Source organism: Triticum urartu, chromosome 2A, assembly GCF_056163025.1.
Source record: "Triticum urartu cultivar PI428250 chromosome 2A, HENAU_Tu73, whole genome shotgun sequence".
NCBI classification, from domain to species: domain Eukaryota; kingdom Viridiplantae; phylum Streptophyta; class Magnoliopsida; order Poales; family Poaceae; genus Triticum; species Triticum urartu.
Window position 1 is genome coordinate 686,828,804 of NC_141874.1, and position 72,089 is coordinate 686,900,892.

Below are 72,089 nucleotides of genomic sequence, written 5' to 3' on the forward strand. Positions count from 1 at the left end.
CGTAGGAGGTCCATTTCCTCCGTTGTGCGGTATGCCAGGCCTCGTTTCCATCGCCTCTTCCGTCCAAGCCCTCCCGATGAACAGGACCACGCATTCTGTTCCGACCCATGAACATGACGCCGACGCTATTTCTCCGTTCTGACCCAGCCATGTACACGAGCCCTCGCCGTACGTATGCGCGAGTAGGCGTTCGAAACCCCGCCCGTATGTACACATACGTGGCCGTAGTTTCTTTCTTGCACCCTGGCCGTTGTACGTACGTGTACATGCTATGTGCGCGCCTCTACTATGACACGTGCGCGCCTCTACATCCACCGGTATATATGTACGTACACGTTCGCGACCAGAATGACAACGCTACGTACGCTTCGACCAGGTGGGTCCCGACTGTCAGGCACTTCCTTGCGTGCGAAGGTGTAGCTGGTGGGTCCCAGCAGTCAGGGGGGAAACGTATTTTTTGCAAAATACGGTGGCCCATCCGGTGGGTCCCTGCTGTCAGGTGGAGGAATCATTATTTTCTGCGTAATATGGAGGCACTTCCTTGCTGCCGCCGTGTACCCAGTTGTCAGCCTCTCCATGTACAGTCCACGTATGATGGAAGTCGTTCCTTCACCACGTTGACCACGCCGCGCCGAGAGCACCAGGGCGGTGGACGACGGCGAGGCCTAGGAAGGGGACGACGGGGAGCCGGGGAAGACGCGGCACTGGAAGCCCGCGCGCGCGAGGAGAGGAGTATGAGGGTTCACTGGTTCGGTTGCGGTGTGAGGCTGCCGTCGCCGCAGGGCCTAGCCAGCAGTGGGAATAGTAGGGGGCGGTGAGGCCTCCGCGGCAGCACAACCGGCCACGGGAGGCAGGAGCATGCGGCACGACCGGCGCTGCTTTGGGCGGCTGGAGCAAGAAGACCAGAGGTTGAAGAAGCACTACGGCCGTTGGATGGACATCGTACGGTCAATGGAGCTAGAATCGTTCATATTGACTAAGTTGACAAAGCCCTTCATCCCCGTCAACTTAATAGGCCCACAAGTCAGCCTCCCACCAAGGTGGGTCCCAGCTAGCCGGGGGAGTATTCATTTTTTTGTGCGAAATAAGGAGGCACTTCCGGTGGGTCCGAGCTGACAGCGAGGGGAACATTTTTTTCACGAAATACGGTGGCCCGACCGGTGGGTCCCAACAGTCAGGGGGAAACGATTTTTTTCGCAAAATACTGGTGTCCCGTCTGGTGGGTCCCTGCTGTCAGGTGGAGGAATAAATATTTTGCACGTAATAAGGAGGCACTTCCTTGCTGCGGCCGTGGACCCAGCTGTCAGCCTCTCCACGTACAGTCCACGTCCGATGGAAGCCGTTCCTTGACCACGTTGACCACGCCGCGCCGAGCGCACCAGGGCGGTGGACGATGGCGAGGCCTAGGAAGGGGACGAAGCGGAGCCGGGGAAGACGCGGCAGTGGATGCCCACGCGTAGAGGAGCACGAGGGCACTGGTTCGCTGCGGTGTGAGGCTGCCGTCGCCGCAGAGTAACACGGGGTGTGGGTGAGTAGAGGGATGGCCTGGCCAGCGATAGGAGTAGTAGGGGGTGGTGAGGCCTCCGCCGCATTGCAGCCGGCCACGGGAGGCAGGAGCACGATGAAGGAAATATGCCCTAGAGGCAATAATAAAGTTATTATTTATTTCCTTATATCATGATAAATGTTTATTATTCATGCTAGAATTGTATTAACCGGAAACATAATACATGTGTGAATACATAGACAAACAGAGTGTCACTAGTATGCCTCAACTTGACTAGCTCGTTAATCAAAGATGGTTATGTTTCCTAACCATGGACAAAGAGTTGTTATTTGATTAACGGGATCACATCATTAGGTGAATGATCTGATTGACATGACCCATTCTATTAGCTTAGCACCCGATCGTTTAGTATGTTGCTATTGCTTTCGTCATGACTTATACATGTTCCTATGACTATGAGATTATGCAACTCCCGTTTGCCGGAGGAACACTTTGTGTGCTACCAAACGTCACAACATAACTGGGTGATTATAAAGGTGCTCTACAGGTGTCTCCAAAGGTACATGTTGGGTTGGCGTATTTCGAGATTAGGATTTGTCACTCCGATTGTCGGAGAGGTTTCTCTGGGCCCTCTCGGTAATGCACATCACATAAGCCTTGCAAGCATTGCAACTAATGAGTTAGTTGTGAGATGATGTATTACGGAACGAGTAAAGAGACTTGCCGGTAACGAGATTGAACTAGGTATTGAGATACCGATGATCGAATCTCGGGCAAGTAACATACCGATGACAAAGGGAACAACGTATGTTGTTATGCGGTCTGACCGATAAAAGATCGTAGAATATGTAGGAGCCAATATGAGCATCCAGGTTCTGCTATTGGTTATTGACCGGAGACGTGTCTCGGTCATGTCTACATAGTTCTCGAAGCCGTAGGGTCCGCACGCTTAAAGTTTGATGACAGTTATATTATGAGTTTATGTGTTTTGATGTATCGAAGGAGTTTGGAGTCCCGGATGAGATCGAGGACATGACGAGGAGTCTCGAAATGGTCGAGACATAAAGATTGATATATTGGAAGCCTATATTTGGATATCGGAAGTGTTCCGGGTGAAATCGGGATTTTACCGGAGTACCGGGAGGTTACCCGAACCCCCCGGGAGGTATATGGGCCTTAGTGGGCTTTAGTGGAAGATAGGAGAGGCGGCCAGGGCTGGGCCGCGCGCCCCTCCCCCCCTAGTCCGAATAGGACAAGGAGAGGGGGGCGGCGCCCCCGCCTTCCTTCTCTCTCTCCTCTTTCCCCCTCCCGAATCCTATTCCAACTAGGAAAGGGGGGGAATCCTACTCCCGGTGGGAGTAGGACTCCTCCTGGCACGCCCTCCTCCTGGCCGGCCGCACCCCCCCCCTTGATCCTTTATACATGGGGGCAGGGGGCACCCCTAGACACAAGTTGATCCACGTGATCATATTCTTAGCCGTGTGCGGTGCCCCCTTCCACCATAGTCCTCGATAATATTGTAGCGGTGCTTAGGCGAAGCCCTACGACGGTAGTACATCAAGATCGTCACCACACCGTCGTGCTGACAGAACTCTTCCCCGACACTTTGCTGGATCGGAGTCCGGGGATCGTCATCCAGCTGAACGTGTGCTAGAACTCGGAGGTGCCGTAGTTTCGGTGCTTGATCGCTCGGGCCGTGAAGACGTACGACTACATCAACCGCGTTGTGCTAACGCTTCCGCTGTCGGTCACAAGGGTATGTAGATCACACTCTCCCCTCTCATTGCTATGCATCACCATGATCTTGCATGTGCGTAGGAAAATTTTGAAATTACTACGTTCCCCAACAGTGGCATCCGAGCCTATGTTTTATGTGTTGATGTTATATGCACGAGTAGAACACAAGTGAGTTGTGGGCGACATAAGTCATACTGCTTACCAGCATGTCATACTTTGGTTCGGCGGTATTGTTGGACGAAGCGGCCCGGACCGACATTACGCGTACGCTTACGCGAGACCAGTTCTCCTGACGTGCTTTGCACAAAGGTGGCTAGCGGGTGACAGTTTCTCCAACTTTAGTTGAACCGAGTGTGGCTACGCCCGGTCCTTGCGAAGGTTAAAACAGCACCAACTTGACAAACTATCGTTGTGGTTTTGATGCGTAGGTAAGATTGGTTCTTGCTTAAGCCCGTAGTAGCCACGTAAAACTTGCAACAACAAAGTAGAGGACGTTTAACTTGTTTTTGCAGGGCATGTTGTGATGTGATATGGTCAATACATGATGCTAAATTTTATTGTATGAGATGATCATGTTTTGTAACCGAGTTATCGGCAACTGGCAGGAGCCATATGGTTGTCGCTTTATTGTATGCAATGCAATCGCGCTGTAATGCTTTACTTTATCACTAAGCGGTAGCGATAGTCGTGGAAGCATAAGATTGGCGAGACGACAACGATGCTACGATGGATATCAAGGTGTCGCGCCGGTGACGATGGTGATCATGACGGTGCTTCGAAGATGGAGATCACAAGCACAAGATGATGGTGGCCATATCATATTACTTATATTGATTGCATGTGATGTTTATCTTTTATGCATCTTATCTTGCTTTGATTGACGGTAGCATTATAAGATGATCTCTCACTAATTATCAAGAAGTGTTCTCCCTGAGTATGCATCGTTGCGAAAGTTCTTCATGCTGAGACACCACGTGATGATCGGGTGTGATAGGCTCTACGTTCAAATACAACGGGTGCAAAATAGTTGCACACGCAGAATACTAAGGTTATACTTGACGAGCCAAGCATATACAGATATGGCCTCGGAACACGGAGACCGAAAGGTCGAGCGTGAATCATATAGCAGATATGATCAACATAGCGATGTTCACCAATGACACTACTCCATCTCACGTGATGATCGGACATGGTTTAGTTGATTTGGATCACGTAATCACTTAGAGGATTATAGGGATGTCTATCTAAGTGGGAGTTCTTAAGTAATATGATTAATTGAACTTAAATTTATCATGAACTTAGTCCTGGTAGTATTTTGCAAATTATGTTGTAGATCAATAGCTCGCGTTGTTGCTTCCCTGTGTTTATTTTGATATGTTCCTAGAGAAAATTGTGTTGAAAGATGTTAGTAGCAATGATGCGGATTGGATCCGTGATCTGAGGTTTATCCTCATTGCTGCACAGAAGAATTATGTCCTTGATGCACCGCTAGGTGATGGACCTATTGCAGGAGCAGATGCAGACGTTATGAATGTTTGGCTAGCTCAATATGATGACTACTTGATAGTTTAATGCACCATGCTTAATGGCTTAGAATCGGGACTTCAAAGATGTTTTGAACGTCATGGAGCATATGAGATGTTCCAGGAGTTGAAGTTAATATTTCAAGCAAATACCCGAGTTGAGAGATATGAAGTCTCCTACAAGTTCTATAGCTAAAAGATGGAGGAGAATCGCTCAACTAGTGAGCATGTGCTCAGATTGTCTGAGTACTACAATCGCTTGAATCAAGTGGGAGTTAATCTTCCAGATAAGATAGTGATTGACAGAATTCTCTAGTCACCATCACCAAGTTAGTAGAACTTCGTGATGAACTATGATATGCAAGGGATAACGGAAATATGCCCTAGAGGCAATAATAAAGTTATTATTTATTTCCTTATATCATGATAAATGTTTATTATTCATGCTAGAATTGTATTAACCGGAAACATAATACATGTGTGAATACATAGACAAACAGAGTGTCACTAGTATGCCTCTACTTGACTAGCTCGTTAATCAAAGATGGTTATGTTTCCTAACCATGGACAAAGAGTTGTTATTTGATTAACAGGATCACATCATTAGGTGAATGATCTGATTGACATGACCCATTCTATTAGCTTAGCACCCGATCGTTTAGTATGTTGCTATTGCTTTCTTCATGACTTATACATGTTCCTATGACTATGAGATTATGCAACTCCCGTTTGCCGGAGGAACACTTTGTGTGCTACCAAACGTCACAACGTAACTGGGTGATTATAAAGGTGCTCTACAGGTGTCTCCAAAGGTACATGTTGGGTTGGCGTATTTCGAGATTAGGATTTGTCACTCCGATTGTCGGAGAGGTATCTCTGGGCCCTCTCAGTAATGCACATCACATAAGCCTTGCAAGCATTGCAACTAATGAGTTAGTTATGAGATGATGTATTATGGAACGAGTAAAGAGACTTGCTGGTAACGAGATTGAACTAGGTATTGAGATACCGACGATCGAATCTCGGGCAAGTAACATACCGATGACAAAGGGAACAACGTATGTTGTTATGTGGTCTGACCGATAAAAGATCTTCGTAGAATATGTAGGAGCCAATATGAGCATCCAGGTTCCGCTATTGGTTATTGACCGGAGACGTGTCTCGGTCATGTCTACATTGTTCTCGAACCCGTAGTGTCCGCACGCTTGAGGTTTCGATGACAGTTATATTATGAGTTTATGCATTTTGATGTACCGAAGTTTTTTTGGAGTCTTGGATGTGATCACGGACATGACTAGGAGTCTCGAAATGGTCGAGACATAAAGATTGATATATTGGAAGCCTATATTTGGATATCGGAAGTGTTCCGGGTGAAATCGGGATTTTACCGGAGTACCGGGAGGTTACCGGAACCCCCCGGGAGGTATATGGGCCTTAGTGGGCTTTAGTGGAAGAGAGGAGAGGCGGCCAGGGCTGGGCCGCGCGCCCCTCCCCCCTCCCTAGTCCGAATAGGACAAGGAGAGGGGGGCGGCGCCCCCCCCCTTCCTTCTCTCTCTCCTCTTTCCCCCTCCCGAATCCTATTCCAACTAGGAAAGGGGGGGAATCCTACTCCCGGTGGGAGTAGGACTCCTCCTGGCGCGCCCTCCTCCTGGCCGGCCGCACCCCCCCCCCCCTTGATCCTTTATATACGGGGGCAGGGGGCACCCCTAGACACAAGTTGATCCACGTGATCATATTCTTAGCCGTGTGCGGTGCCCCCTTCCACCATAGTCCTCGATAATATTGTAGCGGTGCGTAGGCGAAGCCCTGCGACGGTAGTACATCAAGATCGTCACCACGTCGTCGTGCTGACGGAACTCTTCCCTGACACTTTGCTAGATAGGAGTCCGGGGATCGTCATCAAGCTAAACGTGTGCTAGAACTCGGAGGTGCCGTAGTTTCGGTGCTTGATCGGTCGGGCCTGAAGACGTACGACTACATCAACCGTGTTGTGCTAACGCTTCCGCTGTCGGTCTACAAGGGTACGTAGATCACACTCTCCCCTCTCGTTGCTATGCATCACCATGATCTTCCATGTGCGTAGGAAAATTTTGAAATTACTACGTTCCCCAACACACGAGGCACGACCGGCGCTGGTTTGGCCGGCTGGAGCAAGAAGACCAGAGGTTGAAGAAGCACTACGGCCGTTGGATGGTCATCGTACGGTTGCTGGAGCTAGAATCATGCATTATTGACTAAGTTGACAAAGCCCTCCGTCCCCGTCAACTTAGTAAGCCCATAAGTCAGCCTGCCACTATACCGGGTCCCAGCTAACAGGGGGGGTATTCATTTTTTTGTGCGTAATAAGGAGGCACTTCCTTGCGTGCGAAGATATAGCTGGTGGGTCCGAGCTATCAGCGGCGGTAATGTTTTTTCGCGAAATACAGAGGCCCTTTTGGTGGTCCCTGATGTCAGGTGGAGGAATCATTATTTTGCACGTAATAAGGAGGCATTTCCTTGCGTGCGGCCGTGGACCCAGTTGTCGGCCTCTCCATGTACAGTCCACTTTAGATGCATGCCGGTCATTGACCACATTGACCAGGCCGCGTCGAGAGCACCAGGGCGGTGGACGACGGCGAGGCCTAGGAAGGGAACGACATAGAGGCAGGGAAGACTCGGCAGTTGTTTCCCACGCGGAGGGGAGTACGACTGTACGAGGGTTTACTGGTTTGTCTGCCGTCGCCGGAGAATAACGACAGGTGTGGGTGAGTAGAGGGATGGCTAGGCCAGCGATGGGAGTACGGTGGGGCGGTGAGGCCTGCGCAGTAGCAGAGCCGGCCGCAGGGAGGAGGGAGCAGGCAGTCCCGCTGGCGCCTGTTTGAGCGGCTGGAGCAGGAAGAGCAGAGATTGAAGAAGCACGACGGCCGTTGGATGGACATCCAATAGTCACTGCTTGTGCGTCAACCTTTTTTTAGGAAAGCCTCAAATCTGTGGAAAACAGCATACAGCCCATCTGCCATTATTTCTAATAATTTTCATCCCATTTGCTAATTCTTAAGGTTTTTTTTTGGAGCCCATATTCTTTTTGTTAGCATTATAGCCCAAATTGTGGCCACGGTTAAAAAATTATACAAAATTTTGCATATTTCGGTGCGGTCCAAACTGTTTTTAATCCTGAAATTTCGACTCACATTCAAACTGATTTTAAAAATAAATGCATATCAATATAAAATCCAAAAAATTCTCCACGCATAAAAATTAATGTAATTTAAAATCTTGAAATGAAAAAAAGATATTTGAAACTAATTGCCGGTTTGATGTGTTTTAAAAATGTATAGCCCGTTTCTCATTACTGATGGGCCATTTTCTCGGCCAAACGAATGAAATCTCTCCTCGTCTTGAAAGATTTGCAGCCCAATAGGCCTAACAAAGCGACTTACTTGGCAAATCACAAAAAAACTGGGCTGTGGCCATGGACCCAGCTGTCAGCCTCTCCACGTACAGTACTCTTCCGATGGAAGTTGTTCCTTGACCATGTTGACCACGCCACGCGGAGAGCACCACGTCGGTGGACGATGGCGAGGCCTAGGAAGGGGACGACGCGGAGCCGGGGAAGACGCGGCAGTGGAAGCCCGCGCGGAGAGGAGTACGAGGGTTCACTGGTTCGGCTGCGGTGTGAGGCTGCCGTCGCCGCAGGGCCTGGCCAGCGGTGGGAATAGTAGGGGCGGTGAGGCCTCCGCGGCAGCACAGCCAGCCACGGGAGGCAGGAGCATGCGGCACGACCGGCGCTGCTTTGGGCGGTTGGAGCAAGAAGACCAGAGGTTGAAGAAGCACTACGCCCATTGGATGGACATCGTACAGTCACTGGAGCTAGAATCGTTCATATTGACTAAGTTGACAAAGCCCTCCGTCCCCGTCAACTTTGTTGGCCCACAAGTCATCCTCCCACTATGGTGGGTCCCAGCTAGCAGGGGGTATTCATTTTTTTGTGCGTAATAAGGAGGCACTTCCTTGCGTGCGAAGATATAGCTGGTGGGTCTGACATGTCAGCGGGGGGAACGTTTTTTCGCGAAATACAGAGGCCCTTCTGGTGGGTCCCAGCTGTCAGGTCCTCGCAAAAAAAGGGAAAGAAAATCAAAGACTTTGGAAGGTGTACAGAACAAGCTAGTGTACCAGTAAAGAGACGTTGCCGAGTTTTAGAAAAAAGAAAGACGTGCTCCTGTAGCTGGTTCGAATCCAAACCTAGACTATGACTATATATGGTGCTATGCTACTCTGCAAGTAATGAAACTGACATATCCAATGTTCGCTTCTCCTCTTCTCTACTTACTCTACCTAGAATCAGAAGCTCTGGCCGCAGCAACCATGTCCGCTGGCTGCTCGTCCACCTGCTCTTCAGCAGGCAACAACCAGATATGTGCCAAGTCGCAACCCGTACCATCGCCTGTGGGTCTCATCACACCCTCGCTGGCACGCGCACTACAGCCGATTGCTCATCGCAACCCGCTGCCGTTGGTGTGGTGCCACTGCTGCAAATCATGCAGAGTCATCCGTCGCATCTCAACCACAATCCGCAACCCTGGCCGAGGCTTCTACAAATGCCCGAATCATGGGGTAATAATATGTTTAAGTGTTGTTCTGCTGCTTTCAGTTGCTTATTTTTTTAATAGTTTGGTTGATGATCTACCAATTTGATTCGTGCAGAAAAGGGAAGATTCGTGAGATTTGTATTTCTGGGAAGTTGCTGATGTGGGGGAATGCAACTACGCTGATTATTTGGTTAGCCGAGGAATCCCAATGCCAGCAGGTTGGGGTGTTGGACAAGTAACTGAAGGAACGGCAAAAGAGGAAGATGCAGAGCAGAAGGTTAAAGATGCAGTTCCTCTGATCATGGCCAAGCAACAGCTGCTGAACGGCCTTGAAAGCAATGAGGAGATGAAAGATCTTGTGAAGATAATGGGCAAAATCTATGTGCTCTGTAGGATGATTGTCTCTTTATTTGCAGTGTATGTAGCACTCATGATGTATTCAGTGGCTACGACATGAGCACTTTGCTGAAACTAGTAATGAATGAAACCTGTGTAGCAGGCTGGGCGTAGTATTTTGAACATCTAATGGTTTCTATTAACGGAAATCAGGGGGTATCCCCTTTTGCTCATATAAATAAATAAATAGCAGAGGCCCTGTTGGGTCGGCTTTGTTCTCATTCGAAGACGTCGAGCAAATTGCAGTCCAATAGCAAACTATGTCATCAAATTCAAGTTTCACAGCCAAATATGAGTACAACTAAACAACAATGTCATCATGTTTTAGTTGTCATACAATCATCAAACACAAATCAGCATACATAACAAGTGATGTTCTCACAGCAAAATACTAAACAACATGTTCATCAGGTTTCAGTTGTCATAGCAAACACAATTTCACATAGTAGATAAAAAACGTCTTTTGACGGGCAAATACGACAAAAGCAATGTAATCGTCATCCGCAACATCAACGTCAACATCTTCGCCATGTGTATCAGTCTGAATCATAATTCCCCACGGTGTCATCTTCTTCTTCGTCCTCAACATCCTCGAACGTTGGCTTCTTCTTGATCAACTCTTGTATGTCCACAGCACAACAGGCAATCTTTTCGCCGGCGTCATTGACGTGATGGTTCTCAAAGATATTAGGAACATCTGTGTTATCTTGTACATCAGGAGCAGTGTAAGCATCATCTTGTTGTGCAACTTCATTAAACGAATTCCTCTGCTCAAACCTTTGCAATACTCTCCAGTCATCGCTACGTGCAAATGTGTCTTCCAAGAAAAATATCTGTTTTGCTTGATTTGCCAAAATAAAAGGCTCGTTGGTCTGGTACGCTGCCTTGACATTGATGAATTTGAAATAATCATTAGCTCTGGGTTTTGCGATCCTGGAAAACAGGTTATAGCAACGACAGCACAACAGAACCACACACCGATGATCCTCGAAACTGGAGATATACTGCAACTGAACAATGTCTGTTATGTTAGCATACATTTCAGTTGTCTCTTTGTCATACGTATCCGTGCTCATGATGGCACTGTTTTGTGTCTTCCTGCCTTCGTCTCGTGCAAGGGTGTTGTAGCACACATCCCCAACAATGCAAGATTCATAATGTATTACCCGAGTATCAGGACCCATTGCTAGTGAGTAAAGGGCATAATCAACTGCCTGCCCATCCTCCCACATCTTCTTAACCTATGGTTAGAAAATAGACAAGCTGATCATCTTATGTACTCAATATATTAAAAAAACTGACAGTGCACTTCAAAAGCTTACATGGTTCTCGAACCATTTCGCAAATCCTGGCATAACCAGTTTGTCAATGTTTCTTGGATTTTGCGGCAGTAACTCCTCTTTGTAGATGCTGCACAACATAGTGATCGCGTCAAACATCTAAATATATAAGAATGTGCTGCAAGTTTGGTAGATTACGATGTATAAGCTGCAGTACTGCACTTACTTGATATAAGGTAGTATCTCAAGACAGTTATTCAACACATACCAAACCATTTTGTCCAAATCTTTAGGTTTGTCCTCTTGTCGACTCTTCCCTATAACTCGAACAGAATAATCGAAAACATTGAGCCCCGGATTGTCTTCACCCACCTCTTTGCTAAGCTGATCAACTGTTTCAATGTATTTTGAGCAGAATGTCAATGCTTCTGTAGCAATGTAGGCCTCTGCAATGGAACCCTCGGGTCTAGCTCTATTCATAACATAGCCCTTGAAAGTGCCTAGCCGCCTTTCAATAGGGTACATCCAGCCATACTGTACTGGACCTCTAAGTAGTGCCTCATCAGGTAGATGAACAGCCAAATGCACCATCACATCAAAGAAGGCTGGAGGATATATCTTCTCAAGGTCGCATAGGATAGTTGGTATCTTGTCTCTAAGACGCTCCAAAGCATCTATCCTGATATTCCCACTGCAGAGTTCCCTGAAGAATTGTCCCAACTCTGCAACTGCTCTGTATAAGTCAGGGCGGCCCAATCCTCTAAGGATAACAGGTAAAACCCTTTGAAGTAGGACATGGCAGTCATGAGTTTTCAATCCTTGTACCTTGTTTCCATCTGCACTGACTCTCCTTTCAGGGTTGGAAGCAAATCCATGTGGGAATCTCACACGTGACAGGACCTCGCAGAATTCTTTTCTTTTTACCTTGTCCAAGACGTACACAGCTGGTGCCATATCCCGTGGTATACCTTCATCTTGCACCTGCAAATCCTGTCTGATACCCAGGTGTGTCAAATCAATCCTAGATTTTAAGGTATCTTTCGTCTTGCCTTCAATATTAAGAAGTGTGACGATAATGCTGTCACATATATTTTTCCCGATGTGCATCACATCAAGATTATGCCGCAGATCCAAATATTTCCAATACTCCAAGTCCCACAAAGTGGACCTGCGGGTAAACAATAATCTCTCTTCTGCCCCGCCACGCTTCCTTTTCCCGCTACCATTATCAGGATGGTTTCCTGGTGTAATATGCCTGACCTTCTCTAATTCCACTTGCAACTCATCGGCGGTGAGCCTCTTTGGCGCATCACGGTTTTCATGCTTTGCATTGAACACATGTCTTCGGTATTTTCTAGGAAGCGGCTTGTCCTTGGCAAGGAAACGGCAGTGTCCAATGTAACAAATCTTGCTAGGTATTGCGTATGACAGTGGATTCCTGTCACAGCGAACACATGCATTGTAACCATGTGCCGTTCGCCCTGACATAGTGCCCAAAGCCGGATAATCATGGATGCACCAAATTATAACAGCACACAGAAAGAAATCAGCTGGTGGGATGCTATATAGGTCTCGAGTGAGAACACCCTTCCATAGCTGTTGAAGTTCCTCCACAAGAGGCTCCATGAACAAATCAAAATCCTTTCCAGGACTTTTTGGACCTGGGATGAGCAAGGCCATCATGTAGTTTGATTCTTTGGTGCAGACATTTGGAGGCATGTTGTAAGGGATAACAAGCACTGGCCACATGTTATATGTGGCGCTCTGGTGGCCAAATGGGTTAAATCCATCTGAAGCTAAGCCAAGTCTAATGTTTCTCGGGTCAGCAGCAAACTCTTTGTGTTTATCATTGAAGCTTTTCCACTCACTACCATGAGATGGATGGCTCATTACATTCTGATCTCTGTACTCCTGGTTTCTAGAATGCCATAGTACATCCTCTCTTGTTTCAGCATCATGAAACAACCTCTGCAATCTTGGTGTAATTGGAAAATGTCTCAGAACATTATGAGGAATCCTCTTCACAGCATCGCCATCTTTCCATCTTGATGATTTGCATTTCGGGCATTCACTTAAGTTGGCACAATCCTTCCGGAACAGAACACAATTATTCTTACAAACATGGATCATATCATATCCAATTCCAACTGCATGAAGGAAATTCTTCATTTTAGTGTAGGCGTGTGGCAGCTCAGACGCATCTGGGAAAGATTCGCGGAAAGCATCCAACATTGCATCGAATGATTTGTTGGTCATCCACTCAGATGTCTTCACCTGAAGAAAGGTGACCATAGCTGAGAATACTGACAGCTTATTTCCTGGGGTGACAGCAATGTTGCATTGTTCCAACATGCGGGCCCACCGTTTTTCTTTTGCAGGTGAAAGTTCACGGAATGCACGAGCATTTCGTAGCATTGTTTCAATGTTGGTCAAACTCACTGGCTCCGCCACCACCACCTCCTCCTCCTCTTCCACCTGAGCATCAGGCAGATCAAGATGGTGATCTGCTGCTTCCACGTAGTCAATAACATTGACGTTCACAGCTTCACCATGATGAACCCACCTAGTATATGTGACCGACATCCCATACAAGTGTAGATGATTTTGCACAGTTGACTTGGGTCTTGTAACTGAATTCATACAATTGCTACACGCGCAGAGCACATCTGATTTCGAACCACCGTACTCAGCTCTGATAAAGTTCATGAAGTTTTCAACCCCCTCGACATATGCAGCGGAGAATCTTTGAGCAGAAGTTATCCAAGTCCTGTCCATCTATTTGACATACAAATTAGTTCTTCTACTAGATATTACAGGAAAAACATATATGTTTTTTTATGAAGTCCAGAAAAAAAATACCTAGGTCGATGTCTAAAGCTATGGCAAGATATTTGGACGAGCAGATCTAAGTAATGAAATATATGTAAAGCTAATTCAGCAAACAGATTTGAGTGCCAAATTATGGTGTAGAGCTATTTCACCTAATAGATTGGCTACTAGACAATGGCAATCTATGTCACAATAAATATATGGAAGGATATTTTAGCAACTAATCGGCCTTGGCATGCCATCTCAGCTAAGCAGATTAAGTGCAAAACAGGGCAAGGAAGCTTCTTAAGCAGAGCATATTGACAGTAAACTACTTTGGCAAACAGTGAGATTAACAACGTCTATCAGCTAACATTCAGCGCTACACTGACATGAACGGGGCCTCAGTCTAGAATGCGCGTACCGTGGGAGAAGCTGACCGCCATGCGTCTCCACACGAACGTCGCCAGCGGTTGCAGCGCTGACCGCCGTGCGCCTCCACAAGAACGTAGCCAGAGGTGGCGGCACGGCTAGAGGACGGCAGTCTACGAGAGCGTACTATGGGAGCGAGAGGATCGCCGAACCGCGGCGCCGACGTATCGGCGCGGCGGGGAGGGAGGCTTTGGCGGAGCGAATGGAGTGGAGGGGGACAGGGGGGAGGGGGTTTGGGAAATATTATTGGCTAGTTGGTCGAAGGGCGGTTGAATCGGATTTGGGTGGAATTTTTGGGTATGGGGGGAGGATTTTCGCACGGTGGGTGGGGGGAGTTTGGCGCATGGTCGGTTTCTCCAAGTGCAGTCCCACGTGTCAGTGAAGAGGCAAGCCGAAGCGCGTTCTGTTTGCGTGAGCCGTGTGTAGGACCGAACGTGTGTGGGGTGCAATGCGACCGCGACAGGAGTGCTGTGAGTGTACCGCATTTTTTCCTTTTAAACTAGGTGCTTCGCCCCCACAAAAAATTATGTTGCTTCGCGCGATCCATCGATACTACTACTAGTAATCCGGTAATCCCGACTAAAACGGCGCGGCCGGGTCTTTTCCTGCGCGATATGCTGGGAGGTTGGCTTAGTTGGGTTTTTTAGGACGAGTAATGCTACACCTACGTAATCCCAGTTACGTAATTAACGTAATGTGAAACATGTGAGCTGTTGATTGTAGATTGGGGGGAGGGAGGGGCCCACCACCATGAAAATCAGGGGAGGAGAGAGAGAGGCAATTTACGTTAACCCTTTCGTAGGTTCCCATAGATGTAGAAAGATGTGTCCGATCCTGCAATATAGGCCGTCCGATCTATATCTAACGGATAGGAAGGAAACTATGACAATTTACCCGCACTCCTCTCCACATTTGCAGATAAGGCTTTCCCTCGTTCATCCTTTTCTCCCACAAGATCTTGATCTTCCGTGCAACGCACGGGCATCTTGCTAGTACTCCTACAATATGTATATTATTGTGAAAGTTCATATACACCGGCCGAGATTAATGCAAACACGGCAGATTTTCATTACATTTCAAACTTTTATAGGACAAAAAAATACAAGAAACCCGACCCTAGACCTATTCTACGGCGGCGACCGACGTCCTCCATCTGTGATCTCCATGTACGGGGGCGGGGTTCAAGACCCGTGAAGTGAAGGTGCGGTCTCCGGCGAGGAAAAGTAGAACACGGGAGACGGACCGGCCAGTTGGCACACCATGCCCTACCGCCTCCCATGCCCTACTCATCCTCGGAGGAGTCCCCGACCTCGGCGGTGCCGGGCGTTGGACGGCGGCAAGTAGGATGCATGGCTGACAGTGCTCCCGTTGTCGGCCGCCAACGTGGCCACCGCTTGTGCGGCGACTTCAGCGAGGGCGGCGACCTCGAGCTCCATCCCCGAAGACAAGCTCTCCCACAGAGCATTCGCGCTTGCGGTCATGGCGGATGTGGTTCCAGGTAGGAGGACGATGCGCTATGGTGTGGAGGTTAGCTGGGCGTTGCCGCTTTAAGTAGCGCATTTCGGTGAGGCCAAGCGTCCGGGTGCGTCATTAAGTCGCCAGAGTTGTTCCTCGGGCACCGAGCCTCTTAATGACGACATACGAACGGACGGCATGAATGCAGGCAGCTGGCGCCGGCTGGGAACGCACCGCGCGACGGCGCGAGGGACGAGGGTTTTGGTGTGCCAGGGTAGTCAGCTGCGATCGTGGCAACATTGGAGATGCCCTTTGATCACATGCGATCCCCGCGTGTCATTGAAAAAGCAAGACGACCCGGCATGGTCTCAGGTCCAGAGGATGCAGTTGGCCACGCCACCACTCTGTGGACGCGTCGCGGTGCCCCGTGCATCCTCGACGAGCCGGGTGTTGGGGTGTGTTTGGATTGTGCCCAAAGTGCACCTTGCCAAAATTTTAGTCATGACCAAAAGATTGGTCTTTGTTTGGATGGTTGCCATTTTTTTGGCATGCCAATGAACTCTAGCCAACTCTAGTTCATTTTTCTTACCAATGTCGGCCAAATCATGGGCAACCAATACCTCAACCAAAATTTTGGTCATGACTGGTCTTTGTTTGGATGGTTGCCATTTCTTTGGCATGCCAATGAACTCTAGCCAACTCAAGTTCATTTTTCTTGCCAATGTCGGCCAAATCATGGGCAACCAATACCTCAACCAAAATTTTGGCTACCCAATGCTTTCATGGGGCAACCTTGGGCACAAACCAAACATACCGTTGGTCGTGCCACAGCACTAACGCCACCCTCGGCAGACTGAAACCGATCGTGTCTAGCGACGATATGAGCGTGTCGCTCACCGCGGTCGCTGTGTCCAGAGGCGGTGCTGGAGCTGCGCCCCATTGTTGGACCCAACGACCCACATGAACAGTTGTCGGTGGCAAGGAGGTCGTGGGCCAGCTCCTCCATTGGACTAGTTTGCGCTACGTCATCCCGGCGGGTGTGCCCCACATGTCTGTTTCCCTGTTTTCCTGGCCATGTTCGAGCGCCAGTGCTCCGCGTTGCGCATTAGGCCTTTCACTATGTAGGCCAAGCGAGACAACTTATTGTTTATTTGAGCCATTCAAGTATAATCATGTGGCGTTTGCTTATTTCTCATTCCTCTCCAACCCTCTTCTCCATTGATCATGTCGCCCTCCAGTCGAGTCCATCCTCCCGCATGCCTCATTTGAACATTCCACCGAGTATCATTCACATGTACCCACCCTAGTCCTCTTTCAATAAATCTCCGGACCCCGAGATGAAATCAAGAGGGAACGAGTGGGGGCACGTTATACCTAAGGCGGATTCAAAATTTTGAACCGGTGATCATAGCATCCGCAAATCATATATAAAGGGTATTCAATGTTCGTTTCGTTTCTGAACGTACAATATACTCCCTCATATCCTTTCTACTCCCTCCTTCCATCTATATTGGGCCTAATGCATTTTTCAAGATCGCCTTTGACTATTGACAAGATTAATAGTACATGACATGTATAATGCGAAAATTATATCATTGGAAGCTCCTTTCACATACGAATTTGATGGTATGCTTTATTTAAGTTGCATGTCATATATTATTGCTCTACCTTTTGGTCAAAGTTAGCCTCGAAAACGCATTAGGCCCTATACAGATGGAAGGAGGGAGTAGTTTACATATAAGTTTTATGTGTAGTCAAAGTATATCTACTTTGATAAAAAAAGGTATCAACATTCAACAACGCCCAATCAATATTGTTAGATTCGTACGTACTCCTAGATTTGTACTCGAGATGGTTTCCAATTTGACTATTGACAAGATTAATAGTACATGAGATGTATAATGTGAAAATTATATCATTGGAAACTCCTTTCACATACGAATTTGACCGTATGCTTTGTGTAAGTTGCATGTCATATATTATTACTCTAACATTTGGTCAAAGTTAGCCTCGAAAAACACATTAGACCCTGTATGCTTTGTGTAAGTTGCATGTCATATATTATTACTCTAACATTTGTGTAAGTTGCATGTCATATATTATTACTCTAACATTTGGTCAAAGTAGTATAGTGGAAGTGGATCCTCTCACGTAGGTATCCCTGCCTTACCCTCCCTTTCGGTCACTTACTGGCGGACCCCATGCTTGCTAGGCCCCGCATGTCAGTTACTCAATGGGTTCGGCCACATCAGGGGATCCTCATCCGTAGTAATACTCCCTTTGTTTTTATTTACTCCGCATAAAATGGAGGGAGTGGTGGTATAATAAATGATGTGGGCGGGGGAGGGGGAGGGACGTTGGTTTGCTCTCAACTGCGGACCCACAAGCGAGCGAAAACGCAAGATGAAGCGCGTTCCATTCGGTGGACGACGTGGAGGGTCCAGCGCGCCGGGCTGCAACGCGAACGCGACAAGAGCGATGTACAGTAAAAACCGATTGACCAGTCGTCACCGGAACCACTATTCACACCAGAACCTTCGCTGCTCGGCCTACGCCAGCCACTGCCCTAAAACCACAACAAATCTCCAGCCCATTCCCCCACCTTTCGATCCCCTAGCCCGCATCAAGCGTCCCCTAGTTCGCCGGAAAGCCATGGTGCGCCGCAAGATCACTTACTACAAGATGCTGACGCCGGAGCGCCGCGCAGAAATCGTGGTGGCGGTCGGCGCCACAGACCTCCGTTCCCAAGCTCGCTTTGCGGCGGGCCAATCCCCGAGTTCTCTGGAGCCAAGCTACGAGGAGGAGGAAGCCTATCCAATGTTCATGGCGGAGGTCGCGGCGCAGAAGGCCCCCGATAGGTATGAGACGATGGACGTCGACTTCGTGCCGGCGTCCGAGTCCCGCATGGTGCAGGCGGACCAGCGGTTCAACATGGCGATACTAAAGGAGGACCGAGAGGCAGAGGCTCAACTCGACGCGGAGCGCGCGCATGCCGTTGCCATCGAGGCTCTCCTGCAGGCAGAACCGGATGTCGTGGATGTGAACCGGGTGGCGGAGGCTCAACTTGAGGCAGAGCGCGCGGATGCCGCTGCCATCAAGGCCCTCCTGCAGGCGGAACCGGACGTCCTGGACTTGAACCGAGCGGCAGAGGCTCGACTCGACGCAGAGCGCACAGATGCCGCTCTCATCGACGCCCTCCTGCAGGCGGAACCCGACGTCCTGGACTTGAACCGGGCGGCGGAGGCTCGACTCGACGTAGAGCGCGCGGATGCCACTGCCATCGAGGCCCTCCTGCAGGCAGAACCGCACGTCCTCGACTTGAACCGGGATGTGCTCTCGTCCATGCAGAGCGCCCGCACGCTCCGCTTGAATGAGTAGCTGGAGGCCGAGGACAACCACGGTGCGGAGACACACGTCGGCAGCGATGACTGGTTCGCGTCGGCAACCAAAGACGACGAGGCCGTCTCTTTCCGCGAGCAGTGATAGTTTTTCTTTATGTTGTTGTTTTCATGGATCTTTTGCTGTGTAAAAACATATACTCCCTCCGTCCGGAAATACTTGTCATCAACATGAATAAAAGGGGATGTATCTAGATGTATTTTAGTTCTAGATACACCCCTTTTTATCCATTTTGATGACAAGTATTTCCGGACGGATGGAGTATTTGTTATGCAAGTCGCCTGACTTGGGTCAGTCTACCATTTCAGGCGGTTGGATGAATATCCTACGTCTCCTAACCCTTCTTTCCTTCTTCCTCACCTCTTCTTCTTCCCCAACAGACCACCGCACGGGCCGTACGGATACTCCCCAACATGCGGTTGGATAAACATACTCTATGAACGAAAATTATGTGTCAGCGATAGGATGGCTGAGTTTGTTGTGTTCACATGCGACAGCACGTGTCAATGAGGGTGCATTCCCATGGTTGGGTTTGCCGCGTGCAGGAGCGACTGTGTGAGGGTGCGGTGCGACCGCGATAGCCATGGGCAAGTGTACCTCCTTCTCATTTTGAAAACTTTAGGCAAGCTTGGCAAAAATGTGTGGCGAAGTTTGGCAATGCAAGGCCTAGACCCAAACAGGATAAGTACGTACTCCCTCTGTTTCTTTTTAGTATGTACTAGGAGTACTAGTGTTAAAAAAGAAAGGATGGGTTTTCCTTTGCGGGATTTAATTGATACAAATCCTCGTTTAACGTGTCAATTAATGCATATTTTCTTCTCCAAAGACCAAAGAGCTAACCATCTCACTCCTCATCGCTTGATTAATGCAGCGCCATGCAAACCAACCTTCTCACTTCTGCATGCATGTAGGGGATATTAATGTCCTTCGTTGCTAACCCCATCAATTTTGCCTCGATTAGTGTTAGTGGCCCTTTCCAAATTCTAATTTTGATATACTGGCCATGTGTACAAAAAAATGGAGGTAGTAACTATATTTGACTTCCTTCCCAATTGCGGTGACGTCGACGATATTTTTTTGTGGTGGTTTGGTGAAGTGCGTTCGACGGAGAACACCGTTTGCATCCAGGAAGTCCTTTACTAGTACTACTAGGAGTAACTAATGCAGTGAGATGGCTTCTCGAAGAAGACGATGGAGAAGCGGAGTCAGCGAAGAGTGAAATGATGGTTGCTTCGTCCGTGCTTTTGTGATTTGACGCCTCACTGCTTTGTGATTTGTGATAGAAGGGACAGGGGAGTAGACTCTGTGCTCTATACTGTAGTACTACATGCGTCCAAGCATGGGAGAAAGAGGAGAGACGTTGCAGTTTTCTATTCCTTCAATCAATCAATCAATCACGGAGCTTCGGTTCCATCTTTTTTGCTTTGGCAACACCGTCCACAATGGTTCCCACGATGCCAAAAGCTATTTTCACATTTGGCTACACATTGTGGATGCCCTTAACCATACCACTTGGTTTTGCTCCTGTGTGCTATCTATACAAATCTCAATTATATTGATCTAAAAATTTATAGAATCGACATTAGTAAAAAGGAGGTGATTTTGCCGCGCGGATGGTGGGGGAGGTTTCTTATTTGAGCAATGCTACATCCACGTAATGGTTTACGTAAAGTTACAAACTGATGTGATGTGGGACTATTTGATTGGATTAAAGGAGAGGATTAGGGCCACCCCACCTGAAAATCAGGGGGGCATATATAGATTAGATGGAAAGTATATGTAGCAGCTACGTAGCCCTTTGTAAGTCTAGGGTTAGGCTTCTTATTTTCGGAGGACGTTGTCCTGGCGGTTTGCTAACATGCGGTCCCACGTGTCAGTGCTTTACCAAGCCGATCCGCGTCCCACATGAGGTAGAACAACGGCAGAAGCAACACGTGGTTAAGTTGAAGAAGATGAGGGAGAAGCGGATTCAGCAACGAGTGAAATGATGGTTGCTTCGTCCCTCCAACTTAACTGCGGGAAAGGTGCAGCTTTGTGATTTGACGCCTCATTGCTCATTACTACGCCGGCGCCATGACTGGGGTGCTTCACCCCGGCTGCTCTGCATTGTATTCCGGTATGGCACGTGGACCCGGTAGCTTGATGTCCCACATGTCGGCAAAAGGGATTAGAAGATTTATGAAAGCGAGCGCTCCACTCTTACGATGGAGGAGTAGACGACACGACGGCCCAGTGAACTGTCACTTGTACTGTATAGTACTAGTATAGTTTTGCTGTTTCGCACGATCCATCGATACAAACGCGATTAAACAGGAAAGGACGGGATTTTTCCCGCGCGGTAGATGATACTGGCCATACATTTCGAAGACAATTTTAATGTATGGAAACTGAATAATTATAAGTAACAATATGATATCTAGTAAAACTAAAAACACATATGATTTATTGTGTTAGAGTGTAGTAGTAGTAGTGCTGTATTGCATAGTTGTTAGATGTAACATGTGAGAACGTGTAGAGATGTAGTTTTGGAGGGCCTACAGAGAGAAAAGCGTAATACGGCCACCGAACTTCAGAAATAAGCTGATTGCGGTCACTATATACGTTTTGCGGTGATTATACGGTCACTTGCTCACAGCTCAGCATCGGATTGCACTCTGTTGACCGGCCAAATAGTCTGTGTGGCGCCATGTTGACTAGTTAAATTGACCATGTTCGTTGTGGGTCCCACCTGTCAGTTCGCATAGGTAAAAGGTCAGATAAACACAAATTTATGCAAGCGTGACAAGGCTCCAACCCGTGCGCGGGAATCACCTGGTTGTGTATGTGTCTGTCAGGGCCTGATGTGTGCGCATGCACGTGTAGGTTGAGCACTTGAGCGTGAGAGTATGTGTTGGTCGTGTGGTGTACTGGTGTGTGCATGCATGCGTGTGTGCGTGTGAGTGTTGCGTGCGTGCGTGGCTGCGTGTGTACGTGTGAGTGTTGCGTGCTTGCGTGGGTGCATGTGTTTGTGTGAGTGTTGCGTGGATGCAGTTTGTGTGCATGCGTGCGTGTGTGTATAATCACCACACCAGCTCCTGTGTGTTAAAACGGATGGCTCAGCATAGCAATACAAGGCCACCTTGTCCGCTGTGCCCGCGGTCATGACTTCGAACCACCGTCCAAATATTTTTTTGTCGTTTGTTTTCATTCTTACTAGCAAGATGCCCGTGCGTTGCACGTAACATCAAGATGCATTTGTATGACTTGTTTATCTTGTGAGAGAAAAGGATGAACGAGGGAAGGCCTTATTTGCAAATGTGGAGAGGTGTGTGGGAACCTTTTTGCAAAATTGCCATAGTTTCTTTCCTATCCGTCAGATATAAATCGGATGGCCTATATTGGAGGATGGCAGGCACACCATCATCACCAACTCTGTTTTTTATAAGAGTGTATTTTATGTATTTTATAAGAGTGTAGATGTAGAGTAGATACAAGTCGACAGGTGGGCACGATGGTAGTGAGATAATGTGATGCAACACTAGACGTGCCACGTGGAGCGTTTAACTGGTCAACTAGTCATGTCATGAGCAAATACAGAGTTGTACGGTGAGCCTGTGACTACATAATAACCACTAAACATAAATTGTGACCGTAATGAGTGGATTCTGAAGTTCAATGTATGTGTCGTGATTTCGCTTCAAATACAATGATCGTCATTGCATATATCGCGAGAGAAAGATGAAACATGCCTGAATTTTCTGGGGGGCTTACTTTTAGAGGACCTGGAGATAGTTTTGTATGCATATATGAAAGGGCGTATAGGGGGGTATGCGATGGAGAGAGAGATGCTCTTCGTTTCTCTTTATTATGACTAACTTTGTATATAGTATAAAAATATACAAATTCACAATGCGGAATAAATATCATTGTGGGCACCATGCAATGCAAATTAGTGTTCGTACTCCTCCATATAACTTTGTAATGTTGTATATATGTAGAAACTCTAAAATATTTTTTTGGCCACACTTTATTCAAAAGGAATGTTGTATGCGAAATAAACGTGAAGAGAGGGCTTTTTAGATCAATGGGGTACGTGATGTAACATGTGTGAATGTGTAGTTGATGCATTTGGCGAGGCCTAGAGAGGTATGTGTATGTATTACGTATTCGAGAGAGGCATGGATAGAGGGGCCGACGGGGGGTGTGGGAGAGATAGCACGAGAAATGAGAGTGGTCTAGAGAGAGAGAGATACGAATATGATGTCATGACAAGAGATTCCATTCCGTTGAGTGTGTATATGCAAGGGGGGGAATAGAGGCACTAGGAGAAATTTTCTATGTGTGTGGTGTTTGTGTTGGTATTTGTGGGTGTGAGAAGATAATGAGACGTGGGGGCAGAGGGTGTGTCACCGCGTGAGGTCCGGTGGGTCGACGTGAGGCCCTTCGTTATGTTCCGTCCTGCGCCACATTGGTTGGCCCGTGACGCATTTAGGAAGACCCATGGATGACTAGTCGTACAAGACAAAGATAGCAGAATTGTGAAGGACTCTATGTCCACTGACAAAGCCGGTTAGGATTTGTAACCCTAGGTTCTCGGATTAAGGTAACCCCTTTTATCTCTGATATTACTATTCATCCAACCTAACTTTAAGGGGCATCCTACAGAATGCTCTACTAGAATCATACTCATCGATTAGGAAGAGAGGTGTGAGACAATGCGTGAGAGACAGGCGTAAAGATAATGTGCGTACATGAGACACGTAGGCAGGTCCATGTATATAGAAAGGGTCGATGAGGATTGTGCGTGTGTATGTTTGCGAGATGAAGAGTGCTTGTGATAAAGGTTAGTGAAAACAGTTGTAAATGGTTACGAGAGAGAGGGAGGGTAATATCTAGAGCATGTGTGCGAGAAAGACACCTCGGGAGAGAGTGTGTGAGCATGTGTGAGAGACCACCGATGGAGAGTGAAACTACACGTAAAAGACTGCTCTACACATTGATTAAAGATATAAATTGTATCCAAATATTAGGATGGGATCATGATATCTAGATTCTATCGAATTTGAGCATGTTTGTGTTATTATTCGACACAATTGATCCACATAGTTAGTATTTTGAACTCCAGACAATGCATCGCTTTAGCAATCGAATATAAACGTGAGTATAGTTCATGTTATGTGTGTAAAGCACATTATACATACGAAAGTTACACAATGGACATTATAAATAGCTACTACCTATGAACTAGCATACATTTGAATTCAACTTAAGGTGGTTTAAAAAAAACGAATTCAACATGAAGTCCATTCAATTATTTGAATTTGATATCATGGCATTTGTAAACCATACCTAAATTATGGGGGCACCAATCTTTGCTCTGATTTTGTACATAATAGCATATGTAGTCGTGTACAAAATAGATTCAAATTTAGATCCTCCATTCCAAAATAATCGTAGTTATAGGATTTTCAAGTGTCAAAATTTCAAAAATAAGCGGATAATTTAATGAGGTTTTCAAACATACAAGGTCAAATATAATGTTGTATATTTAGGTCAATCCTCATAGTTCAAGAGTACTCTAAACGTGAATGCTTGTGTTTCAAAATTTCGAATGAAGTGCCAAAAGAGCCTCTACTCGCCCAAAACCGCGTGAGACCAATGTTTGGTAGTACAAGGAAATTACTTTTCTAATAACTCCGACCCGTGAAACCTACCGGCCCGACGTCCAAAGGTCTAAACCGGGGTAGGTTTGTAGCTTCATCTAGACGCCACACAACCGCATCCGAAAAACATTCATACACAATGGCGCCTAAGCACACATGCGCACGGCCGAAATCACTCCCGCCCACTATTTGGGACACCTGGGATTACCATCCTACCCCCGACCCGCAGTAGGTCCCAAATTTAAGAGGGGGGCAAAGTTTGTACTTTCCCCAAATTTCAAACAAGCGCGTCCCATCTTCTGTTCAAAAAAAGCCAAAAACAAGCGCGTCCGAGACCAAAACATGGTTCCCCCCCACCCGTCTGATTCCCCATTCGTACTCCGTGGGCGCCAAAACTACCTCTCCACCAGCCGCGAAACCCCGGCGTCCTCCGTCTGCCACCCCATCCCACCCATCAACCGTCACCCTCCTCCATCACGCCGGAGCCGATACCCCGACGTCGCCGTCCACCGCAACCTCAACCGCAACGCCCTCCACAGCTAGTAGTTGAAGCCAAGGCCGAGCCGTCCGTACCCGAGCCAGTTCAACCATGCCGTCCTGCGCCTCACCGCTGCCGCTCCAACTTCGCCACCCTCCACCGCACCGGAGTTGTTCCTGCTACGCCGTCCTTCGCCGCCTCGGATCTGCTTCCCCTCTGCCGACATACGGCCACGGCAACACAGTCAACAATTTGGCCATGGGTTCGTCCAAGCATGCACCCTCCAGAACATCGGTTTCCGCGGTAAAAACAAGAAGATCGGCGCAACATGTGGGGGTGACCACACCGGCAACCGAAAAAGGTACTCCTCTTCCCTTATTCGTGCAAATCTTACGTCTTTGCTTGCACGGTATTCATCCCACAGAAGTGTTGGAAATATGCCCTAGAGGCAATAATAAAAGCATTATTATTATATTTCTTTGTTCATGATAATTGTCTTTATTCATGCTATAACTGTATTATCCGGAAATCGTAATACACGTGTGAATACATAGACCATAATATGTCCCTAGTAAGCCTCTAGTTGACTAGCTCGTTGATCAACAGATAGTCATGATTTCCTGGCTATGGACATTGGATGTCATTGATAACGGGATCACATCATTAGGAGAATGATGTGATGGACAAGACCCAATCCTAAGCATAGCACAAAATCGTGTAGTTCGTTTGCTAGAGCTTTTCCAATGTCAAGTATCTTTTCCTTTGACCATGAGATCGTGTAACTCCCGGATACCGTAGGAGTGCCTTGGTGTATCAAACGTCACAACGTAACTGGGTGACTATAAAGGTGCATTACAGGTATCTCCGAAAGTGTCTGTTGGGTTGACACGGATCGAGACTGGGATTTGTCACTCCATATAACGAAGAGGTATCACTGGGCCCACTCGGTAATGCATCATCATTATGAGCTCAAAGTGACCAAGTGGTTGATCACGGTTTCATGCATTATGGTACGAGTAAAGTGACTTGCCGGTAACGAGATTGAACAAGGTATTGGGATACCGACGATCGAGTCTCGGGCAAGTAACATACCGATTGACAAAGGGAATTGTATACGGGGTTGATTAATCCTCAACATCGTGGTTCATCTGATGATATCATCGTGGAACATGTGGGAGCCATCATGGGTATCTAGATCCCGCTGTTGGTTATTGACCGGAGAGTCGTCTCGGTCATGTCTGCTTGTCTCCCGAACCCGTAGGGTCTACACACTTAAGGTTCAGTGACGCTAGGGTTATGAAGATATGTATATGCAGTAATCCGAATGTTGTTCGGAGTCCCGGATGAGATCCCGGACGTCACGAGGAGTTCCGGAATGGTCCGGAGGTAAAGAATTATATATAGGAAGTGCTGTTTCGGCCATCGGGACAAGTTTCGGGGTTATCGGTATTGTACCAGGACCACCGGAGGGGTCCCGGGGGCCCACCGGGTGGGGCCACCTGTCCCGGGGGGGCACATGGGCTGTAGGGGATGTGCCTTGGCCTATATGGGCCAAGGACACCAGCCCTACTAGGCCCATGCGCCTAGGGTTTCCACCACGGAGGAGTCCAAGTGGTGGAAGGCACCCCGAGGTGCCTTGGGGGGGAGGGAAACCCTCCCCTGGCCGCCGCACCTAGGAGATTAGATCTCCTAGGCTGCGCACCACCCCCCCTTGGCCCTCCTATATATAGTTGAGGAGAGGGAGGATTTCATACCTCAGCCTTTGGTGCTTCCTCTCTCCCCGTTACGTCTCTCTCTCGTAGTATAGGCGAAGCCCTGCTACTGTGACGCCCTGCATCCACCACCACACCGTCGTGCTGCTGGATCTTCATCAACCTCTCTTCCCCCCTTGCTGGATCAAGAAAGGAGGAGACGTCATCCGTTCCGTACGTGTGTTGAACGCGGAGGCACCGTCCGTTCGGTGCTAAGATCATCGGTGATTTGAATCACGTCGTGTTCGACTACATCATCCCCGTTCTTTGAATGCTTCCGCTCGCGATCTACAAGGTACGTAGATGCATCTAATTACTCGTTGCTAGATGAACTCCTAGATGGATCTTGGTGAAACCGTAGGAAAATTTTTGTTTTCTGCTACGTTCCCCAACAGTGGCATCATGAGCTAGGTCTATGCGTAGTTCTCTTGCACGAGTAGAACACAAAGTAGTTGTGGGCGTTGATTTTGATCAATATGCTTGCCGTTACTAGTCTTATCTTGATTCGGCGGCATCGTGGGATGAAGCGGCCCGGACCGACCTTACACGTACTCTTACGTGAGACAGGTTCCACCGACTGACATGCACTAGTTGCATAAGGTGGCTAGCGGGTGTCTGTCTCTCCTACTTTAGTCGGATCGGATTCGATGAAAAGGGTCCTTATGAAGGGTAAATAGCAATTGGCATATCACGTTGTGGTCTTTGCGTAGGTAAGAAACGTTCTTGCTAGAAACCCATAGCAGCCACGTAAAACTTGCAAACAACAATTAGAGGACGTCTAACTTGTTTTTGCAGGGTATGCTATGTGATGTGATATGGCCAAAAGGATGTGATGAATGATATATGTGATGTATGAGATTGATCATGTTCTTGTACAAGGAATCACGACTTATATGTCGATGAGTATGACGATCTACAAGGATGATCATGGAGCCCCAAGATGGAGATCAAAGGAGCTGTGTGATATTGGCCATATCATGTCACTATTATTATTTGATTAGATGTGATGTTTATCATGTTTTGCATCTTGTTTACTTAAAACGACGGTAGTAAATAAGATGATCCCTTACAACAATTTCAAGAAGTGTTCTCCCCTAACTGTGCACCGTTGCTACAGTTCGTCGCTTCAAAGCACCACGTGTTAATCGGGTGTGATAGATCCTTTCGTTCACATACAACGGGTGTAAGAAGTTTTACCCATGCAAAAACACTTAGGGTTAACTTGACGAGCCTAAGCATGTGAAGACATGGCCTCGGAACACAGAGACCGAAAGGTCGAACACGAGTCATATGGAAGATACGATCAACATGGAGATGTTCACCGACGATGACTAGTCCGTCTCACGTGTTAATCGGACACGGATTAGTTGACTTGGATCGTGTAACACTTAGATGACTAGAGGGATGTCTAATCTGAGTGGGAGTTCATTAATAATTTGATTAGATGAACTTGACTATCATGAACTTAGTCTAAAATCTTTACAATATGTCCTGTAGATCAAATGGCCAACGTTGTATTCAATTTCAACGCGTTCCTAGAGAAAACCAAGCTGAAAGACGATGGCAGCAACTATACGGACTGGGTCCGGAACCTGAGGATCATCCTCATAGCTGCCAAGAAAGATTATGTCCTACAAGCACCGCTAGGTGATCCACCCGTCCCATAGAACCAAGACGCTATGAACACTTGGCAGACACGTACTGATGACTACTCCCTCGTTCAGTGCGGCATGCTTTACAGCTTAGAGCCGGGGCTCCAAAAGCGTTTTGAGAGACATGGAGCATATGAGATGTTCGAAGAGCTAAAAATGGTTTTTCAAGCTCATGCCCGGATCGAGAGATATGAAGTCTCCGATAAGTTCTTCAGCTGTAAGATGGAGGAAAATAGTTCTGTCGGTGAGCACATACTCACTATGTCTGGGTTACATAACCGCTTGACTCAGCTGGGAGTTAATCTCCCGGATGACGCGGTCATTGACAGAATCCTCCAGTCGCTTCCACCAAGCTACAAGAGCTTTGTGATGAACTTCAATATGCAGGGGATGGTAAAGACCATTCCTGAAGTATTTGCTATGCTGAAATCAGCAGAGGTAGAAGTCAAGAAGGAACATCAAGTGTTGATGATAAATAAAACCACTAAGTTCAAGAAGGGCAAGGGTAAAAAGAACTTCAAGAAGGACGGCAAGGAAGTTGCTGCGCCCGGCAAGCAAGCTGTCGGGAAGAAGTCAAAGAATGGACCCAAGCCTGAGACAGAGTGCTTTTATTGCAAAGGGAAGGGTCACTGGAAGCGGAACTGCCCCAAATACTTAGCGGACAAGAAGGCCGGCAAAACAAAAGGTATATGTGATATACATGTAATTGATGTGTACCTTACCAGTACTCGTAGTAACTCCTGGGTATTTGATACCGGTGCCGTTGCTCATATTTGTGACTCACCGCAGGAGCTGCGGAATAAACGAAAACTGGAAAAGGACGAGGTGACGATGCGCGTCGGGAATGGTTCCAAGGTCGATGTGATCGCCGTGGGCACGATACCTCTACATTTACCTACGGGATTAGTTATAAACCTCAATAATTGTTATTTAGTGCCTATATTGAGCATGAACATTGTATCAGGATCTCGTTTAATACGAGATGGCTACTCATTTAAATCCGAGAATAATGGTTGTTCTATTTATATGAGAGATATGTTTTATGGTCATGCTCCGATAGTCAATGGTTTATTCTTAATGAATCTCGAGCGTATTACTACACATGTTCATAGTGTGAGTACCAAAAGATGTAAGGTTGATAATGATAGTCCCACATACTTGTGGCACTGCCGCCTTGGTCACATAGGTGTCAAACGCATGAAGAAGCTCCATGCAGATGGACTTTTAGAGTCTCTTGATTATGAATCATTTGACACGTGCGAACCATGCCTCATGGGTAAAATGACCAAGACTCCATTCGCAGGAACAATGGAGCGAGCAACCAACTTATTGGAAATCATACATACTGATGTGTGCGGTCCAATGAGTGTTGAGGCTCGCGGTGGCTATCGTTATGTTCTCACCCTCACTGATGACTTAAGTAGATATGGGTATGTCTACTTAATGAAACACAAGTCTGAAACCTTTGAAAAGTTCAAAGAATTTCAGAGTGAGGTTGAAAATCAACGTGACAGGAAAATCAAGTTTCTACGATCAGATCGTGGAGGAGAATACTTGAGTCACGAATTTGGCACACACTTAAGAAAATGTGGAATAGTTTCACAACTCACGCCGCCTGGAACACCTCAGCGTAATGGTGTGTCCGAACGTCGTAATCGCACTCTATTAGATATGGTGCGATCTATGATGTCTCTTACCGATTTACCGCTATCTTTTTGGGGCTATGCTTTAGAGACTGCCGCATTCACTTCAAATAGGGCTCCGTCGAAATCCGTTGAGACGACACCGTATGAATTATGGTTTGGGAAGAAACCTAAGCTGTCGTTTCTAAAAGTTTGGGGATGCGATGCTTATGTCAAGAAACTTCAACCTGAAAAGCTCGAACCCAAGTCGGAAAAATGCGTCTTCATAGGATACCCTAAAGAAACTTATGGGTATACCTTCTACCTCAGATCCGAAGGCAAGATCTTTGTTGCCAGGAATGGATTCTTTCTAGAGAAAGAGTTTCTCTCGAAAGAAGTAAGTGGGAGGAAATTAGAGCTTGATGAAGTATTACCTCTTGAACCGGTAAATGGCGCAACTCAAGAAAATGTTCCTGAGGTGCCTGCACTGACTAGAGAGGAAGTTAATGATGATGATCAAGATACTTCTGATCAAGCTCCTACTGAAATTCGAAGGTCCACAAGGACACGTTCCGCACCAGAGTGGTACGGCAACCCTGTCTTGGAAATCATGTAGTTAGAGAACAGTGAACCTTCGAGCTATGAAGAAGCGATGGCGGGACCGGATTCCGACAAATGGCTAGAAGCCATGAAATCCGAGATAGGATCCATGTATGAAAACAAAGTATGGACTTTGACTGACTTGCCCGTTGAACGGCGAGCCATAGAAAATAAATGGATCTTCAAGAAGAAGACAGACGCGGATGGTAATGTGACCATCTATAAAGCTCGGCTTGTCGCTAAGGGTTATCGACAAGTTCAAGGGGTTGACTACGATGAGACTTTCTCACCGGTAGCGAAGCTGAAGTCCGTCTGAATCATGTTAGCGATTACCGCATTCTATGATTATGAGATATGGCAAATGGACGTCAAAACGGCATTCCTTAATGGTTTCCTTAAGGAAGAGTTGTATATGATGCAGCCGGAAGGTTTTGTCGATCCTAAGAATGCTAACAAGGTGTGCAAGCTCCAACGCTCGATTTATGGGCTGGTGCAAGCATCTCGGAGTTGGAACATTCGCTTTGATGAGATGATCAAAGCATTTGGGTTTACACAGACTTATGGAGAAGCCTGCGTTTACAAGAAAGTGAGTGGGAGCTCTGTAGCATTTCTCATACTATATGTAGATGACATACTTTTGATGGCAAATGATATAGAACTCTTGGACAGCATCAAGGCCTACTTGAATAAAAGTTTTTCAATGAAGGACCTTGGAGAAGCTGCTTATATATTAGGCATCAAGATCTACAGAGATAGATCAAGACGCCTCATAGGTCTTTCACAAAGCACATACCTTGATAAGATTTTGAAGAAGTTCAAAATGGATCAGTCCAAGAAAGGGTTCTTGCCTGTTTTGCAAGGTGTGAGATTGAGCTCATCTCAATGCCCGACCACGGCAGAAGAGATAGAAGAGATGAGTATCATCCCCTATGCCTCAGCCATAGGTTCTATTATGTATGCCATGCTGTGTACCAGACCTGATGTAAACCTTGCCGTAAGTTTGGTAGGAAGGCACCAAAGTAATCCCGGCAAGGAACACTGGACAGCGGTCAAGAATATCCTGAAGTACCTGAAAAGGACTAAGGAAATGTTTCTCGTTTATGGAAGTGACGAAGAGCTCGTCGTAAAGGGTTACGTCGACGCTAGCTTCGACACAGATCTGGATGACTCTAAGTCACAAACCGGATACGTGTATATGTTGAATGGTGGAGCAGTGAGCTGGTGCAGCTGCAAACAGAGCGTTGTGGCGGGATCTACATGTGAAGCGGAGTACATGGCAGCCTCAGAGGCAGCACATGAAGCAATATGGGTGAAGGAGTTCATCACCGACCTAGGAGTCATACCCAATGCGTCGGGGCCAATCAAACTCTTTTGTGACAACACTGGAGCTATTGCACTTGCCAAGGAGCCCAGGTTTCACAAGAAGACAAGGCACATCAAGCGTCGCTTCAACTCCATTCGTGAAAATGTTCAAGATGGAGACATAGAGATTTGTAAAGTACATACGGACCTGAATATAGCAGATCCGTTGACTAAATCTCTCCCTAGGGCAAAACATGATCAACACCAGAATTCCATGGGTGTTCGATTCATCACAATGTAACTAGATTATTGACTCTAGTGCAAGTGGGAGACTGTTGGAAATATGCCCTAGAGGCAATAATAAAAGCATTATTATTATATTTCTTTGTTCATGATAATTGTCTTTATTCATGCTATAACTGTATTATCCGGAAATCGTAATACACGTGTGAATACATAGACCATAATATGTCCCTAGTAAGCCTCTAGTTGACTAGCTCGTTGATCAACAGATAGTCATGATTTCCTGGCTATGGACATTGGATGTCATTGATAACGGGATCACATCATTAGGAGAATGATGTGATGGACAAGACCCAATCCTAAGCATAGCACAAAGATCGTGTAGTTCGTTTGCTAGAGCTTTTCCAATGTCAAGTATCTTTTCCTTTGACCATGAGATCGTGTAACTCCCGGATACCGTAGGAGTGCCTTGGGTGTATCAAACGTCACAACGTAACTGGGTGACTATAAAGTTGCATTACAGGTATCTCCGAAAGTGTCTGTTGGGTTGACACGGATCGAGACTGGGATTTGTCACTCCATATAACGGAGAGGTATCACTGGGCCCACTCGGTAATGCATCATCATTATGAGCTCAAAGTGACCAAGTGGTTGATCACGGGATCATGCATTACGGTACGAGTAAAGTGACTTGCCGGTAACGAGATTGAACAAGGTATTGGGATACCGACGATCGAGTCTCGGGCAAGTAACATACCGATTGACAAAGGGAATTGTATACGGGGTTGATTAATCCTCGACATCGTGGTTCATCCGATGAGATCATCGTCGAGCATGTGGGAGCCATCATGGGTATCCAGATCCCGCTGTTGGTTATTGACCGGAGAGTCGTCTCGGTCATGTCTGCTTGTCTCCCGAACCCGTAGGGTCTACACACTTAAGGTTCGGTGACGCTAGGGTTATGAAGATATGTATATGCAGTAATCCGAATGTTGTTCGGAGTCCCGGATGAGATCCCGGACATCACGAGGAGTTCCGGAATGGTCCGGAGGTAAAGAATTATATATAGGAAGTGCTGTTTCGGCCATCGGGACAAGTTTCGGGGTTATCGGTATTGTACCAGGACCACCGGAGGGGTCCCGGGGGCCCACCGGGTGGGGCCACCTGTCCCGGGGGGGCACATGGGCTGTAGGGGATGTGCCTTGGCCTATATGGGCCAAGGACACCAGCCCTACTAGGCCCATGCGCCTAGGGTTTCCACCACGGAGGAGTCCAAGTGGTGGAAGGCACCCCGAGGTGCCTTGGGGGGGAGGGAAACCCTCCCCTGGCCGCCGCACCTAGGAGATTAGATCTCCTAGGCTGCGCACCACCCCCCCTTGGCCCTCCTATATATAGTTGAGGAGAGGGAGGATTTCATACCTCAGCCTTTGGTGCTTCCTCTCTCCCCGTTACGTCTCTCTCTCGTAGTATAGGCGAAGCCCTGCTACTGTGACGCCCTGCATCCACCACCACGCCGTCGTGCTGCTGGATCTTCATCAACCTCTCTTCCCCCCTTGCTGGATCAAGAAAGGAGGAGACGTCATCCGTTCCGTACGTGTGTTGAACGCGGAGGCACCGTCCGTTCGGTGCTAAGATCATCGGTGATTTGAATCACGTCGTGTTCGACTACATCATCCCCGTTCTTTGAACGCTTCCGCTCGCGATCTACAAGGTACGTAGATGCATCTAATTACTCGTTGCTAGATGAACTCCTAGATGGATCTTGGTGAAACCGTAGGAAAATTTTTGTTTTCTGCTACGTTCCCCAACAAGAAGACACTAGTTGACCGCTTCTTCTTGATACTAGATGTTCCTAGTAACTCGTGATGCACAAGGTTTCTCCTCATATACTATTTCACCTTAGCTAGAGGTCCGTCGCCCCCCTGAATTTCAATTTCTAGCCACTTGATTCCCAATTAATGGAAGCATTCCCCGGTGTAACAGGCGCTAGTACGCCTATTACGCCAGGGAAGCAGCGCCTTGGTGTTTATCATAGGGGCGTGTGCGGCCTAGAGCTACTGGCGCCCGATCTGGAGGTCGGCCGGGATTAAAGGGATGGCCTGGGGCGCTGCCAAGCACGGCGGTGGTGTGAGGTCGATGGGAGGGCGGGGCGGCAGAGGCAGGGGTCTGGGACGATGGTCGCTGGTGGTTCGAGAAAGATCATCAACAGTGACTGGCGGGAGGTAGACGAAGGCCATCTGCCCGTTCCTTATAGATCGGACGGTTCATTAAAAAAATTGACTGGCCTATTTATTTTCAGTCGACTGTTATCTTAGATATGACCACATGTGGTGGTGTGCTGGAGGAGTACCTGCATTTCCTGTGCTCATATATTACAAAATCATACGGAGTAGAATCTAATTTTGTTTGCCATGCAATGTTGTAGAGCTATCATATGTCTCCTGTCATTTATTTTTCAGCCACCTGCTATCTGCTACTTTTACAGTGCACTAGTTCTGCACACACTTCACCCTTACTCTCACTGTTGTGTTTTTATGCAAGGGTATTTCAGACTCTGCTGCCATGAGAGAAGCCAAAAAGAAAAGAGATAAGCCGCTCCAACTTGTTGTGCGGCTAGGCAAGACACGTTTCAACGCTTTAATGGGTGCAGTGTCAGCAGATGGAGACAGGGAACGTAGCTCTGGAGTTGATGACCTCGCTCGCAATGAACCACCATCCCAGGTGCTTGCTTTAACTTCGCGGTGTCATATGTGGTTGCATGTTCCATATGGTGTCTAGCTTGTATTCGAAAGGCTGAAGTCGATAAGATAAGGAAAGATATTTTTTACATGAACCACCATCCCGTGAGCACCAGAAGACAAATAGCTAGTCAGGGCACTGGCCGAGCCAGTGACAAGCCCAGCAAAGATAGGCATCACCTGGAAGCCAACTAAAAAGCTGCGATGGTGGCGAAGCAGCCCGCCTCCCACCAGGCTCTCAGGTCCTAGATGATCATGCTCACCACTCCAACCGGATGTCTAGCTTGTATTACTTCCAATTTGGATAAATTGCATCTGCTTAGCTTACACATTATACCTTTGAATATGACATGCCTTTCTGTTTTTGGTACATACTAGTACATCTGTGTATTAACCATGTTCTTACATCAAACTAATGTTCTTGTGTATCCCTCATCAATCACTTATGACGAGGCGGGCAGGCAAGGGGACTACTCCTCATTTAAAGAATGCAGCGTCAGCCTCCCAACATGATTCTCAAGAAACAAAAATGCTACATGAAGATAGTGAACGTAGCTCTGTAGTTGATTACAGCATTTCCCCTACACTAGCATCGCAGGTGCTTGCTCTAATTTGGCAGCGTGATATGTGGTTGCATGTTGCATATAGTGTCTAGATTGTAATTCTTCCAATCTGGTTAAAATGCATGTGCTAGTCTGCTTAGCTTATACATTATACCTGTTAATGTGACATGCCTTCCTGTATTTAGTACATAGTACATCTGTCTATTAAGCATGTCCTTACATAAAACTATTGTTTTTTTTGTATCCCGCATCAATCAACATGATGAGACACCTTTAGTATATGCAGTGCGATATTAGTTGCATCTTCCATATGATTTATAGCATGCGCTGCTTCTAATTTGTTGAAATTCCATTTATGATGGGATGCTTTTAACTTGGCAGAGTCATATTGGTTGCATCTTTCATGTGGTGTCAAGCTTGCATTGCTTCTTATTTGCTAGAATGGTTTCTGCTTAGTTTACACAAACAGTTGTGAACATGCCATGTCGTCCTATTTTTCGTACATATTCCATCCTGGTATCATGTGTTTGCCTTACATCAAAGTAGTGGTTGTCAGTATCATGCATGAATGAGTTTTGAAGAGACAATTTTATTGATTTTTCTTGTCGGTTTTACTTGACAATTCAAAATCAATAAAGCGGAAGGAAGTTAGCAAGGCAGCGGATAAAGGTGCTCCTTCCGAACGGAGGGCCTCTACAGTTTCTACTCCTCCACACCCCCAAGATGATTTCCAAGACAACACATGCATAGACACTCAACAAAGTTGTGTTTATGATGAGCACATCTCCCCTAGTGCAGCATCACCGGTGCTGCCTCTAACTTGGCACTGTTATATGTGGTTGCATGTTATGTGTGATGTCTAGCTTGTATTGCTTCTAATTTTGTTGAATTCCATCTGCTTACTTTACACATTATACTTGAGTAAGACACGTGTTCCTATTTCTAGAACATACAATATCTGTCTATCACACCATGTTCTTACATCATATTACTACTGTTGTGTAACCTGCAACAATCACTTAGCATAAGACACGTTTGACTTCGGAGTGTGATATAGGTTACATCTCACATTCTTTTCTAGCTTGTACTACTAATTTGTTGAAATGGCACTTATGACGAGACAGTTTTAACTTGGTAGAGTGATATTCGTTGCATCTTTCATATGGTGTCTAGATTTCATTGCTTCTAATTTGTTGAAATGCCTTCTCCTTAGTTTACACATCATAAGCTATGAATATGCAATGCTGTGAATATGCAATGACACTAATGACGAGAGACCTCTAACATGGTAGTGTGATGTTGTTTGCATCTTGCGTATGATTTATTTCTTGTACTGCTTCACATTTGTTTAAACGCCATTTATGATGAGACACTGTTAACTTGGCAGAGCGATATTTGTAGCATCTTTCATATGGTGTCTACCTTCCATTGCATTGCTTCTAATTTGGTGAAATGTCTTCTTCTTAGTTTACACATCATAGTTCTGGTTATCTCTTCCGTCCTATTTTTCATACATATTACATCCTCCTATCATGTGGTTGTCTAACATCAAAGTTCAGTTCGTCTGCATCACGCATCAATTTGTTCTGAAGAACTAAACTGGTATTCGTTTTTCTTGTCGGCTTGACTTAACATGGCACAGAGAAAGAGGAAGAAACACAGAATGGCAGGGAATGAGAAGCGGATGAATCCTGCAGATTCTGCTGGTACTGATGGTGCAATAGAAGGTCAAAGTCCAGTAGAAAATTCTACAAACACGGCATCCCATGCTACATGAGTTGCAAAAAAAGACAAACAGAAACAAATAGTTGCCACCAAACAAGCAGAGACAGCCCTAATTCTTGCAACACCTACCATAGTACTACCAGTTGCACGACGTACTCGTGTGTCAACTAAGCTAGCAGCACGTTCCCAAGCTCCCTTGCCACCTGACACTACTTCCCAAGCACTCTTGACACAAGACGAGTTGGCAATATCAGATGAACCTTGTGAGCTTCAATAGCAAGAAGGTAGTTGCTAGAGTCAAGTTACAGTTGCATGCTTCTTTATATGTAGTCTCACAGTTTGATGTACACTAACACTTCCTATGTTTGTTGTTGGACTAGCACCTAGGCGCAAGAGGAAACAAACATCAGGGATAATGCTCGATAGGTTAACTAAATCTAGAGGAGGAAGAATGGAGATCCGTTTTGAGGCAGGTTTAAAAAGGCCACGTGATGCTACAGAGTCAGCCAAGTTAGTATCAAAGGCAGTGGTTGCTGTTAGGTGTCATGTACGTATCCTCCCAACATGGATTCAGTACAGGAATGACAAAGACGAAACCCAGTTCAACACCTTCCTCGACCATTTATCTGTAAGTATGGTTATGTATGGAAACTAGTAATATCATCTTCCTCTATCCAATACTTTCTAGGTTGCTGATAATGAGACTCCCATAATTTTCAATAGATGAGGTTCAAGTTGGATATCCAAGATGATGGAACCAGACAAGCTTGCACCCATGTTTTCAAGTCTGCTCTGCGACAGTATCAGTATAACTTGAGGAAAACTCACTTTGAAGGCAAGGCTAACAGTGAACTTGCCCAAACATCTCCAGTGGAAAAAATATCTGATGAAGACTGGAGAGGCCTCGTTAAACACTGGTCCGATCCGAAGTATCAGGTACATTATATATATATATATATGTCATCAGATCACATGTTAAAGTCCTATTTACGAATGTGCCATACAAATCTATCTTCTTGTAGGTGAACTGTTCAAAGAACAAGGCCAACCGTACGAAAGTGAAATTCCAACAGACGACAGGATCTCGTAGCTATATTGCACACTGCGAGGCTCTTGTAATTAGTTGTTGTTTCACTCTTTTCGATGTACCATATTATCAGATCTATATTGACTTGTTCCAAATGTAGAGGAAAGCCCGCAAGGACCAAAAAGTACCTGAACCAAATGCTGTGGAAATCTTCAAGGACTGTCACACCAGCAAGAAGAAGGGCATGACTACACCAGTCAAAGCCGTTGTTGTAAGTCCTTAATCCTCATGCCTTTTAACTACTACTTACTCTGACTTGTGCCTTGAACTGCATGGTTTGCAGCCAATGTCTATTACCCTTTTCAATTTTATACACAATTGTCTTAGCGTATCATTGCACCTTACAAGGTTTAAAAGAGAGGAGTGATGTTCCTATCATCTTGACCCGTAATCTAGTTCCGTGCTGGACTTGCCCACACAATGTTACAATTTCCTATTTGTCTGTTCTCAGTTGTTTTGTGATATGAATGACGTCATATTATGCTTACCGTATTATAAACTTCGTCTCTTCATCCTTAGCCCTCAATACAATGTGAAGAAATAGACAATACATTAGTGATGGTACATGGTCATATGTTTGGAACCTGGTTTTATTATGTACTTTGCAATAAAATACAACTAATATTTTACATGGGTTGACCAGAATAAGTTCTGTATATAGACCAAAGCTATTTTGTTTGGTTTTTTTGCCTCCTTAATATCTTCTGTTCTGGTACTACTAATGTAAAACCTCAACTTTTCAGTGAGCTATTAAAAAAATGGTGGAACCGCCACCTTCTGAAGGTGACGAGGCAACTATAACCGCAATGTCAGATCTTGCTGTAGTGGGTCAGTACATGTCCACTAACAGTGTCAAAAGCACGTTCTTGCGTAATACTGGTGTCGGAGTAAATGACCACGGGTAGCCTAGCCGGCTCCCCCTGGCCCGTCTGAAACAATTACGAGCCGATCCGGCCCTCAAGAATCCAAGACGTGGGGCCGCCTTCCCCTTGCCGGCTGTCTCCCAGGCCGACTATTGGAAGGCGGCCCAGCTTTAGCCCTCATGAAGAAAGCCGCGGGAGGGCCGGCTCCAAGAAGCCGGCCACGAGAAGGCCGACTCCAGGAAGCCGACTCCCACAAAGCGGTAAGGATCGTACCCTCGAAGTCTGCATCCACATAACGGCAATGTGACGGGGCGTGGCTACAGTAAAGCCTGCCACCCCCGAATCCCAGAGCACGCCTGGCACAGTGCGCCGTACGGGGTGGCCAAGACCCGTCCGGCGCGGCACTGTTGCCATGTTGACCCTGACACCACCCACGACGGGCTGTCAGCGCGGCCCACGGGTGGTGGGTCCCTTTAGGTAGAGAGACACCCGAAGGCGGCCATGCCTCCCCCAGTCGGCCCAAGACAGGGCCGGCTCCCCGCAGCCGGCCTGCCTCCTCCCTCGAAGGAGACGCCCCATTAAGGAGACAAGACGCGGTGAGGCTACAGCGATCGCCCGCCGGGCAGCGGCACTGTAGCCACGCCCACCTCGGCGAAGCCCTCGTCACCAGGTTGAGGCAACAGTAACCAGCCACCGACAAGGCCCTGGACAGTGGGGCCTGCCTGTCGACCAAGGAGCCGGCAGCCGGTGGGACCCACCAGCCGGCGGGCCCCAGCAGCCAGCGCAGAATCCGACGAGCGTAGACACAGATGGCTGGGGCCCACGCCCAGCCGGATTACCATTGTACCCCCGGGGGTGGGCCTATATTAACCCCTCGGGGCACCCATGCAAAGGGGTTGATCTAAGCTAGTTTCAGACACCACATAGAGAGGAGAAGAGAGCGAGCCGTGCCCTTCTTCCTCCTCTCGCCAAACAGCTCAAGGAGCATCTTGTAGCCACTCGTTCATCTAGTGATCATGCGGAGACCCCGTAGAGCAGCAGTAGGGGTGTTATCTCCATGGAGAGCCCCGAAGCTGGGTAAGATTCGCCGGCGTGCATGTCTTCGCCTCATCCCGCTTCCAGGCACCGGCGACGTCTTACTGGCTCCCACAATGATAAGCCACCCGTTGGCATATGTCGCACCTACCACCCGACTTGGCGCCCACCGTGGGGCCAGGTGCATCATCGTCCGGAGACCTGTTCTGGACGGGAACCCTCTTCCTCCCCAGCGAGCGTAGCCAGCCCGGCACGCCCGATGGCGCTTGCCACGACGCGCTACAAGGCGTCGCCAACGTCTGCACAGCAAGCGGCCTCACCGATCTCCTTGACAAGACCCTCATCTCCGACGAGCTCGCCTCTGACGCGGGCACCGACCACCTCGTCAGCCTCCTCGGCCAGCTCCACGTCTCCGGCGAGCTTGCTGTGGACTTGGAGTCTGTTGGCTCCACCGATCCGATGCCTGTCGACTCCGACACGGCCTCGCTCGACGCTTTCCCCACCAACATCGCGATCTACAATGACCCTCTTCCTCGGGCCGATGGCTGTGACGGTGCCACCACCGAGGTGATGGTCATCGGTCACGGCGGCGCTATTGGCGAGAACGCCCTCGACGCCCCGCATGCAGCGGTCCACGATTTGTCCATCCCCCTCCCGGCCGATGCCGACGCCGAAGCACTGGAGGCTCGCCGCCTCGCCCTCCTCACGGAGGGCCGGAAGTTGGCCTCCATGAGACGGCTCACCGAGGCCCACCAGCACAAAGCCGACCGCGCCGCCTTTGGCACGCCGCCCCCAGGCGTGCCAAGCCGAGCCGGCATTGTCAGACAGCGCGGCGCTGCCCTCGCCGACACGCTAGGAGTCGACCCCCCAGTCTACGCCACTCCGCTCGAGAACCTGCGCGCCGCCCAGGCGGCCGTAGACGAGCTAGACGGACTGGGGGCCGAAGAACTCCCCCACATGACCAGACGCATCCAGCAACTAATCGATGCAGCCACACAACGGCACGAAGCCGACGCCCGCGCGGAAAGCCCTTCCCCGCGCCGAGAGCACGGCGCGACGAGCCGGACGCCGACTGCGGGTAAAACCCACACGCGACACGAGAAAGAGCCGGCTGCCAGCCGAAGCCGAACCCGGATCTCCATCGAGCGAGACGCAGAAGGCCGTCCCTGGGCCGTGGATCGGCGGGGCAACCCGCCTCCGCCTCCGCCTCGTGGGGAGAGATATCCCACCCCACCGCCTGTCGCGCATCCGACTCTCAGCGGCCGACTAGGTCACCGCGAGGGAGTCGGCGAGAACGACGCCCGCCATTGGATCGACCGCCTAGCGCGATCCCTGGCGCTAGAAGAAGAAGACGATGTCGGCCCGCCTTGCTTCGGCCCCCGCATTCGCGACGAGCCCTTCCCCAAAGGGTTCTCGCTCCCAAGAGACACGCCCAAGTACAACGGCTCCGTGAAGCCGGAAGATTGGTTGATCAACTACTCCACAGCGGTTCGCATAGCAAACGGCAACAGGCGCATTGCCGTGAAGTACGTGCCCCTCATGCTGCAAGGCACGGCGCGGACCTGGCTCAATAGCCTCAGGCCCTACAGCATCAACAGCTGGCTAGACTTCACAGAAGCCTTCGTCCGCAACTTCACCAGCACCTACAAGCGGGCCCCCAAGCCCAGACATCTCTCCTTGTGCGTACAAGGCCCTGCCGAGTCCACTCGCGACTACCTCACGCGTTGGGCCGAGCTCCGCAATTCTTGCGAAGGGGTGCACGAGGTGCAAGCCATAGAATACTTCACCCCCGGATGCCGAGAAGGCACCCTCCTCAAGCACAAGCTCCTCTGCGACGAGCCGACTACCCTCGACGAGCTTCTGGTCATAGCGGACAAGTACGCCACCGCCGACTCCTTAATGAAGACTGAACTCCGGGTAGATGTGTCCGGGAAGGTAATCAACTCGGCGCCCAAGACGCCGGCTGGGGACTCCGGCCGATGCCCGTACCAAAACGACCACAAGCGCAAGGGCCCCGTGCCGCTCTCCACCAGCCGGTAGGTGGCCACAGTCGAGGACAAGCAGCCCGAAGGGCGGCCTGCACCCAAGAAGCAGAAGGGCGGCAGGCCGGCTTGGCAGCCGGCTTTCTCCTACGAGCAAACTCTCGACGCCCCGTGCAAGTTCCACAGCGGCGCGAAGTCGTCCAACCACACAACCCGGAAGTGCCACTGGCTCACCCGAATCTCCAAAGGTGAAGGGCTCGCGCCGCCTCCGCCTGCTGGTCCGCCGCCTCCGGCTCCGCAGCTGCCGACCGCTCGGCCAGCAGTCGGAGCTGTGCACGATGAGTTCCCCGACGAGCATGCCGCCTATGTCGTCTTTACAAGCCAGCCCGAAGGCCGGCGTAGCAGACGCCGAGAGCACCAAGAAGTCAACGTGGTCGCTACCAACCCCGCCGAGCACATGCACTGGTCAGAAAAGCCTATCAGCTGGAGCCGGGCCGACCACCCAGAGGTGATGCCATCTCCCGGCTCTTATGCGTTGGTTTTGGATGCCACCCTTGCAACGGACAGACGTGCCGCCCGTTTCTCCCGCGTGCTGATAGATGGCGGGAGCAGCATCAACATCCTGTACCGTGACACCCTGGAGAAGCTGAACGTCAAGACAAAGCAACTCATGCCTACTCGGACTGTGTTCCATGGCATTGTACCTGGCCTGTCCTACGCCCCCATTGGCAAGATCAAGATTGATGTTCTCTTTGGGGACAATGATCATTTCCGCCGAGAAGCGATCTGGTTTGAAGTGGTGGACCTGGAGAGGCCCTGCCATGCATTGCTTGGCCGTCCTGCCTTGGCTAGGTTCATGGCTGTTCCCCACTATGCTTACCTCAAAATGAAGATGCCGAGCGCCAAGGGCATCCTCACCGTAGCCGGTGATTACAAGAAATCTTCCGAGTGCGCTGCAGCCAGCAGCCGGCTGGCCGAGTCCCTTGTGATTGCCGAAGAAAAGAAGATGTTGGACCGAGTCGTGGCCATGGCCGGCAAACAGTCGGCCCTGTCCCCCGATCCCAAGGAGTGTGATGCCCAAGAAACTTTCCAGCCGGCCAAGGAGACAAAGAAGATACCTCTTGACCCCGAGCACCCAGAAAGGTTTGCCGTCATTGGGGCAAACCTAAACAGCAAATAGGAAGGCGAGCTCGCCGAATTCCTCCATGAGAATCGGGAAATCTTCGCATGGTCCCCTAAGGACATGCATGGTCTTTCGAAGGAATTCGCCGAGCACAAGCTACACGTCCGAGAAGGCGCAAAACCAGTCAAACAACCCCTCCGCTGACTGTCGGAAGAGAAAAGAAGGATTGTGGGAGAGGAGATAGCCCGGCTTCTGGCAGCCGGCTTCATCATGGAGGTTTTCTTTCTAGAGTGGCTCGCCACCCCGGTCCTCGTGCTAAAGAAGAACAACAAGTGGCGCATGTGCATAGACTACACGAGCCTCAACAAGGCCTGCCCCAAAGATCCCTTTGCCCTGCCAAGGATTGATCAAGTGATAGACTCCACGGCCGGATGCGAGCTGTTGAGTTTCTTGGATGCTTACTCAGGATACCACCAGATAAAGCTAGATCCGGCTGACCGCCTGAAGACCGCCTTCATCACGCCATTCGGAGCTTTCTGCTACCTGACCATGACATTCGGCTTCAGAAATGCCGGTGCCACTTTTCAGCGTTGCATGCAGAAGTGCCTCCTCAAGCAGCTCGGCAGAAATGCCCACGTCTACGTAGACGACATTGTGGTGAAGACAGAGAAGCGCGACACCTTGCTGGAGGACCTCAAGGAAACATTTGAGAACCTGCGCCGGTTCCAGATCGAGCTCAACCCCAAGAAATGCGTGTTCGGAGTGCCAGCCGGCCAACTCCTAGGCATCCTGGTCTCCGAACGCGGCATCGAATGCAACCCAGTAAAGATCAAGGCCATTGAGAGAATGGCGATTCCCACCAAACTTCGAGACATCCAGAAGTTCACCGGGTGCTTGGCCTCCCTGAACCGCTTCATCAGCCGGCTCAGAGAGAAAGCTCTCCCCCTCTACCGCCTCATGAAGAAGACTACTCACTTCGAGTGGAACGACCAAGCTGACCAAGCTTTTCACGAGCTGAAGAAGATGCTGGCCACGCCGCCTGTCCTGGCGGCGCTGACTGAGAAAGAGCCCATGCTCCTCTACATTGCCGCAACCAGCCGGGTGGTCAGCACCGTCATCGTAGTCCAGCGCCCAGAAGAGGGCCGAGCCCAGCTGGTTCAGAGGCCAGTGTACTATTTGAGCGAGGTGCTGTCTACCTCAAAGCAGAACTACCCGCATTACCAAAAGATGTGCTATGGCGTGTACTTCGCCGCCAAGAAGCTGAAGCCCTACTTCCAAGAGCACCCCATCACGATCGTATGCACCGCCCCGCTTGCCAAGATCATAGGCAGCCGGGATGCATCTGGCCGGGTGGTGAAATGGGCCATCGAGCTGGCCCCCTACACGATCTTCTACCAGCCTCACACCGCCATCAAGTCCCAAGCATTGGCCGACTCCCTCGTCGACTGGGCCGAGACTCAGTACCTACCGCCAGCTCCCGACTCCACTCATTGGCGCATGCACTTCGACGGGTCCAAGATGCACACCGGCTTGGGAGCCGGCGTCATCCTCACCTCTCCCAAAGGCGACAAGCTCAGATACACGCTGCAAATTCACTTTGCCGCCTCCAACAATGTGGCCGAGTACGAGGCGCTCATACACGGGCTCCGGCTTGCCAAAGAGCTCGGCATACGCTGGATCCTATGTTACAGCGACTCGGACTTGGTAGTCCAACAATCATCCGGCGACTGGGATGCCAAGGACGCAAATATGGCAAGCTACCGCTTCCTCGTTCAGCAGATCAGCGGGTACTTTGAAGGATGCGAGTTCCTCCACGTATCGCGAGCCGACAACGAGCCAGCTGATACCCTTTCTCGAATAGGCTCCACTCGGCAGGCAATACCAACCGGTGTCTCTCTGCAACGCCTCCTCAAGCCGTCTATCAAGCCGTCTCCAGAGTCCGATCCATCTTCGTGCCGCCTGATCCCGACGCGGCCGGGTCCGGCTCGAAGAACCAAGCAGGTGACCCCAGGACTTTGATAGTCGGCCCGGGGACGTCAGTAGGCGGCTCGGGGACTTCCGTAGTTACGCCCGACCCAGGGAATGCCGCACCCGGCTCGGGGACTACGGTAGTCGGCCTGGGGACTGCACCAACACAACAGGCGGCGGCCGACTCCAGCATTTCACCACCCAGCCCGCCCGCCCTGGTCGCAGTAGCCGTGTTGGCAATAGAAGAAGTCGCAGCTCCATCATGGGCTCAGTCCATCCTCAACTTCCTAATAAACCAAGACCTGTCGGCTGATGAAACAGAGGCAAGACAAGTCTAACGCCGAGCCGGAGCATACACAATCGTCAACAGAGAGCTCGTCAGGCGCAGTGCCACAGGAGTCTTCCAGCGATGCATCGAGCAAGAGAAGGGCATTGCAATCCTCAGAGACATCCACCAAGGAGAATGCGGCCACCATGCGGCCTCAAGATCACTCGTCGCCAAAGCTTTCCGCCATGGGTTCTTTTGGCCGACTGCTTTGAATGACGCCAAGGAGTTAGTTAAACATTGCAAAGGGTGCCAAGTCTTCAGCTCCATGCAACACATGCCGGCTTCGGCACTCAAGACCATTCCCCTCACTTGGCCCTTCGCTGTCTGGGGACTGGACATGGTGGGCCCATTCAAGACGGCGCGCGGCGGCATGACACACCTACTTGTCGCCGTGGACAAATTCACCAAATGGATTGAGGCAAAGCCGATCAAGAAGCTGAATGGGCCGACTGCCGTGACATTCATCGCAGATATAACAACTCGCTACGGCGTGCCACACAGCATCATCACCGACAACGGCACGAATTTCGCGAAGGGAGCATTGGCACGTTTCTGCGCGACGCAGGGCATCCGGTTGGACTTAGCGTCCGTTGCCCACCCGTAGTCAAACGGCCAAGTCGAGCGAGCCAACGGCCTCATCCTTTCCGGCATCAAGCCCCGACTGGTCGTACCACTGGAACGTTCGGCTGGCTGTTGGCTCGATGAGCTGTCGGCCGTCCTCTGGAGTCTGCGCACTACCCCAAACAAGTCAACCGGCTTCACTCCTTTCTTCCTCATGCATGGTGCCGAGGCGGTCATCCTAATAGACATCGAGTTCGACTCGCCTTGGGTAACCATGTACACAGAGGCGGAGGCCAAGGAAGCACGAGAAGATGGCGTCGACCTGCTGGAAGAAGGCCGGCTGTTAGCCCTCAGCCGGTCCGCCATCTACCAGCAGGGCTTGCGCCGCTACCACAGCCGGAAGGTCAAACCAAGATCTTTCCAAGAAGGCGACCTCGTGCTCCGGCTGATCCAGCGAACAGCCGGCCAGCACAAGCTCTCGGCCCCTTGGGAAGGCCCCTTCATCATCAGCAGAGCGCTGGGAAATGACTCCTACTACCTGATAGACGCACAGAAGCCGAGGGCACGAAAGAGAGATGACTCCGGCAAAGAGTCGGAACGACCATGGAATGCCAACCTCCTCCGAAGATTTTACAGTTGAAATGCAGTATGTATCATGCTAACTTTTGTACTAAGTACGAGACAATAGGCCCCCCGAGGAGAGCTCAGGGACTGCCATCTTTTATCTATAAAAGAAGAGTATCATGCTTATGATCATGTCATTACATTCACTTTTTTCGTCCGGCACCGGGTTCGACTAGTCGGCCCGGGGACTAGCCGCCTTGAGTTATATTAGAAGTCCTACCCGCGGTCAGACAAGTAGTGTGCCGGCACCCAAGCCCTCTCTTGCCAAAAGTCGCAGTTCAAAGAACTGGCTGTCCGGCTAGCAAGAGTTAAAGGCAGGAAAGGACGCCCACACGAAAAACGGCTAGGGACTAATGGACTAATATAACAAAAGCTGGCTTTCCTCCCACCACCGACCGACTACCAGAGTAGCCGGCCGGCCGGCTTCCATTCACCTCGCTTCAATCTAAGAAAGCTTGAGTACTTGCCTTCCCCAAAAATAAAAAAATAAATATAGCCAAGTTCTTCCTTAGCCGCAGGCTGCAGAGCAGCTGCCAGTTGGGAAGGCAGCGGCTAGGGGGAGGCGGCAAAGGAAATAGCCTAAAGATAAAAAGCATACGCGAATGGAAGCCAAACACACACACGATCATATTTACACAAAAGGCCTTCGAAAGGCCAGCATTCAACATAGTTTGAATACACCCCAAGTGGGTGGAACTGCGCAAGATTAACAAAAATTGTTCAAAGAGTAACAAGCAGGAAAAGCAAGGATGGCAGATTAAGCCAAGGGAGCGACTGGCGAGTCGGGCAGGTCGGTAGAGACGGCAGTGCTGGCTGGAGGAGTGGCCGGCTGGCGAACCTCGGCATGATCACCACCTCCCGCAAAGGGCGCGCTAGCACGTGCCTCGTTGCTGGAGGCACGGTCAGGCTGGGGCTGGCTGGCCGCTTCACCGGCCGGCTCGACGTCTTCGCCTTCCTCCTCGTCGTCGTCTTCACCTTCATCGCTGGAAGCGATCTCCTCCGCCAAGTCCTCACCCGCTGCCGGGTCCATCCCAAACCATTCCTCTGGCTGGGCAACGCCGTCGTCATTTATTTCAAGAGCAAAGACGCTGATGTCAGTGCACTCGGCGATCGTCGAGGCACAATGAGCGATAGCCGGCCGCACCTCCTCCATCTCCTCGTCGGCCTCCAGCCGCCAGGTGCGCAGCTGGTCCAGGTTCATCCCGGGATACCAGGCTCGGACGAACTCCAGCGCCCGCCCAGCTCCAAGCCGGGCCGCCGATGCCTTCCAGGCCTCGAAGCGGCCAACCGCAACCTCCAGCCAGTCGGCAGTCCGACTCGGGGTGCGAGGAATCGTTTCGCCTGGCCAGAGGGCGGCCAACACCTGTGCCCCGACGCGCTGGAGGCGGCGGAGCATGCGGTGAGCCGGCTGCAGCCGAGCTTGGACCGCCAAGAGTTGCTCCTCAAGCGTCCGGCTCGCGTCCGGCGCGATTTCAGCCCCCGCCTGCCGGCGCGCCTCGCGGTGGGCCTCGATGGTCTGGGTGGCGAAGACGAAGTATCCGGGGAAGTAGTCTACACAAAGAACAAAAAGCAGCACAAGTCAGAACGCGAATCAGGGGGCAAGGGGCAAGCAAGGAGTGAGGAAGGCGGCTTACCATCGATCAGATCCTCAATCCGGCCGAAGCCCTCGCTCAGCGCTTGTTTTGCCTCGGCCCAGCCCGCCGCTTCGATCTCGAACTCAGCTTTGAGGGCGTCCTCGCTGTCCTGCGCCTTCTTCAGGGCCGCCTTGTGGCTCTCCTCCTGGTCGGCCAACTTCTTGGCCAGGCGGTCACGCTCCAGGACCAAGGCGTTGTACCCGGCTTCCTTGGCGCGAAGGGCGGCTTGGGCCCCGCTGAGCTGCCCCCTCAAGTCGGCATTGGCTCCTGCAAGCATGAAGACAAAGGAAAAATCAATAAGGAAGAAGTCGTCAGGGAAGATCCGACCCGACTGCTCTGCAGTCGGCCCGAATCTCGGGGACTACACCCAGTGGGTGCGCTGACGCGCCCCCACAGAAGATGAACGAGACAAAGCACGCACTCCGGCTGCTGGTCAGGTCCTCAGTTTTCCGCCCCAGCTCCTGAGCCTGGGAGTTGAAGGCAGCAGCGCGGAGGTTATGGTACTCCTGGAAGATTAGACAGGATGCGAGGATAAGATAGTTGTCAGGACCTAGTAAGTTCCAAGCCGCCTGCTCAGCAGCCGACTCGGAACTCGGAGACTACACCCAGTGGGTGCGCTGACGCGCCCCCACAGAAGAAATCAAAAAAGCAAAACAACCAAGGCCAGAAGACTCACCCAGATGATGGCCCGCGTCGTGAGGAACTCTTGGGTACATCGTTGCAATGAAGCGGCCTGGGCTTGAAGCCGGTTCCGGACCTCCTGGGCCGCCGTGTTCAGCTCGGCCGTCCCCCCGCTGGGCGTCCACTCGGACGTGCTGGCGCTGGCGGCCTCCAGGGCCTCTGCCGTCTGGCTGGCGCCCGCAGCTCCATGCAACTCCGGCGCGGAGGAAGTTCCCCCTGCACGCCGGTGAAATGCCGGCTGCACCTCGAGGCCGGCCCCTGCCTCCGGCTCGCCCCCAGCCGGCTGCTCTGGCGCCGCGGCTGGTTGGCCGCTTTGGCCCGCTCCAGTCGGCACCGTCTGCGGCGCCTCCTCCACGAAGACCACATGGTCCTCCCTCCTCTCCATCACCGGCGGGTCTTGGTCAACCTCCTCCGACGGGGGCATGAGGATGTTGGGAGCCACGGCGCGGAGGGGAACGACGAGCAGCAGAGGCTGGTTGTGCGAGGCCTCCGCCTCTGTCTCCGCGGTTGCCGCCTCCGCCCGGGCCTTGGCCGCCGCGTCGGCCTGCTCCTTCGCCGCCTGGGCGGTTCTTCGCTCCGCCACCTCCCGCTCCTCCCGCGCCTCCCGTGCGTTCCGCTCTGTGGCCTCCATAAGGTCGGTGCGGGGATCCACGTGGCGGGAGCCTGAGGACCCTCCAGTCGGCCCGACTATGGAGCCGCCAGGACCTCGCTCGAGGGAAAGCGGTGCCCTGCCCGACGAGCAAAGAAAGGTTTAGAAGAGCTTCAATCGAAGAGGACAACAAAAAAATACAAGACATTTGACGACTTACGTCGAGATCGCCTGCGGCTGTTTCACCGCCTTGCGGAAGCGGGCCGCCTTCACGGCCGCCTCATCCCGCTTGGTCGCCGCCGTGGAAGCCTTGGATTTCTTCGGCCGGCTGCCGAAGAAGGACGACGCGGCCCGGCGTTTCTGCGCGCCGCCACGGGCAGCCGGCGCGGCAGACGGGCCCGCGCCTTGATGATCAAGCGCCGGCTGGCGGTGCGGGGCGGCTTCGACCTCGTCATCGTCCGCCCAGTCCTCGAGGTCGGCCCTGAGCCCCGCGCCGTCTGCCTCGTCGCCTTCCCCCATGATGGAATCTTCCATGGCGGCCGCTCCCAGGTCCGGATCGTCGCCATCGTCCACCGTGCGGTCGAGGAGGAGCTGGTGCTCTACCCCTACGGCCCCGGCCGTCGGCGGAAAAAGAGGGTTCTGCTAAGGGCAAACCAATTGATCAGAAGTCGGCCATCATGAGGCTGGCTACAAAAAAGAAGAAAAACTTACGGCAGGCGGAGGGTTGGCGCGAGAATACGGCCCCTTGCCGTATCGCCAATCCTCGGCGAGCTTGCAGTTGGAGATGTAGTTCACCATGTAAGACACCTCGACATGAGGCATCTCCCTGGTGCTCAGCCGGCACGGGTCGAAGCGGCCGCTCATCTGGCAAATCATGTGAGGCCGGCCTTGGAGCGGAAGTACTCGGCGCTCCACGAAGGCGGCCACCAGGTCGGCTCCGGTCAGGCCCTCCGACTGGATCATCACCCGGAGCCGGGAGACGGCTGCGTTCCCGGCCTGAGACAACGACCTAGCCCGGTAGCTCCATGAGGGTTGCCTCCCAGCCGGCGGGCCGGCTACGTAAGCCGGCAGGTTGACGTAGTCACCTTGCTGGGCGATGTTCTTCACGTAAAAATAGGATTTCTGCCAGAGCTTCACCGACTGGATCAGCGGGATGGGCGGGAACGGATTGTTCTCGCCCGTCCGCCTCATGGCAATGAAGGCTCCGCAGGGGGCGGGCACACCCGCGACAACGGTGCCGAGCTTGCTCTGGAAGAATTCTCCCCAGAGCTCAAGAGTGGGGAGAACCCCAAGAAAGCCCTCGCACAAGGTGACGAAAGCCGACAGCAGCATCACCGCGTTGGGCGTGAGGTGATGCGGCTAGAGGTGGTAGAATTCAAGAAAAGCGTGAAGGAATCCGCTCGCCGGGAGGCCGAAGCCGCGCAGGCAGTGCGAGCGGAAGATTACCCGCTCGCCCTCCTCCGGTGCCAGCGAAATCTCCCTCGCCGGCGCACGACGAACCCGCACGTAGTTCTCGCCCGGCAAACGCCGCGTCCGGCGGAGGAACTCAACGTGGTCCTCGTGGACGTTGGAGCCATCCCACGAGCTCGACAACGCCATGGGAACGACGCGGCGAGGAACAAGACGATGCGACGGTGGAGACGCGCACGACCCCGCTACGGCGGGACCAAAGGAACTGAGAGGTCCGACGGCGGAGCGGCGCGGCAATGGGTCGCTGCGGCGGCGAAGGGAAGAAGAAGGAAGGCGAGAAGGGGCGGAGCGAGGGAGAGCGTGCGAGCCTCTGTCGCTCCCCCTCCTCCCCCTACTTATAGGCCCACGCAGCGGAGCCGAGGAGGCGTGGTGTGGGGGAACGTGGGATCAACTGCGCCCACTCCCCCATGTCCCGCGATTATTGCGCCCTGATGGCGTAATGAAACCGCCGCGGGAAGGCGAGCGGTCCGTTGTGGGCCGCAGAAGATCCGCGCTCGGGCCGAGGCCTAGGAGTGGCGGGCCCGGGCCTGCGGCGGCGTCCCATCGCGCGCGTGCGTTGGCAGGTTTTCCTTGCCATGTGGCCCACGGGATGGCGCGCGGTCAGCTCACAAGCCGACCCACGTTCCTGCCTACAAGAAGCGGAGCTTTCCGAAGACGGCGCGCATAAGCAAAGCCGGCTCCTCGGGATAGGAAGCTGACCAAGCTTCTTGTCCCCTTGTCAGCCTTGAAGCTCGATCAGCTTCGGGGACTACTGTCGGAGTAAATGACCACGGGTAGCCTAGCCGGCTCCCCCTGGCCCGTCTGAAAAAATTACGAGCCGATCCGGCCCTCAAGAATCCAAGACATGGGGCCGCCTTCCCCTTGCCGGCTGTCTCCCAAGCCGACTATCGGAAGGCGGCCCAGCTTTAGCCCTCATGAAGAAAGCCGCGGGAGGGCCGGCTCCAAGAAGCCGGCCACGAGAAGGCCGACTCCAGGAAGCCGACTCCCACAAAGCGGTTAGGATCGTACCCTCGAAGTCTGCATCCACATAACGGCAATGTGATGGGGCGTGGCTACAGTAAAGCCTGCCATCCCCGAATCCCGGAGCACGCCTGGCACAGTGCGCCGTACGGGGTGGCCATGACCCGTCCGGCGCGGCACTGTTGCCATGTTGACCCTAACGCCACCCACGACGGGCTGTCAGCGTGGCCCACGGGCGGTGGGTCCCTTCAGGTAGAGAGACACCCGAAGGCGGCCATGCCTCCCCCAGTCGGCCCAAGACAGGGCCGGCTCCCCGCAGCCGGCCTGCCTCCTCCCTCGAAGGAGACGCCCCATTAAGGAGACAAGACGCGGTGAGGCTACAGCGATCGCCCGCCGGGCGGCGGTACTGTAGCCACGCCCACCTCGGCGAAGCCCTCGTCACCAGGTTGAGGCAACAGTAACCAGCCACTGACAAGGCCCTGGACAGTGGGGCCTGCCTGTCGACCAAGGAGCCGGCAGCCGGCGGGACCCACCAGCCAGCGGGCCCCAGCAGCCAACACAGAAGCCGGTGAGCGTAGACACAGACGGCTGGGGCCCACGCCCAGCCGGATTACCATTGTACCCCCGGGGGGTGGGCCTATATAAACCCCCTGGGGCACCCATGCAAAGGGATTGATCTAAGCTAGTTTCAGACACCACATAGAGAGGAGAAGAGAGCGAGTTGTGCCCTTCTTCCTCCTCTCGCCAAACAGCTCAAGGAGCATCTTGTAGCCACTCGTTCCTCTAGTGATCATGCGGAGACCCCGCAGAGCAGCAGTAGGGGTGTTATCTCCATGGAGAGCCCCGAAGCTGGGTAAGATTCGCCGGCGTGCATGTCTTCGCCTCATCCCGCTTCCAGGCACCGGCGATGTCTTACTGGCTCCCACAATGATAAGCCACCCGTTGGCATATGTCACACCTACCATCCGACAACTGGGTTGGTTGTTAAGGCAATATCGTCCAAACTGCCTCATGATCAAGATATGCAAGCTCAAAGCAATGTTGTATCTGCGCTCCAGACACAAGTCCATTCCCTAACAGAGACCCTTTGTGAAACAAGGAGAAACATTGCTCAATGTCGTCAAGATATGCATGGTTTTGAAACCAGACTATCAGACATTTGCTATGTTGTTCAGGAGCCTAGGGGAAATGAAGGCGAGGGTTATGGTGCTCCATCGGACAATACAGCATGAAAACGTAACAGTCAGGTCAAATGAACTGAGCTTCTGAACTTCTACTGGTGCATTTATCTGCTAGACTGTTAAGTTTTATGCCAACCTTCCTTTTGTTATATAGTTGTAATTTGTTTTGGTGCGATACAAAATGTATTCTTAACGTGCAGCCGCCGCCTGAAGAAAACAGCAAGCCATTTTTGTATAGTGTAGGGTGTTCCCTATATTTGCACTGGTGGCGATCTTTGATGCCGAGTGGATGTAATCTGTGCAATCGCCTTAATAGCCTAGCGTTAGTTTCGGCCTTATTTATTTCCTAGTCTTCTTTTTCCCTGGTTTGCTAGTGGCCGCAACTACCATGGGCCATATACGGGCCGTAGGATCCATGGGTCACCTACGGGCCGTCGATAAATGGGCCTGTAATCGGTGGGCCTCGGGCCGTCGGATAAATGTGTCTACATGGGCCATAATCGGGCGTAATTGGTATCGGCCCAGGACGGTAACAGGCCATTAACAGGCCATAGGACAACAAAGGCTTAATTCTGTCACAGGCATAACGGGTCGTTAATGGGCCAGAATATAGGACGGGCTGGAAACGGGGCAACAGGTTAACAGGCCAGAAACGGGCCGACTCTTGCCATGGGCCGATTTTGGCCCATTAGGGTAACAGGCCAGTAACGGGCCGACTCTTGCCATGGGTCGAATTTGTCCCATTAGTGGAACAGGACAATAATGGGCCGGAAGTAATCGAGGGCCGAAAAGGAGCCCAAGAACGTATGGGCCATCAATAGGCCGAAAGCTAACACGGGCTGGAAACGGCCCATCTAAATCACGGGCCGCTAATGGGTATAAGAAAATTACTGTTCATTATGGGCTAGACTCACCGTGGGCCTGTAATGGGCCGAAAGATACGAAGGCCTCATATGGGCTGAAAGACGTCGTGGGCCATACATGGGCCGAAAGTGAAATGGGCTGGTATTATATTCGACGGCCCACATGAAGTTGTTGGGCTGATTTCCTTTAGGGCCTAACGGGCCGTGAGTTAACGGGCCATAAAATGGGCTATTTGCGAAGAGATCGTTAACAGGCTTTTCATGGGCCAGCCCGTTAACTTTTGACCAAGTCAAACGGGCCGGCTTTGTAAGCTAAATGGGCCACTATTGGGCCGTGCCACGTGTCGACATATCATAGGCGCCTATCTGACCCACTGACGAGCTAACACGTGTTTCGTCCAGCCAATAAGAATTTTACACGTGGAAATTTCCCATTGGTCGGGGCTGTTAACGGGTTATCGGATCCAAAACCCGACCCGATAGCTTAACGGCGTTCCATTACGGTGGATGCCACGTGTGGGTCACCCTTGACGAAAGCACTTCTGTGACGCGTGATTTATCGTCATGGAAGTGGACACTTCGGTGATGATAATTTTGGTAATGCCATGGAACACTTCTACGACAGCACAGGTATGACTATCTTGATTCTGTCATAAATTTGTCATGGATGTACATGCATGACAAAAAAGCGACCTACTGTGACAAACACGTATCATCACGGAAGTGTATTTTTTTTGTAGTGCTACTAGCACCAATCCCAGACTTGAAGACAAGAATCGGATACAAGAGATGAACTAGGGTTTTGAGATGAGATGGTGTTGATGAAGATGTTAATGGAGATTGCCCTCTCCCGATGAGAGGAGCGTTGGTGATGACGATGGCGATGATTTCCCCCTCCGGGAGGGAAGTTTCCCCAGCAGAACAGCTCTGCCGGAGCTCTAGATTGGATCCGCCAAGGTTCCGCCTCGTGGCGGCGGAGTTTCGTCCCGAAAGGTTGCTTCTGATTTTTTTTCTCGACGAAAGACTTCATATAGGAGAAGATGGTCATCGGAGAGCCACCAGGGGGCCCACGAGGCAGGGGGCGTGCCCTAGGGGGGCGCCCCCCACCCTCGTGAGAAGGGTGTGGGCCCCCTGGTCTTCATCTTTGGCGAAGATTTTTCATTATTTATTATAAGGTGTTCCATGGAGTTTGAGGACTTTTGGAGTTGTGCAAAATAGGTCTCTAATATTTGCTCCTTTTCCAGCCCAGAATTCCAGCTGCCGGCATTCTCCCTCCTTATGTAAACCTTGTAAAATAAGAGAGAATAGCCATAAGTATTGTGACATAATGTGAAATAACAGCCCATAATGCAATAAATATCGATATAAAAGCATGATGCAAAATGGACATATCAACTCCCCCAAGCTTAGACCTCGCTTGTCCTCAAGCGAAAAGCCGAAATCGAAAAATATGTCCACATGTTTAGAGATGAAGGTGCCGATAAAAATAAAATACGGACATGAGGGCATCATGATCATTTTTATAACATCAACTTATATAATTTTTTTCATATGATCTCTAATGCTAGAGTAATAATTCAATCACAATATCAAGTATGAATCATAAACTTTATTGAAAACTAACAAACTACAATCTCGGTCATTGAAGCAATTGCAATTTATCATAACATAGGAAAGAGTCAATGTATAAGATCTTTTCAGCAAGTCCACATACTCAACTATCATATAATCTTTCACAATTGCTGACACTCACGCAATACTTATGGGTGTGGAGTTTTAATCGGACACGGAGAAAGATAGGGGCTTATAGTCTTGCCTCCCAACGTTTTACCTCAAGGGTAATGTCAACAGTAATAGTTCATGAAAACTCACATCCAATTAGCCATATATACCAGGATCTTTCCAACATACTATGCTTGCCAAAGGATAAAGTGTAAAAAGGAAGGGTGAAAATCACCATGACTCTTGCATAAGGTAGAAGATAATGATAAAAGATAGGCCCTTCGCAGAGGGAAGCAGAGGTTGCCATGCGCTTTTATGGTTGGATGCACAAAATCTTAATGCGAAAGAACGTCACTTTATGTTGCCCCTTGTGATATGAACCTTTATTATGCAGTCCATCGCTTTTATTACTTCCACATCACAAGATCATATAAAGCTTATTTCTCCCACACCAATGAATCATACATATTTAGAGAGCAATTTTTATTGCTTTGCACCGATGACAACTTACTTGAAGGATCTTATTCAATACATAGGTAGATATGGTGGACTCTCATGGCAAAACTGGTTTAAGGGTATTTGGAAACACAAGTAGTATCTCTACTTGGTGCAATGAATTTGGCTAGCATGAGGGGGAAAGGCAAGCTCAACATGTTGGAAGATCCAAGACAATAGATAGGCCCTTCGCAGAGGGAAGCAGGGATTTGTAGAGGTGCTAGAGCTCGGTTTTGAAACAGAGGTGAATAATATTTTGAGCGGTATACTTTCATTGTCAACATAACAACCAAGAGATGGCGATATCTTCCATGCTACACACATTATAGGCGGTTCCCAAACAGAATGGTAAAGTTTATACTCCCCCTTACACCACAAGCATCAATCCATGGCTTGCTTGAAACAACGAGTGCCTCCAACTAACAAGAGTCCCAGGGGGAGTTTTGTTTGCAATTATTTTGATTTAGTTTGCATAAATCATGGGATTGGGCATCCCGGCGACCAGCCATTTATCTCGTGAGTGAGGAGCGGGGTCCACTCCTCTTGAGAATAACCCGCCTAACATGGAAGATACAGACAGCCCTAGTTGATACATGAGCTATTCGAGCATACAAAACAGGATATTTATTTGAAGGGTTAGAGTTTGGCACATACAAATTTACTTGGAACGGCAGGTAGATACCGTATATAGGTAGGTATAGTGGACTCATGTGGAATAACTTTGGGGTTTAAGGGATTGGATGCACAAGCAGTATTCCCGCTTAGTACAGGTGAAGGCTAGCAAAATACTGGGAAGCGACCAGCTAGAGAGCGACAACAGTCATGAACATGCATTAAAATTAATCAACACCGAATGCAAGCATGAGTAGGATATAATCCACCATGAACATAAATATCGTGAAGGCTATGTTGATTTTGTTTCCACTACATGCGTGAACATGTGCCAAGTCAAGTCACTTAAATCATTCAGAGGAGGATACCACCCTATCATACCACATCATAACCATTTTAATAGCATGTTGGCACGCAAGGTAAACCATTATAACTCATAGCTAATCAAGCATGGCAAAAGAAGGAAAGACTAGAAGCGATCAAGAAGTGATCCTGAAACTACTTATGTCCATACATAACACAAGACTGTGTTGATGGCTCCCTCCTCCCCCTCCCCCATCCTCCTCCCTCTCCCACCTCCTCCGAGCTCCATGGCAAATTCTAGGCTACATGCCCATGGAAGGAATCCTCCATTGGGATTTTTCACCGGGGCTTGCCCTAGCAGATCAGGTGAGAAGAAGGTTTGGATCCACAGTCCATTTTTTCCCCTCTCGGGACTCCAAGGAATTCTTTTTGGTGGTCTCTTTCTCTTCGGCTTCTTTAGCTCTTTCGGAGGAATCGGTTGGCATTGCTTTGCAATGTTGTATTGGGGGTATCAGTTCTGGTTTTCGTGTGACCAAGATCAATGCTCGCTCTTTTAGATTCTCTGTGGCCAATAACAAAGTGGGGCATTTCATTCATCGCTTATGGGACAGAATTTGGCCGGATTTTGTTTGTCACTTCCATCTATTCAATGGTCATTTTGCTCCTGCACCGGTTGTGTCCTCTTGTTGGCATGCTGATCAAGAACTTTTGGATATCTCTGCTCATCGGCCAATAGCCATTAAGCCTTCCCGCAATTTTTTGCACTCTAGTTCTCAGAGAGGCTCAGGTTCTAGTTTGATCCTGGGCAGATTTGGCCTAACCCCAATTGATCACATGCGGTTTTCAAATGCTAATGCTGCTGAGGCATCTACATCGTTGGATCAAGGTTTTTTGGATCCTCAAGGATTATCTATGAATGAACATTATCATTTGGGTACAGATTCTTTGAACCATGGTTTCTCGGTTCATCCTCATGAACACTCTGTTCATCCGACCACCGAGAGCAATAATCAAGCGGCATTAATTGAGCATTTTCTAGGCTTGGCAAAATTAGAGGAACACCAACCTATTAATTTCATTAAATTGGGAGACTTTAATTGCCCTCTGTCTTGCCCGTATCCGCAGCTTCCATAGTGCTTTCTGCGCTCGGCCTTCAAATATGCCCCCACGCATACCTCTTGGCCCGCTTTTCTTTCGGCCCAGCACAAGGCGGATTTGGCCCAAGCCCGTTACACAGCTGCAGAAATTTTGGACTTATCAAATAATTGGGGAGTGCTCTGCCCGCGCTGTATGCAATGGGGACACCACAAGAATTCTTGCCATGCTCAATTGATTTGCATTAATTGTTCGTCTCCAGGGCACAAGGCGGTTGATTGCCCATTAGCACCTAAATCTCGGGCTTGCCCAGTGTTGCATGATCAACTTGGTAATGATCAATCTGCTCCAAATATTTCTCACATGCCAAATACACGCAGCAAGAGGGCAACCGTCCGATGTTCTGCATGTGGTTTCTATGGACACGTGGAACGATAGTGTCTTAAGTTGCGGTATAATAAAAAATGGCAATGGAAGCCCAAGAATTCGTAGACTTCCTTTTCTACCCCTCACGGTCCATCTTCCGCCTCAGTTTCCATCACATCGCTGGAGCGTCCAGTCTTGTCACAATTACAGCTGCTATCGCCCACCTCCACCTCCCTGCCCATGGCGAACTATCCACTAAATCCGGTTCCGTTCCTCCCTCCTGGCTTCGCCGTCGAGCCCGGTCCGGTGGATCGCCTGGTTCGCAGTGGGATGGTTGTCGGCCCCATTGCGCCGCTCAATCATGACTTCCTTGCCATCGCTGAAGCGAGCCACTACGTTCCTCTGCATCGTCGCGCGGCCATCCGCACCATGGTTGAAGGTCTGTTGCATGAATCCCAGCTCTTCACAACTGAGTCATCTGATCATCCATTTGGCATTGGCATCTTTGGATTTGTGGATTCATTCATGCGTGATACTGCGGTCGCCACCCCTATTGAGCTGGAGGAAGAGGATCTCCTCATCACCTTCGTGACGCACAACGAAGCCCTGAACCGTCGCACAACTTCTTTTGGTCCTAAGGTCTGGCTCATGTTCTTTGGATTTCCTTATGACTACCAGACAGACTACTACATCACCAAAGCTCTGGGTGGTTACGTCTCCTTGGTCAGTTGGTACAATCCCCGCCAGGACAGAAGGTATATCCTTCTCAAAGCTCGTGTTCTTCGTCTTCGTTTGATTCCCAAGAGTTTTGTTGTCTGGCAATTGGGTGGGGCGCATGACTGTTGGACAGTGCAAGTTACAATCCTACGCAGCAATGACTAGAACGGGCTGCTCCCTGAAGTTCTTGCTCCTGGTGAGGAACCACCGCCACCTGACGGCAACCCCCATCCTCTCTTCGGACCCGAGCTCACGGCAGAGCAACTTTACCAGCAGCAGTTCCACAACTGGTTGGTCCAGAACGGTGCTCCTGGTGCTGGTCATGCTAATCAGGGAGCTAGGCATGGTCAGAACAATGCTTCCTGGGATGCCTGGCCGGCTCCACCTGCACCACCATTGCCGCCACTTCCTCCTCACCTGATGAACTATCAGACCTGGCTAGCTGCACAGGGATTGACTGTCCAACATGGTATTGTGCCTGAAGATAACTTGACTGATAATGCTATGGATGCTTGGCACGACACCTTCTCTGCTTCTGAGGATAGCTCCGAGGACTCTGCTCTGATCTTGGTCCCACTATCTGCACCAGTTTATCAGCAGCATACTCTACCTGTACCTGAATCTGTTACCATCTCTGTCGCTCTGCACCAAAATGGTATTCAGTTTGGACTGTGTGCTGAAGGATCTGACCTGATCAACCTACTCCTGCATGATCCCATTCCCCGTCAACAGCTCAACACCTACATATTTCATGCTCTTCGCCCCATGATTGCTGCCATTGGCCCGTGGAGTTCTGGTTACGGCTTAATGCCTAACAACATGGAGCTTGAGGTCACTATGTCATCTATTGAATCTGGGCTCACCTTCACTCACAGCCATACTGCACCTACTGCTACTTCTTCTGTGACGATCGAAGAAATCCATGGCGAGGCCTCACGGCACAATTTGGACATCCAACAGAACCAGATGGAACTAGTGCCTGCCGCCCCTGCTAGCCCAAGGCCTATTCCCAGTCCGCTTGCTGACAGAATTGCATTTGATCCACCTGGCCTGGCAGCAGTAAACGTTGTCTCTTTGCCGTCCGGCTCTGTGCTCACTCGTGGCCGTCGCACCCGTCCCGCCGCTCCCATCTCCACTACCGAGGTGCGCCGGAGCAACTGCTCTAACAAGTACAACGGCTTCAAGACGCAGCAGGTAACTGACACTCGCCCTGTGATCTCTCGGGTCAAACCCAGGCTGGTTCCTTCCATTGGATCGTCCTCTGCAGCGGCTCCCCAGGATGAGATCCTGCCACCCACACCAGTTACAGTGCTCCAAGACATTGGCATCAACAGGTGCGCGATCCCTCCGGCGGAATTGTCTGAAGAAATTCTCAATGCCTAACCACTGCCAGGTCAGAGTACATTTCACGAGACGGCCACTGATTCTTCAGAGCCTCAGGGTGAGTCTGATGCTTCCAGGGCCTAATTCCTTGCTTCACTCATGCCTCCGCCCATCTGCTAGAAAGTTCTCTGTTGGAATATTCGTGGTCTGAACTCCGATGACAAGCAACTTGCTCTGAATAATGCGATCCGATCTAGTGGTTGTTCGATCATATGTCTGCAAGAGACCAAAAAGACTTCTTTTGATCTAGCGTTTATTAAGTCGTGCTGTCCCAGACAATTCGATAAATTTGCTTTTGTTCCCTCCCAAGGGGCATCAGGGGGCCTAGTTACTATTTGGAAATGTTCTGTCTTTTCTGGTGATGTCATATTTTCTTCTGATTTTGCTCTGGTTATTACTTCCACAAGTACCTTATCAGCTCATTCGTGGTCTCTGGCCAACATTTACGGGCTTTGTTCTGGTGATGCTCGTCTGGCATTTACAAATTGGCTTTATGATCTGGTCATCCCCCCTACGCAAGACTGGCTTTTACTCGGCGACTTTAATTATATCAGAGCACCTGAAAACCGTAACAACCCTGGGGGATGCCCGAATGACATGTGCACGTTCAATGATATCATTCGCAAACTGAGCTTAATTGAACTGCCCATCAAAGGCCGAATGTTTACTTGGAGTAATATGCAGCAGGAGCCCCTCCTCGAGCAATTAGACTGGCTTTTCACTTTGTTACATTGGACTAATGCTTACCCAAATACCATGTTTAAACCCCTCGGTAAGCCTGTCTCTGACCATATACCTTGTCTGGTGTCCATCCAAACCACTATCCCTCGAAGCAAAGTTTTTAGATTTGAACCATACTGGATTCTACACCCTGGATTCACTGACATAGTGCAGGAGGTTTGGAATAGACCTGTTCGTTCCCATAATGCTGCCACTGTCCTCTGCCGTAAGTTCAAGGCCCTAAGATATGCCCTAAAAAATTGGAGCAAAACCATTTCTCGCATCTTCGTTGCCCTCGTCAACTGTAATGAGACCTTGGCATAATTAGACGAGCTCGAAAACAATAGAGTCCTGACAATCCCAGAGATGAACTTTCGCAACATTCTTAAGAAGCATCTCTTGCATCTCCTCAATTACCAAAACATATACTGGAAGAACCGTTGTACAATCCGTTGGGTCAAATTTGGCGACGAAAATACTAAGTTCTTCCAAGCTGTTGCCACTGAACGATATCGACGCAACAACATTGCCAGCCTCAGAAAGGACACGGGTGAAATTGTAGATGAACATGCTGAGAAAGAGGCCCTACTTTTTCAAACCTATACTGATCGTCTGGGCACCTCTCGACCAACTGAAATGAAGTTCAATCTACCTGACATCATACAGCCTCATGCAAACCTAGACCAATTGACTATTCCATTCACACATGCGGAGATCGACGAAGTAATTAAAGCTATGCCTTCGGATAGAGCACCTGTTCCGGATGGGTTTAGTGGGGCATTCCTTAAAGCTTGCTGGCCCTTGATCAAACACAACTTCTATTCTCTGTGTGACCAGTTTTACGAAGGCAGCATGGACCTCACGAGCATAAATGATGGTTTGATCACTCTGATCCCAAAAACGACTTGTCCTGAAACGGTTAATGATTACAGGCCGATCACACTCCTAAACTGTTGTCTAAAGCTTATTACTAAACTTCTGGCCAATCACTTACAGCGTGTCATCCTACAAATAGTCCACACAAACCAATACGGTTTCATCAAAGGTCGCACGATCCAAGACTGCCTCGCCTGGGCCTTCCAGTACATTCATCAGTGCCAAGCCTCAAAGCGAGAGATTATTCTTCTGAAATTGGACTTCGCCAAAGCCTTCGACACGATCGAGCACGCCCCCATGCTTAACATCATGAAACACATGGGCTTTAACGACAAGTGGCTGTCGTGGATTGACTGTATCTTTTCCACTGGCAGATCTTCGGTGCTGCTTAACGGGGTTCCGGGTCGATAGTTTCATTGCCGTACGGGTGTATGCCAGGGGGACCCTCTGTCCCCCCTAATCTTTGTCCTAGCCGCTGACCTCCTCCAGGCTGCCATCAATGATGCCTTCCGACAAGGATGAATCCAACTGCCCTTCCCGTGCCCAGGTCAAACGGAATACCCGGTGATACAATATGCCGATGATACGATTCTGGTAATGCCAGCCTGCCTGCAACAAGCGGCCACCATGAAAGAGATGCTGACTGACTGTGCTTCCTCGATTGGCTTGCGAATCAACTTTCATAAGTCCACACTTATACCAATCAACCTCTCTACTGCGGCATCCACTACCTTTGCAAATCTATTTGGTTGCTCGGTTGGGACGATGCCATTCACTTACCTCGGATTACCCCTTGGTACCTCCAAACCTATGATCCTAGATCTCATGCCACTTGTTTGCAGTGTTGAACGACGTCTCACCTCCACTATTGCTATGATGTCGTATGGCGGTAAGCTAACTTGGCTCAATGCTACGGTCACCTCGCTCCTCATTTACGCCATGTGCACGCTTAAGTTCCAGCCAAAACTAATTGAGATGCTAGACAAGATCAGGAGGAGGTGTCTTTGGACCAAGAAATCTGAACAAGGTGAGAAATGCAACTCCCTTGCTGCATGGGAAAGGGTCTGTAAGCCAAAGAAGCATGGAGGTCTCGGGGTCATTAACATCAAACTGCAAAATGAAGCCTTACTAATGAAATTCCTACATAAGTTTTAAAACAAAATGGATATACCATGGGTGCATCTCTTGTGGGACGCCTACTATACCGACAAGATACCACATGTTGTGCCACCGGTCGGCTCTTTCTGGTGGCGCGACATCTTGAAGCTTACCCCCATCTTCCGCGGCATCTCGCAAGTACAAGTGGTGTCTGGCACGTCTGCGTTATTTTTGAAAGATCTTTGGGGACACGATGAACTCCAAAACACACACCCTCATGCCTTCTCCTTTGCCATGCATGAAGATATTTCCATTAAGGGGCTTTTGGAGACCACGTCACTATCGGCGGCATTTCACCTACCGCTGTCGCCACAGGCTTTATTTGAGGTACGAGATATTCAAAGGATCTCCATGCACATGAGCCCGAGCACTTCCATCAATGACGTTTGGCACTATATCTGGGGCAAGACAGAATACAGATCAACAGACTATTATCAGTATTTCTTCAGAGACGCCCATGCCCACCCCATCTTCAATAGTCTCTGGCGCTCCCATTGCATCATGAGGATTAAGGTCTTCGGCTGGTTATTGTTTCATGAGAGACTCAACACACGTAACATGCTGAAACGGCGCCACTATGATATCGGTAATGATCACAGCTGCCTTCTTTGTGGGGGCCCGGATGAAGAGATGGTGGATCATATGATTTTTACATGCCCTTTCAGTCAAGCGTGTTGGAGTCAATTGGGGATCGTCTGGCCGACTTTTGACTGCCGTCTACACATTTTGCAAACCACCAAAGACTCATTGAGCGGACCTCTATTCCTTGACATTTTCCTCGTGGCAGCTTGGAGCTTATGGAAGGAAAGAAACAACAAGCATTTTAGAAGGGTGGATCCTTCCATCAACTCCTGGATTCGAAGGTTCAAGGAAGACTTTGGATTACTACAGCACAGAACCAAGAGGGCTCACTCTGCCCTTGTAACTTCCTTCCTAGCTCATCTTTGACACATTAGTAGTTCTCCATTTGTACTTACTTGGCATGTGTCTTCATTTTAGCCTCTGTCCATACCTAACATCTTGGTTTGGCAGGGTTGAAATGTTTGTACATATGATGTAATTGTGTAAAACAACTCCATTATATATGAAAACACAGTAGGAGCCTCTCCTACTGTCCTTCCCATCAAAAAAAGCATGGCAAAAGAAACTATGATCTCTAATTGTCATTGCAAACATGTTTATTCATAATAAGCTGAATCAGGAACGATGAACTAGTCATATTTACAAAAACAAAAGAGGTCGAGTTCATACCAGCTTTTCTCATCTCAGTCAGTCCATCATATATCGTCATAATTGCCTTTCACTTGCACGACCGAACGATGTGAATAATAATAATAGTACACGTGCATTGGATTAAGCTGGAATCTGCAGGCATTCAATAAACAGGAGAAGACAAGGCAATATGGGCTCTTTTGTCAGATCAACAATAATGCATATAAGAGCCACTTCAACAATTTAATTACGGTCTTCTCCTATCGACCCCCAAAGAAAAGAAAAGAAATAAAACTATTTACATGGGAAAGCTCCCAACAAGCAAAAGAAGAACATGAAATCTTTTTGGGTTTTATTTTTAATTACTACTACAAGCATGGAAAGTAAATTAATTAAAAGCTACAACTATTTTTTTGTTTTTCTTAAGGTTTATTAAACACACAAGAAGAAAGCATAAAAAGGAAAATAAACTAGCATGGATGATACAATGAAAAAGTATGAGCACCGACATCTAGCAATGAGTGTGTGAACATAAATGTAATGTTGGTGGGAAATACATACTCCCCCAAGCTTAGGCTTTTGGACTAAGTTGGTCTATGGCCACGGCTGGCCTGGCGGATATCCATAATAGTAGTTGGGGTCGTACAGCGATGCAGCGGCTATCGCCTGCTGAGCTGCAGCGTGGCGACGAGCGGCCTCCTCTCTCCTCTCGTGCTCATCTTCCTCCTCTCTGGTAATAGTATATCCTCCTCTTGCCTGATAATCAAAGAAAGCAGGAGCAGGGAGAGTAATATGGACAGCATGGTATCTACCAAAGATTGGTCGATACTGGAGAGCTGATTCGTTCCTATCGACAAACTAGTGGTGAACCATAGCATTAAAATCTAGATAAGCAGGAGGTAATTCAATATCATCTTCGCGTATGGCTATGCCAAGAAAATTAGCTATCCGGGTTGCATAAATTCCACCAAAGAAATCTCCATTAAGTCTATTGAGATGCGACCTACGTGCAACAATGGCTCCCAAATTATATGATTTGTCTCCTAACATAGCACTCCTAAGAATACTAAGATCAGGGACACACATGTGACATGCCACATCTTTACCATTAATGCATCTACCTATGAAGAGAGCAAAATAATGTATAGTAGGAAAGTGAATGCTCCCTGTGGTAGCTTGTGTAATATCTCTAGATTCTCCCACGGTTATTCTAGCAAGAAAATCTCTAAATTCATATTTGCGAGGATCCCTTATACTAACCCATTGTGGAAGTTTGCAAGCAGTGGTGAAATCCTCTAAGTCCATAGTGTAAGATTTATCATAAAGATCAAACAGGACAGTTGGAGAACTACGTGAAGTTGAAAATTCAAACCTCCTCACAAAGGTACTGGTGAGATAGTGATACTGGATGCACTTCTCTTCCTCGAAGCTCACAAGATCAGCGTTACGCAAATATGCGTTAAATTCTTCCTTAATTCCCACTCGATCCATAAAGTTCTCAGAAGGCCATTCACAAGGATGCACTGGAGCGTCTCTTGGTGGCTCTTCATCAGCATCACGCATTGCAAGCCTGGGTCCTTGCTTCCTTCAGGAACCACCTTGGAACATTTTCCTAAGCATATTTCTTCCTCTGAAAAATTCTGAAAATTTTTAGTAACTTCAAAATAAAAGTAAACCAAACTCAATAATATTGATAGCAACTACTCCTACAAGTGCCTAGGGCCTATATCATGCATCAAAACTACTTTTGACCATATAAATTTGACATGCAAGCTCAAGAACAGGGTCACCTAAGCAACACAAATTTGCAATGAATAAAGCACTAGAACAAAAACTAATTGGACCAATGGAGGAGTCACATACCAAGGAGCAATCTCCCCAAGCAGTTTTGTGAGATGTGCTTTGAGCAAGGAGATCGAAAATGGCAGCAAGATGAGCTAGAACTCGTGCTTGAGCTGGTTATTCGTGTTTGTGGGAGGAAGATGAAGTGTGTGGGTGCAGGAATAAGTGGAGGAGGGCCACCGTGGGCCCACAAGGCAGGGGGCACGCCCTCCACCCTCGTGGCATGGTGGTTGACCCCCCTGGTGTGTTCTTAGTTCCATAAATCCTCAAATATTCTAGAAAAAATCATATTTAAATTTCAGGGCATTTGGAGAACTTTTATTTCCGAGGTATTTTTATATTGCACAGATAATCAGATAACAGACAAAAATATTTATTTTTATTTTATTTAATATAAATAACAGAAAGTAAAAAGTGGGGTACAGAAGGTTGTGCCTTCTAGTTTCATCCATCTCATGATCATCAAAAGGAATCCACTAACAAGGTTGATCGAGTCTTGTTAACGAACTCATTCCGAATAACATGGAACCGGAGAAATTTCGAATAACACTATGTTACCTCAACGGGGATATGCACATCCCCAATAATAAGAATATCATATTTCTTCTTGACAGTAGGAAGAGGAAATTCAAAACCTCCAAATATAATCGATGGAATTTTTCCAATAGAGTTGATACTATGAACTTGAGGTTGTTTCCTCGGAAAGTGTACCGTATGCTCATTACCATTAACATGAAAAGTGGCATTGCCTTTACTGCAATCAATAACAGCCCCTGCAGTATTCAAAAAGGGTCTTCCAAGAATAATAGACTGTTGGGTTTCGTAGTAATTTCAAAAAATTTCCTACGCACACGCAAGATCATGGTGATGCATAGCAACGAGAGGGGAGAGTGCTGTCTACGTACCCACGCAGACCGACTACGGAAGCGTTGACACAACGTAGAGGAAGTAGTCGTACGTCTTCGCGATCCAACCGATCAAGCACCGAAACTACGGCACCTCCGAGTTCGAGCACACGTTCAGCTCGATGACGATCCCCGGACTCCGATCCAGCAAAGTGTCGGGGAAGAATTCCGTCAGCACGATAGCGTGGTGACGATCTTGATGCACTACAGCAGCAGGGCTTCGCCTAAACTCCGCTACAGTATTATCGAGGAATATGGTGGCTGGGGGCACCGCACACGGCTAAGGAATAGATCACGTGGATCAACTTGTGTGTTTCTGGGGTGCCTCTGCCTCAATATATAAAGGAGCCAAGGGGGAGGGGGGCGCCGGCCAGGAGGAGGGCGCAGGAGGAGTCCTTCTCCTTCCGGGAGTAGGACTCCCCCCCCAATCCTAGTTGGACTAGGATTCCCCGAGGGGGAAAGAGAGAGAAGGGGGGCCGGCCACCTCTCCTAGTCCTAATAGGACTAGGGGAGGGGGGAGGCGCGCGGCCACCTTGGGCTTCCCCTTTCTCCTTTCCACTAAAGCCCATCTACGCCCATATAGTTCCCGGGGGGTTCCGGTAACCTCCCGGTACTCCGGTAAAATCCCGATTTCACCCGGAACACATCCGATATCCAAACATAGGCTTCCAATATATCAATCTTTACGTCTCGACCATTTCGAGACTCCTCGTCATGTCCGTGATCACATCCGGGACTCCGAAAAACCTTCGGTACATCAAAATGCATAAACTCATAATATAACTGTCATCGTAACCTTAAGCGTGCGGACCCTATGGGTTCGAGAACAATGTAGACATGACCGAGACACGTCTCCGGTCAATAACCAATAGCGGGACCTGGATGCCCATATTGGCTCCTACATATTCTACGAAGATCTTTATCGGTCAGACCGCATAACAACATACGTTGTTCCCTTTGTCATCGGTATGTTACTTGCCCGAGATTCGATCGTCGGTATCCAATACCTAGTTCAATCTCGTTACCGGCAAGTCTCTTTACTCGTTCTGTAATACATCATCTTGCAACTAACTCATTAGTTGCAATGCTTGCAAGGCTTATGTGATGTGTATTACCGAGAGGGCCCAGAGATACCTCTCCGACAATCCGAGTGACAAATCCTAATCTCGAAATACGCCAACCCAACATCTACCTTTGGAGACACCTGTAATGCTCCTTTATAATCACCCAGTTACGTTGTGACGTTTGGTAGCACCCAAAGTGTTCCTCCGGCAAACGGGAGTTGCATAATCTCATAGTTATAGGAACATGTATAAGTCATGAAGAAAGCAATAGCAACATACTAAACGATCGGGTGCTAAGCTAATGGAATGGGTCATGTCAATCAGATCATTCAACTAATGATGTGACCTCGTTAATCAAATAAAAACTCATTGTTCATGGTTAGGAAACATAACCATCTTTGATTAACGAGCTAGTCAAGTAGAGGCATACTAGTGACACTTTGTTTGTCTATGTATTCACACATGTATTATGTTTCCGGTTAATACAATTCTAGCATGAATAATGAACATTTATCATGATTATAAGGAAATAAATAATAACTTTATTATTGCCTCTAGGGCATATTTCCTTCAGTCTCCCACTTGCACTAGAGTCAATAATCTAGATTACACTGTAATGATTCTAACACCCATGGAGCCTTCGTGCTGATCATGTTTTGCTCGTGGAAGAGGCTTAGTCAACGGGTCTGCAACATTCAGATCCGTATGTATCTTGCGAATCTCTATGTCTCCCACCTGGACTAGATCCCGGATGGAATTGAAGCGTCTCTTGATGTGCTTGGTTCTTTTGTGAAATCTGGATTCCTTTGCCAAGGCAATTGCACCAGTATTGTCACAAAAGATTTTCATTGGACCCGATGCACTAGGTATGACACGTAGATCGGATATGAACTCCTTCATCCAGACTCCTTCGTTCGCTGCTTCCGAAGCAGCTATGTACTCCGCTTCACATGTAGATCCCGCTACGACGCTTTGTTTAGAACTGCACCAACTGACAGCTCCACCGTTTAATGTAAACACGTATCCGGTTTGCGATTTAGAATCGTCCAGATCAGTGTCAAAGCTTGCATCAACGTAACCATTTACGACGAGCTCTTTGTCACCTCCATATACGAGAAACATATCCTTAGTCCTTTTCAGGTATTTCAGGATGTTCTTGACCGCTGTCCAGTGATCCACTCCTGGATTACTTTGGTACCTCCCTGCTAGACTTATAGCAAGACACACATCAGGTCTGGTACACAGCATTGCATACATGATAGATCCTATCGCTGATGCATAGGGAACATCTTTCATTTTCTCTCTATCTTCTGCATTGGTCGGGCATTGAGTCTTACTCAATTTCACACCTTGTAACACAGGCAAGAATCCTTTCTTTGCTTGATCCATTTTGAACTTCTTCAAAATTTTGTCAAGGTATGTTGTTTGTGAAAGTCCAATTAAGCGTCTTGATCTATCTCTATAGATCTTTATGCCTAATATGTAAGCAGCTTCACCGAGGTCTTTCATTGAAAAACTCTTATTCAAGTATCCCTTTATGCTATCCAGAAATTCTATATCATTTCCAATCAGTAATATGTCATCCACATATAATATCAGAAATGCTACAGAGCTCCCACTCACTTTCTTGTAAATACAGGCTTCTCCGAAAGTCTGTATAAAACCAAATGCTTTGATCACACTATCAAAGCGTTTATTCCAACTCCGAGAGGCTTGCACCAGTCCATAAATGGATCGCTGGAGCTTGCACACTTTGTTAGCTCCTTTTGGATCGACAAAACCTTCTGGTTGCATCATATACAACTCTTCTTCCAGAAATCCATTCAGGAATGCAGTTTTGACATCCATTTGCCAAATTTCATAATCATAAAATGCGGCAATTGCTAACATGATTCGGACAGACTTAAGCATCGCTACAGGTGAGAAAGTCTCATCGTAGTCAACCCCTTGAACTTGTCGAAAACCTTTCGCGACAAGTCGAGCTTTGTAGACAGTAACATTACCATCAGCGTCAGTCTTCTTCTTGAAGATCCATTTATTCTCAATTGCTTGCCGATCATCGGGCAAGTCAACCAAAGTCCATACTTTGTTCTCATACATGGATCCCATCTCAGATTTCATGGCTTCAAGCCATTTTGCGGAATCTGGGCTCACCATCGCTTCTTCATAGTTCACAGGTTCATCATGATCTAGTAGCATGACTTCCAGAACAGGATTACCGTACCATCTGGTGCGGATCTTACTCTGGTTGATCTACGAGTTTCGGTAGTATCTTGATCTGAAGTTTCATGATCATTATCATTAGCTTCCTCACTAATTGGTGTAGGTGTCACTGAAACAGTTTTCTGTGATGTACTACTTTCCAATAAGGGAGCAGGTACAATTACCTCGTCAAGTTCTACTTTCCTCCCACTCACTTCTTTCGAGAGAAACTCCTTCTCTAGAAAGTTTCCGAATTTAGCAACAAAAGTCTTGCCTTCGGATCTATGATAGAAGGTGTATCCAATAGTTTCCTTTGGATATCCTATGAAGACACATTTCTCCGATTTGGGTTCGAGCTTATCAGGTTGAAGCTTTTTCACATAAGCATCGCAGCCCCAAACTTTCAGAAACGACAACTTTGGTTTCTTGCCAAACCACAGTTCATAAGGCGTCGTCTCAACGGATTTTGATGGTGCCCTATTTAACGTGAATGCGGCCGTCTCTAGAGCGTATCCCCAAAACGATAGCGGTAAATCAGTAAGAGACATCATAGATCGCACCATATCTAGTAAAGTACGATTACGACGTTCGGACACACCATTACGCTGTGGTGTTCCGGGTGGCGTGAGTTGCGAAACTATTCCACAATTTTTCAAATGTACACCAAACTCGTAACTCAAATATTCTCCTCCACGATCAGATCGTAGAAACTTTATTTTCTTGTTACGATGATTTTCAACTTCACTCTGAAATTCCTTGAACCTTTCAAATGTTTCAGACTTATGTTTCATTAAGTAGATATACCCATATCTGCTTAAATCATCTGTGAAGGTGAGAAAATAACGATATCCGCCACGAGCCTCAATATTCATCGGACCACATACATCTGTATGTATGATTTCCAACAAATCTGTTGCTCTCTCCATAGTACCGGAGAACGGTGTTTTGATCATCTTGCCCATAAGGCACGGTTCGCAAGTACCAAGTGATTCATAATCAGGTGGTTCCAAAAGTCCATCAGAATGGAGTTTCTTCATGCGCTTTACA

The 72,089-nt window shown here is 49.1% G+C and overlaps 1 protein-coding gene across 1 annotated transcript; it reads right to left on the bottom strand.

The window, feature by feature from the left end:
• Positions 1-47,544: 47,544 nt before the first annotated feature.
• On the bottom strand, positions 47,545-50,415 carry LOC147986735 (uncharacterized). The gene is made up of 5 exons (XM_087542131.1): positions 50,344-50,415; positions 49,048-49,132; positions 48,627-48,893; positions 47,831-48,543; positions 47,545-47,571 (listed from the first exon to the last, which is right to left on the bottom strand). Exons 1-5 carry the CDS (start codon positions 50,413-50,415, stop codon positions 47,545-47,547), a joined length of 1,164 nt encoding a protein of 387 aa, XP_087398257.1.
• Positions 50,416-72,089: the final 21,674 nt, after the last annotated feature.

What these genes read in the sequence shown, in the direction of transcription:
- LOC147986735 (XM_087542131.1), bottom strand. Translation starts at nt 50,415, where the DNA reads ATGGGGGAAGGCGACGAGGCAGACGGCGCGGGGCTCAGGGCCGACCTC. An exon ending in GATTGAGGATCTGATCGATG is followed by an intron (nt 48,544 to 48,626) that starts GTAAGCCGCCTT and finishes TTCTTTGTGTAG; the next exon opens with ACTACTTCCCCGGATACTTC. An exon ending in GAGGTGGTGATCATGCCGAG is followed by an intron (nt 47,572 to 47,830) that starts GTTCGCCAGCCG and finishes TTTTATCTTTAG; the next exon opens with GCTATTTCCTTTGCCGCCTC.